Here is a 72,089-nt window from a genome sequence, read left to right as displayed (position 1 = left end):
GAAGTCTGTTGATAGGGACTTTCATGATGGGGCAAGAAAGAAGCAGAAATAAGCAGATCGCACCCACTCGAGCTAAAAGCTTTCTGAGAAGCCAAGCTACGATCATTGTGAACAAGATGAGGGACTCTAGCTCTCAAATCTTTTCACAAGATGTTCCATCTTACCACTGCTCTGGTTCTTGTGAATTAAATTCTAGGGTGGCAGGAACACTTTTGGAAATCAAAGACACAATCACAGCAGGTGAGATTAAACTGTTAAAAGAAAAGGGGGCCTCGTTGAGTGTTCTGAAAGTTGATCAACCAATTTAAACAAACATGTAGACTAACTCTTAAGATCACTTATCAACTCTACACTGCATTGCAAAGATGGCAAAGTGAGTATGGCACTTTCGGCTGGCCTGGCCCTTTCACATAGAACTGTTTCTTAAGGCTTGGAACAATTCTGCAATGAGGCCACCTAAGGTGCAGAGGAACTTGAACAACAGGCCATCCGGTTCACGATATCTGCCATTATCAGGGCCTAACCTAATCCCAGTAATGAGACCTGACTGAAATAATTGGGATGTGAATGGATCCGACAGAATCCCCTATAATAAGATCAGTAGAGGTTGTCCTTTGCTAATTATGGCCAATGTACCCTGTTTGTCATCAAACTCCAACGAAGATCAGGAGGCATTAATTAATAAATGCACGCATTGGTTTGGACATTCTAAGGGTTGTCTCTCAATAATCAGGGAAGATCTGGTTAGATACATTAGGGCCCCTATCCCTAACACTATGCTAGATTATAAACGTGTTTCTGATATCTTGGGGCATGGTTGGCGGAATCCGGGGGATTGACACTGAGACATATCCTCCAAAGAGTGTCAAAATAAAACTTAAGCTCCCCACATTCTTTCTGGCTTGGCTAGGTAACCCTGATTTCACTAAAATTGGTCTGGGTGGAGCAGATGTGGTAAGGAAGAATGTCGAGGGGGGACATAAAGTGGTAGTTCAGGGACAAAAGAGAAGTAATGAGCTTAGCGACCTCAAAGAAGTAGGCTGTCTAATATCAGGAGAGAGCAGTGTGGGTGAGTTGGAAAGGTGCAAGCCAATTAAAGAGCTAAACGCTCTTGCGCATATCCCAGGGTACAGGGGACCGCTTCATTAGGTGAGTTGAACTACGAGGTAGCGGGGAGAAATCTAAAAGCTTTGTCTTTATTATTTCCACACAGAAATGCACGACAATGATTATTTAAATCCCACCACTGTTTGATTTTATTGAAGTCGTTCACACGGCGGAACACCCGGCGACTATTTGTAAGATGGAAAGAACAAGGAACGTTTCACGAAATAGAGTGATTTATTCTCCCTCTCCCTACTGCTCCACCTGACCACGATTCATTACTTGAGGGGTACAAAAGAGATGAGCCGACGTTTTCTTAGCTCATTTGTTCCACATTCATACATGGCAGTATACATTCTAAAAGCCCTGTCTGCTGCTAATGATTACAGGTGTTCCTCCACATCAAACCCAGCGACCACTGTTAAGAGTGAAGAATCTTACATTTTATTGCAATACAGAGGGGCAAGCACCTCAAGCATTGCAGCTTTATAAGATCATAATTTAAGAGTTGATTAAAGCATTTAAGATGAGCCCATGCCTATGCATTCATAGGCTCCCACCCCCTTTCTTTCTGTTTCTTCCTCGCTTTCGTGTAGCAATTAACAAACAGCCATACACTGAATACAAAAACACACACTAACCAGTGACTGTGTTCTCTCCACTGCGTCTCCCATTTGCAAATAGCACCTCTCAAACATAACCTGAAGTTGTGCTACTTTAATATCTCAGCCATTGGGAATCACAATCAACTACTGCATAAGTAAGTTCCTGTGATAAAAAGGGGTAACTACATGTGTAGTGCCTTACATGATGAATACCTTTTTTATTGATCTAATATAAAGTCATCGAATTTGCAGTAAAAAAACACTTATGTCGTGTCCACAGGCAATCACCTATTCGGTAGGCACTTGGCCCCTTTGAATCTACCACATAGAAAACACGGGTAAGCATTCTCTCATATCTATTTACTTTTTTGAAGAATTCCCTAAATAAAATTGTATAAACAGCGCTAATTAATGCTGCTTCTTACATTATGTTGTGGTTGTTAAAAAGTACAGAGTGACCAAAGAAATGTTGACTTTGTAAACGAATCCTGAAGCCAAGAATTATCTATTGGAAACCAGAATTTATATGCTAAAGGTAGGTAGGCTAAGGAATAAAATGAATGCAGGTGACGGCCAGATATGATATGATATGATATGGCATTTATAACGCGCCCATACACAAGTGATTCGAGGTGCGATGAGGCAAGGGAGTGGGTACAGAGGGAAGACAGACAACGATATTACTAGGCCAGGTGTCATTCAGATTGCGCAAGTGCATGGGAAGGGGGAAAGGGAAAAGTGCGTGGGGGAAGGGAGAGGGGTAACTGCAGTACAAGGGATAGTGCAATAAATAAGATAATTGAACGGCCAGATGGTGGCAAGTGCAAGGTAAGAGCAGACATAAGTGCTGGTAGGGGGACTGAAGGGATACAGAACAACAGTCCCCAGGTGCGGGGGTTTCCAGGGAGATAGTGCAGGTGTGCAATTGGTGGAGCCTGGGCCCGAGATCAGAAAGCTTGGCCAGGTAACCAGTGCAGTTTCAACCAGGAATTCAGCAGGGGAGAGGGGGAGAGAAAGCAGAAGCAAAGATGAAGGTTTTGAGGTGCTTCCTGAAACGGAGATGGTTCTCCTCAAGTTTCAGGTAGGCAGGAAGGCTGTTCCAGAGGTAGGCACTCGTTACTTGGAGAAGCGACTGACCCTGAGGGAGCTGGAGGCGGATGAGCGAAGACCTCGAGAAGGAAGATAATTGGGAAGGGAGAGTTGAAGGTATTGCGGCCCAAGGCCCCAGAAGTCCTTGTGGACAATACAGAGGGTTTTGAACTTAATCCAGTGCACAGATTTCAATCCTGGAGAGATACAATCCCTGGGCTTGAGGCCAAGGACAAGTCTCGCAGTCCTGTTCTGGATAAGTTGCAGAGGGCAGAGAGTAGTGGCAGGCAGATTTAGATAGAGGCTGTTACAATAGTCCAGTCTAGAGAGAATCAGGGCTCTGCAGACGGTAAGCTTCTGGGGGAAGGAGAGGAAAGGAAGAATACCTCTGAGGATGTGTAGCTGGTAGTGTGACTTCTTAGAGACGTCAGAGATGTGAGGAGAGAACGAAGACGACCCCGAGGTTTTTAGCCTTCCAGATGGGAACAGGAAGAGGGCCAAGATGGGCTGGCCAGAGAGCTGCAGGGAAGTAGGGAGTGGGTGTGCCAATGAGTAAAATCTCAGTCTTACTGGCATTAAGGCAGAGGTCATTGGCGGCACACCACTCCTGGATAGCAGACAGTCAGAGATGAGGGAAGGAGAGGAGGAGGCTGAGGGTAGCCGGAAAATGAGCTGGGTATCATCCACATAGCACTGAAAATTGGGGCAGAGAGCGGTGATGCGGTAGGATAGGAGTGCCAGGTATTGGTTGAACAGCCACAGAGAGAGGTTAGATCCCTGAGGGACACCACAGGTAGAGTAAAAGATATTGGAGAGGAAGGACTCAAGTTGGACTTGGGAGGGTTGGTCGGAGAGGAAAGAGGTCAGCCACGCCAGAGCCTGACCAGTGATACCCAGGTTATCACGTAGACGGTTGAGCAGGATTGCATGGTTGCCAGCCAGAGAGCTGCAGGGAAGGAGGGAGAGCTGCAGCAATAGAGACTAATTCTCCGGAAATAGTTATCTCTGTGCATCACCGCAAATCTATAAAACGCCCAGCATTATAGAATAAGTCCTAAAACCAGCCATGTACAGTGTTCTTGTGGATAATCTGTGAGCTATCTACAGTGAGGACAGCTCTGACAATGTCGTTCTGAGAGAATGTGAAGTACTCAGAGAACACCTTATCCCATTCATTACCCTCCCCAAACGCCAAGATAAGTATAAAGCATTGGCCTAAGGTGGCTGGTATGATGGAGCTTGTAGAGAGGCGAACAAGAAAATTATAGTTAGTGTTAGAGCTGGCCCTGAAGTGCATAAAGGAAATCTAAAATTGTATAGAGCTGACTATAAAAGGTTAGCCACAGCAAAAAAAAGAGAATATGTTGTCAATCAGTGGAGAGAGCTCCACAAGGCTTGTGAGGATGGGGATAGTGTTTTATTTTGGAAACTGATCACTAAGAAAGAGATGAAGAGTGATCAGATTCTTGACTGTTGTACCCTCGCAGACACTTGACTGACTCATTTTGTTTGTTTATTTAGTGACCAGAATCAAGAGTGTATCACTGCATGTCAGCACAGAGAGGTTATGTTTGTTTGTTTGTTTATTTATTTACAGCGCGCGCCAGACCCGAAGGTATCAGGGCACGTGTGCAAGAATACTTTAAGCTTACAGGTTACAGTTACACATTCCTGGTAGATGCAGGATACATTGACAACAGGATAATGATTGCCCTACAAGTTTGTACTTGAAGTAATGTAATATACAAAGTTATATACACAGGTATTTGTACACAGAGGTGTATACACAGTATACATTGACCATCAAAAAGCAAGGTGGAGTAAGCGGGGGAGATGAGCATGTAAGTATGCGTTCAGCAGCAGATTAACAGATGGAAAAGACGAAAGTGGTCCTGGTGTCAGACAGTTATAGGTTGTTTTCTTTGAGCCATTTAATACAGTTAAGTCTGAAGTGTGGATAGGATTGGTCAAACCTTAAAGAGGATGGGAGGCAATTCCACAACTGGGCTGCTTTGACAGGGAAGCTGTTGCCTCCGGCAGAGCTCGGTTTAAAAGGGGGCAAAACTAGCTGGTTGGTATATGCCTCTCTGTTAGGTCTTTTGGAAGTTCTTCTTTGGAATCATTCTGTTAGGTATTTGGGGGCTAAATCATTAATACTTTTGGATGTTAGTGATACTGTTTTAAGTTTCATTTTGTCTGCTGTAGAGAGCCAATTAGATTGTCTTCTGACATCTGTGATATGCTCTCTTCTTGGGATTCCTAAGGCGGCTCTAAGGGCATTTTTCTGCAAGGTTTGGATTTTTTGCAACGTGTGTTTATTAGCCCCTATATACAATGCATTACAATAGTCCAATTTGGATAATACCAGACCTCTTGATAGGGTGAGGCAGCTGGTAGTGGACAGGTATGGTTTTGCTGCTCTAATCAACTTACAGGTATATGTGGTACTAGATGTCAGATGCAAGTTGCCCATGTCGTGTAGCCGACAAATTCTTCCTCCCGATGTACCCCTCTAGTTCCAGAAATAGGCAACCAGAGCGATCAATCAGAGGAAAGAAAGGATGCTAGATGAGACCCAGATAATCCAGATGACTACACGTGCCGCAGGAGTTGATACAGGCGAAGCCAGGGTTGATGCGATTGGCAGAGGACAGGTGCTGGACCTGCAAGTGAAGTGAGTGGTTAACACAACACAGAATGCAGAACCAACCACCCTTCTGACCAGACCAGAAGCACTTGACCAACCAAGTATAAGCCAGCTCAGGTACTTGATAATTTCCTGGTTTCTCACAAGTTTCAAACACCATCCCACTCCTCCTTTTAGTGTCAGTTATTACAATGAAACATTATGGCTTACTGTGTATAATCCTTATCACAGCCGAGGAGAAAGTCAAGTAGAAGGAAGCAGGAAAGCACAGTCCAAAATCCAATGGGAAACCAGCCACCTATCCCGACAGCACGAGGACACCTAAACAGGCTGGCAGTCTTTAGTTCGTGTACGGAGCAAACAAGGAAGTCAAAATTCCAAAAGTCAATAATCAAAACGTTCAAAACAGTTCCAAAAACGAATCCCCACAAGCGGTCCAGGTGAGTGAAGATCCAGCAGGCAGACGAAGACAGGACTCCGTCGAAGACGAAAAGCAGCCAAATTCAAATCGGCAAAGGCAAGGAGGTCCGTAAGCAATCAGAGGTCAAAGCACAAACCAGACAGCAGACAAGAACAAAGGAAGTCCAGAAATCAAAGCCAGGCAGCGGTCCGGGTCAAGGGAACAAGGCAGATGAAGGGAACAGGCGGGTTGGGGAGGAGGGAAGGGTACAGCAACCGGGATTGAGGGAACAGGTCACAGAACACAAGGTTTACGTAGCGCCACCAATTCTCAATCAGAAGCACCATTAAAAGGTGAGGGAGGTGCTTAAAAGGAACAGGTCACATGACAACGCTGCACAGATTCGGCGTTGGCCGTAGGAGGGATAGAGAGGACGCTAGCGTTGCCATGGCAACTTCCAGGAACCTGGCTGCAGCGTCCTTAAAGGGCTACGCACCCGTGTTCCAACACTGCTCGTACGCCCGTACATGACAGTATCCTCCCTCAAAGGGGGCCTCACCCCCCGAGCAGACCAGAAACGAGACAAAAGGACAGGAGCATGGATGTTCCCCGCAGGTTCCCAAGTATGGTCTTCAGGCCCATAGCCCTTCCAATCGACTAAATAGAGGCGCCTGCCCCCTCGAACCTTGGTATCTAAGATTGCACCCACCTCAAATTCATCAAACCCCTGCACCTTAATAGGTGGGGGACGTGCAGGCAATCTGGTAGATGGATGACATGGTTTCACTAACGAGACATGGAATACAGGATGTACATTCCATTTTGAAGGAAGGGCCAGTCAGATGGCAGCAGGAATAATAACCTGCAGAATGCTGTAGGGACCCACAAACCGAGGTAGCAAGGCCCGCCAACCAGGCAAGCATAGGTTCTTTGTGGATAGCCAAACCTTCATACCCGGTCTGTAGCTAGGAGCCGTGGAACGGTGCGCATCTGCAGAAGACTTGGTACGTGTCTAGGCCTGCAGTAGTTGGTTTTTTACCATAGCATGGGTATCTGATAGATTCCCAAGACAGCCAGAGGCAGCTGGATTGTGTAACAGTAATTCAGCAAGACTGGGCAACGAACAGGGATGCTGGCCATACAAGGCAAAGAATGGGGACAAACGTGTTGCAGTGTGCAGGGAGTTGTTATAAGCGAACTCCGCCAGTGGTAGAACGGAAACCCACGTATCTTGACGTTGGAAGGTAAGACATCGTAGATATTGCTCCATAGTGGCATTCACCTCTCAGTTTGCCCATCTGTTTGTGGATGGTATGCACTGGAGTATCTGCCATCTATACCCAGCGTCGTTGTTAACGCCCTCCAAAAGCGAGAAGTGAAATGCGGTTCTCGGTCAGTGACGAGAATGGAGGGCAGACCAAATCTTCTGTATACATTTTTCAAGAACAAATCCGCTAATACTGGAGCGGTGGGAATACCATTACAAGGTACAAACAAAGCCAATTTTGTGAAATAGTCTATGACCACCCAGATAGTGTCGTAACCGTCAACCATTGGAAGCTCTACCATGAAGTCCATAGAAACCATTTGCCAAGGACTGTCTGGTATAGTCATGGGTTGTAGCCGGCCCACAGGTTTGCCAGGATGATGCTTGAACTGCGCACAAATGGCACAAGAGACTACGTATTCCCTGATATCGTGGTTCATGGAAGGCCACCAGCACCACCGTCTCAAAAGGTCTATAGTTTTCCAAATACCTGGATATGCAGCTACCGATGAATCGTGGCACCATTGCTTAGCTATGCGCCTTGTGTTTGAGTCAGGTATATATATTTTACCCTGTTTATAGGGCAACAAATGGATGATCTCCAACCCAAGGCTACTGACCTCGGAAGGAGTGGTTCTCACCCAATCTTGAATCATTACCTTTAGAGAGGGGCGCAAAGTACACCCACACACCACTTGATTAGGTAACACAAGGGCGCCCTTGAGATCAGAAGGTTCAGGAACCCCATGGATACGGGAAAGAGCATCCGCCTTTGAGTTCAGAGACCCAGGGCGATAGGTGATGGTGAAGTTGAACATAGCAAAGAATTCATGCCACCTGGCGTGGCGTGCCGTGGTACACTTTACTGATTGCAGTGTCAAGAGGTTCCTGTGATCAGTGAACACTGGAACCGGTTAGGGGGACCCCAACAGATGGTGTCTCCATACCATAAAGGCATCCCTCACCGCCAATAGCTCCCGTTCCGTGATCGTATAGTTCCTTTCATAAGGGGTGAGCTTTCTTGAGTGATAAGCAACTGGATGTAGACCAGTGGTCTCTGGGCAATGCTGGGACAAGATAGCTCCTAGAGCGATATCAGAGGCGTCTGCTTCAACGATGAAAGGCAAAGATGGATCCGGTTGTTGAAGGACGGGATCATTGGTGAAGGCAGACTTTAAGGTCTCAAAAAGCCGCTGAGCGTCCTCGTTCCACTTAAACAAGCGTTTGGTGCTGGTTAGTTCAGTAAGTGGAGAGGCAATGGCCGAGAAATCTTGGATAAAAAACCGATAAAAATTGGCAAAACCTAGAAAGGACTGCAGGGCCTTCAAGGTGTTGGGACAAGTCCAATCCAGTATCGCGGTTACCTTAGACTGGCTCATTTGCACTTCCCGGCTTGTAATATCATAGCGTAAGAACTCAACCTCAGTTGCATGGAACATGCATTTGTCCAACTTGGCATACAAGTGATTTTCCCTTAAACGTTGCAGCACGTTAGAGACATGGACGACGTGAATGTCAACTGAAGGAGAGTAGATCAGAATGTCACCTAGATAAACGACTACGTATTGGTCTAGCATGCCATGGAATACTTCATTGATAAAGTATTGGAAGGTCGCTGGAGCGTTGCACAAGCCGAAAGGCATAACGCAGTACTCGAAGAGGCCATACTTGGTTTTGAAGGCGGTCTTCCACTCATCGCCCTCGCGTATTCGTACAAGGTTGCATGCCCCCCTCAAATCTAGTTTTGTGAACACCTTAGCCTCACCCAATTGGTCTAATAAGACCAAAATCAGAGGAATAGGATATTGATTTCTGATCGTGACCGCATTCAATGCACGATAGTCGATGCAAGGACGCAGGTCCCCCTCCTTCTTAGGGACAAAGAACATGGGGGAGGCAGCAGGTGAACATGAAGGACGAATAAAGCCAGTGTTCAAGGATTTCTCAATATAGTCCTTCAAAATCAAGTCCTCCTTAGGGGTCAGTGAGTAAATATGCCCAGACGGAATCTTGGGTCCGGGAACCAGTTCAATGGGGCAGTCATATGGTCTGTGTGGCGGAAGTACCTCCGCCCCACGGGCGTCGAAAACATCCTAGTACTCCCTGTACGCCATAGGAAGGATAGTGTTAACGACTGCCCCCACAGTACAGGCGGTCTCAGTGAGAGCATGGCTTGGACTAGCGGTCTCTGAACGGATCATCAGACACTTGTTTTCACAGTAATCCGAGAGAAAACATACCTCCCCAGAATGCCACTCCACAGATGGATTATGCAACTTCAACCATGGTAGACCAAGAATGAATTTGAACTGTGGTGCAGCAATGAGGTAAAAAAATATACTCTCTTGATGACCACAGTCCGTGGTCATGATGAGGTCATTGGTACGCTCTGTCACTAACCCAGAGACTAAGGAAGAGCCATCCACTGTGTTCACCACTTCAGGACATGTCTTAGGAACAACCGGAAGACCCAAATCCCGGGCATAAGAGACATCCACATAATTCCCCGTGGCTCCTGAGTCCAAGACCATCATCACGTCCCGTTTCTCAAAACGGGGGGCTGACAGAGAAACAGACAGACAATAAGGGCTATACACTGTGGGATCTATTGAAGAACCACCCGGCATCTGGATCTCCTCAGTCACCGGGTTTTGGTGTTTCCCTGTTTCTTAGTGGGTTCTTTGGGACACTCCCGGAGCAAGTGGTCTGATTCTCCGCAGTAGAAATATAACCCATTCTTCCTTCTGTGTTCCCTAACTTCTGCCGACAAAGGAGCTCTAAGTGCCCCGATCTGCATGGGTTCTGTGGACCCAGAGGCAGAAACAGGGACGGAAAGTGAAACAGGAGGAGCCGTTCTCTTTTCACCTTTCCTTGCTGCTTGTTGGGAATCAATCTGGAGAACCAAATCCAATAGTTCAGAAAAGGCCATAGGGATCACTGGGACTGTGGCAAGGGTGTCTTTCAGGGAGTCTGATAACCCTTTATAGAAGAGAGAGGCCTCCTTTACTTCGGGCCATCCAATCTCCGCAACCAGCTGATTAAACTTGGCTAGGTAAGACAGGAGGGGTGAACTGCCTTGTTGGAGACCGAGCAGTTCTAAATCAGTAACTTGCGTGGCGTAAGGTGTGTCGAACACACGACTCATAGCATCAATTAAAGCATCACAATTGTAATGAAGATGACTGCCATCTTCCAACAACGGATTGGCCCAGGCAGCCGTGGTACCCCCTAAGTGAGATAACAGAAATGCCGCCTTAGTAGTGGAATCAGGAAAAGAGGCAGGACGGAATAGAAAATGCAGTCTACATTGGTTCAAAAAGGTCCTGTAAGTCTTGGGGTCTCCATTGAACCGTTCCGGTGGGGCCAAAGGGAACTGGGCAGTAATATAAACCGGCCCAGTACCCTGTTGGGGAGGACCAGAACCTGCCCCAGAGACACTAGCCAAAGGAGGCGCCTCTGCCCCAAGGGGTTGAAAACCTGCTTGCAACTCATCAATGCGTCGCTGCGTGGCTGAATGAGCCGCAGTCATGTCATTGCGTAAGTCGGCCACTAATTGCAATATATTGGCCAACATCTCATTGGCATCCATAATAGTGGCTTCTGATTATGTCAGATGAGAGTTGCCCATGTCGTCTAGCCGACAAATTCTTCCTCCCGATGTACCCCTCTGGTTCAAGAAATAGGCAACCAGAGCGATCAATCAGAGGAAAGATGCTGGACCTGCAAGTGAAGTGAGTGGTTAACACAACACAGAATGCAGAACCAACTGCCCTTCTGACCAGACCAGAAGCACTTGACCAACCAAGTATAAGCCAGCTCAGGTACTTGATAATTTCCTGGTTTCTCACAAGTTTCCAACAACAACCCCCTCCTCCTTTTAGTGTAAGTTATTACAATGAAACATTATGGCTTACAGTGTATAATCCTTATCACAGCCGAGGAGAAAGTCAAGTAGAAGGAAGCAGGAAAGCACAGTCCAAAATCCAATGGGAAACCAGCCACCTATCCCGACGGCACGAGGACTCCTAACACACGCTGGCACTCTTTAGTTCGTGTACGGAGCAAACAAGGAAGTCAAAATTCCAAAAGTCAATAATCCAAAGCGTTCAAAACAGTTCCAAAAACGAATCCCCACAAGCGGTCCGGGTGAGTGAAGATCCAGCAGGCAGACGAAGACGAAAAGCAGCCAAAGTCAAATGGGCGAAGGCAAGGAGGTCCGTAAGCAATCCGAGGTCAAAGCACAAACCAGGCAGCAGACAAGAACAAAGGCTGTCTGGAAATCAAAGCCAGGTAGCGGTCTGGGTCGAGGGAACAAGGCAGATGAAGGGAACAGGCGGGTTGGGGAGGAGGGAAGGGTACAGCAACTGGGATTGAGGGAACAGGTCACAGAACACAAGGTTTACGTAGCGCCACCAATTCTCAATCAGAAGCACCGGTAAAAGGTGAGGGAGGTGCTTAAAAGGAACAGGTCACATGACAACGATGCACAGATTCCGGCGTCGGCCGTAGGAAGGATAGAGAGGATGCCAGCGTTGCCATGCCAACTTCCAGGCATCTGGCTGCAGCGTCCTTAAAGGGCTACGCACCCGTGTTTTAACACTGCTTGTACGCCCGTACATGACACTAGAGGCCATCACACTCACCTGCTTTGTTAGAGACAGGCAAGAGTTTACCTCTTTTGCTACTTTAATGGTGTTGCCATCTATAACAAATGATGAATAGTCATCGTTAGTCTTTTGATATTTTGTGTATTCCCCAGTATGATGAGTACCGTTTTGTCATCATTCAGGCATAGACCATGATGGGCCATCCATGCCTGGATGATGAGGTATATCTTATTCAGCAAGGCCAAATCCTGTTCATAATCCCCCGAAAGTGGGATGAGAATCTGAGTATCATCTGCTTAGTTAGTGTAGGTGACACCCAGAAGGTCCAGATCATCAAACAGGGGCTTCGTGAAAATGTTATACATGGTAGGAGAGACGCAGGAGCCCTAGGGAACGCCACATGTGATAGGTACTGGGACATCCGCTGCAGAGGTAGAGAAAACCCTCATATTTCTGCCACTTAAGAACGATTTAATCCATGCAATGGCATGTGTGGAGAAGTGGGCCGCAGATTCCAGGTGGGTACAGAGCACATCATGATTTACCAAGTCAAATGCTGCTTAGAGATCCAGTAGGAGGAGTAAGTCTGTTTTTACAAGGTCTCTCAGCTCATCGATCTGGGTTTTGAGACCGATAAGCGTGGTTTCGGTACCGTGCTGAGGCCTGAAGCCTGATTGTCTAGTACCTAATAGTTGATGCAGCTCCAAGTATTTTTGGATCTGTTAGTAAGCCAGTCTGTTTAGTATTTTTAACAGAAATGATACCGTTGTAATTGGCCTGTAGTTAGGCGGGATGGACGGGCCCAAAGTTTGCTTGTTAAGGAGGGGGAGGACCCATGATTGTTTGAGGTTGTCTGGTATCGTGCCTGATGTAAAGGAAGCATTAATGAGTTTAGAAATAAATGGGGATGGGTCTCTGGCTGCATCTTTTATCAGTTGGGCTGGGCATATGTTGCCTTGACAGTTGGAGGGTTTGAGCGAGAGTATTATCTTTTCAATCTCTAAAATAGTTACTTTGGTGAAGTTGAATTTTTGTTCTGGTTTGGTAGAAGTAGGTGGTTTACCTCTTTGATTGGTTGACGGAGGAATATTTACCACAGGGAGTGGTAGATGTCAACCTTAAAGGAAGTGGAAAGAGCGTTAAATTCTCAAAATAGTGGAAAGGCAGCAGGATCGGACCATGTCCCAGATCATTTTTACCAGGACGAAGATGGGGTGTGGGCACTTATCTTTTTTAACAGTTTTAACATTATCATTAGACTCGGAGCCGTGCCTCATTCTTGTCAAAAAGCAGTGATTGTCCCAATATATAAGAAAGGTGGTTGGTATGCGCCAGCCAATTACTGCCCGATTGTACTACTAAATAGCGCAGGGAAATATATGGGCTGGTCATTCTAAACCACCTTCAAGAGTGGGTGGACACATAGGATATAATAAGTGATTTACAGTCAGGCTTCCGGAAGCATAAAATGATGGGAGATCAGTGCTTCAGGCTATTCCTTCTGATCCAGAATACACAGTGTTCTTCAAAGTAAAGCTACATGCTGTGTTTCTGGACATAAGAGCAGACTTTGAGTATCTAGGAACATTTGATGGCGTATTTAAAGTACAAGAAAATCTCTGCAACATCTGATCTCAATCATTCAGTCACTCTACTGTAAGAACCGGCCACTGTTCGGTTTGGCCTCAGCGGGTAGTGAACTTCCCCCTTTGATGTGAAAAAGGGCGTAAGGCAGGGATGCGTTTCAGCCCCACTATTGTTTTGTGTGTATATACAGAAGGTTATAGATGCACTTTCTGAAGGATGTCAGGACTGCCCCAAAGCCTGAGAACCACAGTGAATGTATTCAAGAGCAAATGTGGTGAATTGCAGCTTAATGTGAATATAGGGAAGACCAAGGTAATGGTCTTCAGGCCGCAACATGCTCAACGCTCCCACCTGTCGGTCAGAATAAACAAACGAAACTGGAACAGGTTGAGTTCTTTCATTAGTTAGGAATTAGCTTCCAGCAGAATGGAGGGTGGTCTGCCCAGATCGAAATATCAAGCTTTAATTCAAGCCAAGCAACTATAGTAGGGCTAACAAATCCTTTTTTTAACAGACATGACAGTTGCGCCACCCCCCTTTATTTGGATTTGTACAAAAAACAGTCTCTACCGGCATCTATGGGGCAGAGGTTTGGGGATGTGGGGACATCAGGGCTTTAGACTCTGTCAAATGTACATTCGTTGAACAGCTACTACCACTCCCCTCGAGTGCTCCATCAGCTTTAGTGTGTCTAGAACTGGATGTTTCACCAGTGGGAGAACAAGTTGAACTCAACTCAAACCAGTGTTGTACTGGGTGAGATTGTTGCATACAGAGGGCCTTGGAAAACACCGGGAGACCCTGACACATCATATTACTTTGCACGGTGGGAAAAGAAACGAGTGAAGGACACCCTGTCAACACTGGGTGAGACTGAAGCATGGGAAAACCCCCAGACCCCCAGACCGCGAATGCTCTAACTCGCTCCAGATCAACTAAAGATGTATCTATAAGAACAAGAGATCATTTGGTGGAAGCAGCTAGTAACTTAAAATTGGGGCCAGACTATTTACTGCACAAAATAGGTGCAGGGTTTGGACATTATTTAGATCTAATCACCCGCCTTTTGAAAGGTCATTGTATGTACGTTTTAGGTTAGGAATACTGCCTCTGGTTCTTTGACAAAATCATGGCGAGGCAAAGGGAAAGGGTAGTGCCCGCTATGCAGGGCAGAAAATTAACCCGTTGACCCGTTATGTGTCCGTTAAATTCATACGTTTTTATCTGGGTCTAGTTTTTAAGGCGGCTGGGATTTATGCTGCAGGGGATGTGCTGAATATGTGCACGCATTCTGTAATGCCCCATGTAGTTTACGCAACTGTGCGCTATATACATGGCCTGATTCATGGAAGTGTTTTATAATGGCGCAATCCCATAGGAAAACGTTCCATGAATCGTGTGGATGCACAGAATTAAACTTTTGAACGTCATAGGCGAAACCTTTAGGGCTTAGGACACCTTAATTTATATGCTGTCTATTGATCACTGATTAAGTCGTGTTGATTTGCGCGAGGCTGCGAGCGTGCTCTCCTCGGACAATGGGCACTTAATGATATGACTTTCATACTTTTCAAACAAATGGTGAATCCTGCAATCCAATATTGGAATCCTGAATGGGTGTTAATATTTTTTTTAAATATTTATTAGAAACAAATCTATGTAGTAGGATGTGTTTGTACTTGATGGTTTTGAAGCTAAATACAAGTTTATGATGATAATGATGATGATACTAGCCCGTTTTGAACAAAAAAGCACTGCTAAATAATCCTGCTCCGCTTCTCTCAAGGTGTTATGTTGTGTATAAGTGTATGAGACTCTATGCGTGAGGCTGTGGAAGGATGAGGGTGTCCATTTGATTGTTGTACCAAATACGTATAACCAGCCAAGGGCTGCAGTCCATAACCAATCTGCTCTCACTAACAAGCTCTAAGAGTTAGCAGATTCTCCCCACACACTATCTGGATACCGGTATGCAGTAATTTTAACGAATGGAAAACGAAGAATGACATTTTAGCGAATCAAAAAAACAACAAAAAATATTGAAATATCAATATCTTTAAAAAAATATCTTTAAAAACGATATATGTGGGCTGGGGTAAGGGGTCAAATGCGGTGGAATTTACAATATATGTTTCATTGTTTTGGATTCGTTAAAAACGCATTCTTTCTTTATTTATTAGTTATAATCACATCTAACCCTGCATACCACAATGAAACACTCAATGTGCCAATACATTGCATAACGAAGCCAACTTCACCCAAATGCTGCAGTCTCACCCAGTGAACACCATCATGCCTCCACAATCCACGCTGAAGAAACCAGCAAAGATCCAAGTGGGTCAAGGTGTGGGCAGGTCCTGTACTCTCGGCTGCCCACCCACACTAGAAAGTTCTAAGCCTTATCAGGCACCTCATTGCCCAAACACCACCAAGCCTGCACATTCCACATTCGAAAAGTCATTGCAGAGCAAAACGGGGTGATTTAGGGTAGAGTGCTACAGACTGGACAGCCCAGGCAGGAAGTAAGGTGCCCGATGTAGGGGTGGGAAGAGACTTTTAGAAAACAACCATCTATTTTGGAGTTTGGTTTTGTATGTTTTTGATGTAACCCTGGCCTACCTTTATTGGTGAAGTGAAAGGCAGTTTAATTTGCCTTCAGCAGCTCTATTATTAAAAAGTGAACACTAATTTTGGTACCATTAACAGAGGAAAATACCCTTTAAGAAAAATTGAAACTCTACTGTCTAATATTCATGGGATCTCCGCAGACTGCATCAACCAGGGAAATGGGAGCTGCCCACCAGTGAAGATGTAGGCACCATAAGGAATGATATGAAGGGGACGAGGAAGAGCGGCAGGGACAGGCAGGTGCATCTGGCAATGAACGTGGCCTGGTACATTGAACGGGCCCACCTGTCCCCTCGTTGCCACCTATTGAAGCTCCAGGGGCAAATTCAACTTCAACAGCAGTTGTAATATAGAAGTTAGAGTTGTCATGTCATCTGAGGGTTCCGATCTGTCCTTTAACCCCTATAATCAAATCTTTCACATCAGAGGCGTGAAGGCATCCTCTTGATCTACCTGGATGAAGGTGAGAGGGAGGTGTGACAAGCAATTCTAACTCTGTCTTCGTGATTGCACACAACATTTTTGCATAAACAAATCTCCCCTGCCCCCATGTACTGATTCTGCCGACCCTAACAATTATGGTGATGCCACAGCACATGTTGACACATAATAACAAGGACTTGAGCCCCCCTAGTGGGCGAAGTTGCAAAGATCATACATTCAAATGCCCACAGCTGGATCATTCACAAGACTGGGCCCAAGTCGACATGATATATTGTCAGGATAATTGCACCACTAACACCGGGGCATGATCACCAGTGTGATGCCTTGTCATTGGTTAAAAGACCTATAGATTATGGTCAAACTGCTGCACTTTGAAATGAAATATCTGAGGGAATTGACCCAAAGCTGACTCGTGAGTGCAGTCTACAAAACACCTTATGAAAAAAAAAATGTATGTTTGCATCAGGGGACAAGACAGGAAAGAGGGTAAATTGACCAAATCTAGATCTTCTACTTCTGATAGTGTTGCTAAGAATGTTAAATTAAGCAATACTGCTGATATATGTCCACCCCATGGTCACCTGGCAAGAGTGCATCAGGGAACTTTCATGTGCCAGCTTTTACTAGCACTGGGTCTGACAACAGAAGAAGTGGGGTGTCATTAATTATCCACCAGATAGATAGATAGGGTGGATTTGCTTATAATACGATGATACATTGGATCAGAAGGGATGCCTTCCCTTAACTCGATAATGTACACCCCACTGACTTGGCCAAATGTTTTATTAAGTTGGTGTTGTCAGATACATTCTTGGCAGAAGGTTTTCCTGCAACTGAGTTCAGCCCCACCCATCCTTGAATTCTAGGATTCAACTTAGTGACGGCTTATTTAGTATCCATTCTTACCCTAAGGTTAAACATTAAACCTTGGCTGAGAATTGTTTGCAGTTAATTAAGCGTTAGCCCATGAAAGCAGCACTATATTGGGGTCACTGATACAAAATGTAGCAGGGATATTCCCCCAGAATGTCAACCCACCACTTTTTTGGGGTTGGATAATATCATGGAGAGCCTCCCCCTCTCTACTCCTCTGACCACTCCTCTCTCCTGGAGCGATCACTGCCTCATCTGCTCTCATCTCTCCCTCTCTTCCCCCCAAACCATCTATACCCCAAGACTGCCACCTACCTTCTTGGAATTCTGTCCCATGACGTGTGTGTCAGTTGAGACCTTTGCTGCCACTCATCAACCCCCCTCCTCCCTTGGCTGACTCACACCCTCAAACAGCCCTGTCCCTGCTTTACTCCTCTATTTCTGCTACTCTTGATGTTGTTGACCCTGTCATGAGCATCCATTTGAAGTCCAAAGCCAAGTGCAATTCTTGGTTTGACTCCGACCTAGCTACACTTAAACAACAACCCGATTTCCCTCATCAACAGCAAGGTAAACATCCTGGCAAAAGTATTAGCAACACAACTGCAGCGAGTTATAACACACTTGATTCACCCAGACCAATGCAGCTTTATGCCTGGCAGGTCCACGCGAATGAACATACGTAGACTACATCTGGCGCTTGAATGGGCCCAGACCCTAGATGTCCCACTAGCACTACTAGCAATAGATTTCGAAAAGGCATTTGATTCCGTCTATTGGGTGGCACTCTGGGAGATTATGCGTCGGATGGGGTTTGGTGCACAGTTCCTGAGCTGGGTCCAACTGCTTTATAACTCCCCGCTGGCCGAATTTAGGGTGAATGGTTGGTTGTCACGCTCTTTCACCCTGGGAAAGGGGATGAGGCAAGCTGCACACTATCGGCACTCCTCTTTGCATTAGCAATAGAGCCTTTGGCTATGCTGTAAAGACACACGCAAACATGGAGGGGTTTTCTGAGTCCATCAGGATGGGAAGACAGGGTCTCATTTTATGCGGACGACCTACTGTTATATCTAAAAAAAACGGAAGCAGCATGCCCAGTGGTGACACAACTGCTGGAACAAGACAGGGACTTCAGTGGCCTGCGGGTAAATTTGACTAAATCAATTGTGTTCCTGATTAAGGGATTAGAGGAGGAGATCCCGGTGCCTTACAAAGTGGAAAGAGACCATTTCTGCTATCTGGGTATCCGAGTCACGCGAGATCTCAACAGATATACGCCCGACAACGTACAACCAATTATAAAAAGATTTGCGAGTGATGTGCAGCAATGGATGTCACTGTCCCTACCCTTTTAGGATGGGCGGCTCTGTTCAAGATGCTGGTGCTCCCCCCCTTTCTGTAAATCCTGCAAAATGCACCACTACACATACCAACAAAGGTGTTCCAGAAAATAGATTGCACACTCAGGTAACTCTTATGGGGCAGTGGATACCCGAGAATAGCACTTCGAACACTTCAGAGCTCCATATGGGAGTATGGTATTGGTCTGCCACGGACACAGACATATTATTGGGCTAGCCAGATGTCCGTAGTCAACGATGCACTGCATGCTGATACAACGCTGCCACATGTGATGGCATCACCTGCCATAGGTTTGTACCCAAAACTGCCCATGCCACTCCCTCGGAACATGATGACACAAATATCTTGAGTCTGGGCAGAGATACATGTTTTCATAAGCTGGGAAAAGTGAGTTACACCACTGCAACCACTGTGGGAGAATGGGAACCTCCCTGAGGTGGATAAGCTGCCTAAGTGGCCAATCTGGGTGGTGAGAGGTATAGAAAAAGTGAAAGATATGATAGCGAATGGAAATATTAGATCCATTGAGGTCTTAACAGTGACATGTAACCTCCCCGCAACTGATAGTTACCATTACACACAGCTCCGACACGCATTAGAGCAACACCTACCTGCCCTGTCCAATATGCCGGATTGTACCCCCCATGGAACAAAACATAGTCATGGAACAAATTAAGGCTAAAGTCACTACGGTAATGTACGGTGCTATCACCTCCTTTGCTACTCCTGAGCTGTGAGTCTGAAAACGAAGTGGGAGAGGGAGGTGGGAGTTATTATGCCAGAAGATTGGATCAAGATCCTAATGTATCCACGTGAGACAGCCATCTCTGCCAGGCTATGACTGGTGCAACTAAAGATATTTCATAGAGTGTATTAGCCCTGTACCGTTTGGACAAGGTTACGGAACCCAATTGTCTGCGTTGGTGGAACGAGGAGGGAAGGTTCTTCCATATAATATGGGATTGCCCACATATACGTCACTTTTGGCAACAATGCTGCGATATACTGTCAAAGGTTTTGGGATCCCAAAATGATGCTTTTGAAGAGGAAGGGGAGGGAGGCATGTCCCGGTATGAAAGGCTGTGCTTCTCAATCACTACTGCAGTGATTAAGAGGAACATTGCAAATCAATGGGGCTCTGCAGAGTCGCCGCAAGTTGAACAATGGGTCACAGATGTACAGATATGTATTGCCACAGAACAAAGAGTATATAGGGCCGAGGATGTCAGGAAAAAGCAGACAAAATTTGGGAGCGATGGGAGGATGCTATGTAAGCCTTCTGACTTGATTATTGTACAGGATGTAATCTGCAAATGTCAATGTAGAGCAGCGGTATTCAAACTGTGGGGCGCGGCCCCACAGGGGTCCACAGCCGCCTCCCTGGGGGGCCGTGATAGGCCAGTATGAAATCTTTAAACAAAAAAAAAACTGTTTTATTCTTTTTTTTTAGATTTGAAGAAATGGTAGGGACGGCTCATATGGTCGAGCAGAAGCATGAAACTGTCTCAGACACCAATGAAAAAGTGGCCCGCTCTGTGAATGGATATTCATTCCTTTAGTCACAGACTGTTTGAATAGTACCCAAGGGGTTGCTTTGTGTTAAAATGTAAGTACATTGTGATATTCAAAGAATATTCAGCAACAATGGTCAACATTACTATCTGCTCAATGGTCAAAATCTAACTGCATAGTGAAGTAACTCATCAAACTGGCCCATATTGCCCATAAAGGTGGGCCATTTTAAATGACCCACACTAGCATTTTGCATTTTTGATACATGCATTGGCCTTTAGGCCAGTACGAGCCTGGCGGATCATCCATAATGGCGAGGGGGCGCCCACCCAGTGGCCCCCTCATCCATTATGGAGGAGCTAAGCAGTCAGCCCAGTGAAACAATGAGTACTCCCTCAGTTGCTTTTTCCAGCTGAGGGAGTGCTCCTGGGCTGGCTGAACTGTCAAAGGGAAACACTATTTCCCTTTGACAGTTCTGTTCAGTTCCTCAGCCACACATGCTCACTGAGCCATGCAAGGCTGGGGCATTTTGCACTCGCCAGCATTGCATAGCTCATTGGAAATGGTGGCTGGGGCACTGCATGTCTGTATGTGCGAGGGGGAGCTCCTGTGCTTCCTCGCACATACGGACAGAGCATCCTGGAGCGTGGCCTTTCAGCACCCACATGCAGGCCCCTGCAGAAGGTATGTTTATGTTCATTTTTTTTATTTAAACATGTGTATGGATGCGTGTATGCTTGTGTTATGAGTGAAGGTATGGTGATGGATGCTTTTGTGACTGATAGAATGATTGCTGTATGAATGTGTGTGTGTGTGTGTGTGTGTGTGTGAGTGTGTGTGCGCGTGTGTGTGTGTGCGTGCATGCGTGTGTGTGTGTGTGTGTGTGTTTATTTTGGTCTGTTGAGCTGCATTTGGCAAGTGGTGGATATAGGGGGGGAATGAGGGTTGTACAAAAATGCCTAAATGCCTTTGTTGCACAATCCCCCTAACCACCTGCCAAAATCAGCTCTCCTATTGAGATGCTGTGGAGCCCAGGGAACAAGGATGGCATTTATTGCTGGATTTCTATTATAGATGTCCAGTCAAAAATACCATGCTTTCCCCCTTGGCACCACAATGCCTTGCATACACACATAATCATGTTGATTGTCTTAGGCCCAGTGGGGCCCAGGGGACAGGGATGGTATTTTTTTTACTGGACATCTATCATAGATGTCCAATAAAAAAGGTCATACCTGCCCCCTGGGCCCCCCAGCACCAATTGCAAACTGTTTGGCTATTTACCCATTTCTTTTTTTAAAGTATGCTCTACAATGCAACATTTTAACAAATTATTTTTAAAAAGAATCACGGGGAAATACCCCCCAATCCTCCCTTGATTGGTTCAGGATCCCTCAGTGCACTCGGTCGCTTAGGCTTTTTTAGTGCAAATAGTTATGCCCCTCCACTTCTAATATTCACCAGCCGCCACTGGCCCTCGGACTGTGTTTGGAACGGGATGGGGTGGAGCCCAGGGACTGTAGTGGGAGCAGGGTGGGCGGCAATCATGGGATAGTGGTGGGAGCAGTGTGGGAAAAGCCCATGGTGGGTGATGGGGTGGGGAGAGCCCGGGGACTGGGAAGGAGTGGGATGAGGGAGCCCAGCGACTGTGATGGGAGCAGTTGGAGGAGCCCAGGGACTATTCTGGGAGCAGGATGTGGTGACAGCACACAATAGTGGTGACAGCCCGGGAGGATAGCTCAGCGGCAACATGCTTGCCTTGAAAGCAAGACAACACAAAGTAACACAGGTTCGAACCACGGGTCCATGCTTAGAAACCTCTGGGTATTAAGGTTGTTATAAATAACCTATCATATTATATCATACATACTGTCCATTTGGCATTTTTGGGGGATCCCGACCTGCCCAAATTTTGCTCCGGGGGCCCCGGCAAAAAAAGTTTGAAGACCACTGATGTAGAGAATGTCATGCCACATGTATTACGAATGACCACGTCGGATCTATTGTCTCGTGTTTGTTGATAAGGTTTAGACTCCTATGGGGCCTATTGTTGTATGTTTTAAATAAAACCAATAAAATATGATATAAAAAAACATAAGTGTAAGGCGGCTGAGGGGAAATGGAGGGCTTCTTGTTCATCCTCTGACAAACTGGCCTGTCACCTGCTCCAACGGCAAATCCGACTCTCTGTCCGCACAAAGAAGAGAGTCCACATTCAAGCCCGCATCTCTGCAGCATCTAACAACTCGGTCGAACTCTTTAAAATCTACAAGGAGCTGTCCAACCCTGCTGCAGTCTCTACTCCTCCTCGTGCCTCCCAGGCTCTTTGCAGTGCCCTTGCCTCTCACTTTATCTCTAAAACACAGGACGTCCTTTCCGTCCCTCTCCTCTGCCTCCTCTCCCTTCTCTGTCTCTACTTGCTGACCCTCCTTCAGCTACCCCTCCACCCTCTTTCTCATCATTTACTCTATTATCCCCTGATGAGGTCTCTAGACAAGCCTGATCTATGAAAAACTCATCAAAACAGGTTCATCCCTGTTCCTCTAAAACCATCAAGGACCACATTGATACCCTCGCTCCAGCCCTTGCCAATTTTTGCAACCTCTCCTTTTCCTCAGGATACTTCCCCTCCCATTTGAAGCACTCCCTTGAGAATCCTCTCCTCAAGAAACCCACATCTGATCCTTCGTGTCCAGCTAACTATCACCCAATTTCCATTACTCCCTTCTTGGGTAAACTCCTGGAAAATCTGCCCATCTCTCAGCTAAACCCATTGGTCAAAGTGGGCAGGAGCGGTTGGGAGCGATGTTCCTCTACTTTTTTAAATTAAGGTTTTCTGTTCCTATACTTTTATTTTAAAAAGTAACCATTCTGGAATGGTTTTGTTTTAAAATAAATGTATAGGAAAAAGTTGAAACTTGCACTTTCAGTGCACTGCACTGAATGTTCCCTTAAACAGCAGTCACATTTGTTTGGGGGTTTGTATTGTGCATGGAAGGGGTTGTGGTGATGGGGGTTGTGGGGATCAGGGGCAGACCAGTAGGGAACATAGTTCCACTACTCCTTTCTGTACACTTCGACCACTGGCTAAACCTTCATTCCGATTGCTCTCCTGAACATCACTGAAGACCTGCTCTCTAACCTTGACTTTAACATTCCCTCTGTCCTCATCCTGCTTAATTTCTCTTCTGTCTTTGACAGGGTCAACCATATCACCCTGCTCAACCGTCCCTGTGACAACCTGGGTATTACTGATCAGGTTCTGGCCTGGGTGACCTTTTTCCTCTCTGATCAACCCTCCCAGGTCCAACTTGGGTCCTTCCTATCGTCTATATCCCTCTCTACCTCTGGTGTTTCCCAGGGGTCTAACCTCTTGCCCTGGCTTTGTAACCAATACATGGCAACTCTCGTCCACTGCATTGCCATTTTCTGCTCAAATTTCCAGTGCTATGCCGATGACACTCAGCTCATTTTCAGGCTTCCCTCAGCCACCTCCTCTCCTTCTCTCATCTCTGATTGCCTAACTGCCATTCAAGAATGGTGTGCTGGCTATAATCTTTGTCTAAATGTCAACAAGACTGAGATCCTCCCCATCGATACACCTTCACCATCCTTTCCCCTCACTCTCTGGCTGGCCTCCCTTGGCCCGCCTACTACCCCTACCTGCGCGCTAAGAACCTCAGGGTCATCTTTGACTCTGCACTGTCCTTCTCCTCCCACATCTCTAATGTCTCTAAAAAGTCAAACTTCCTACTACACCTCCTCAGAGGTACTCTTCCTTTCCTCTCCTTCCCCCAGAAGCTCACTGTCTCCCAAGCTCTGGTTCTCTCTAGGTTGGACTACTGTAACAACCTCTTTCTAAATCTACCTGCTTCCACTCTCAGCCCTTGTCAACTAATCGAGAACAGGACTGCAAGACTTGTCCTTGGCCTCAAGCCCTGGAAACGTATCCCTCCAGCTGTGAAATCTCTTCATTGGCTCCCAGCGGATGCAAGGATAACATTCAAAACCCTCTGCATTATCCACAAGGCTTTCTGGAGCCTGGATCCAAAATACCTTCAACTATCCCTCCGTAAATACCTTCCTTCTCGAGCTCTTTGCTCCTCTACCTCTAACTCCCTCAGGTTCAGTCGTTTTTCAAAGAAACGAGCTGGGGGTAGATCTCTGTCTTCAGCTGGGTAATCTATTTGGAATAGCCTCCCTGCCACTCTGAAACTGAAGGAGAACCATCTCTGGTTCCAGAAGCACATCAAGACATTCCTCTGTGCTTCTGCATTTGCCCTCCTTCTCCCCTGCTGATCTGTTTTCTCTCTCAGCATTGTGCACCTGGGCACCCTCTGTTTCCCCTGGGCCGAGATGTCTGCTCACCCTGCCACCCTCCTGCACTGCCTCCAGGACAGCCCTTGCACTGGGGTCTGTATCTGTACCCATACAGTCCCCCAACCGCTTTTCTTCTGCACTTATCAGATATAGTCGGTTGGCTAAACCCAGCACTTGCCACTTGCTGGCTGCACTATCACGTTTCTTTGTCTTTATTTCTTTATTATATTTATTATTATTTATCTGTTTTCTCCTCTGCTCCGCACTTTACTCCCCTCACCCCTTCCACACACTTTTCCCCTTTTCCCTTTCCCATGTCACTGGGGCTAGTAAGATTGTTGTTTGTTCTCCCCTGTTCCCCTCCCTTGCCTTGTCACGCTCTGAACGACTTGTGTACAAGCGCAATATCCGTAAAATATCAATTCAAATCTATTCACAGTTGAATGATATTTCAGGGCTTAAAATTCTGTCAGGAGATATGTTATCTATTTATAACCATGGCTATACCATCTTAAATGTCCGTGCAAATAAAGGAGGTTGAGGGCAACCAAGCGGTGGAGTGGGAGCTTTTGATCTGGATTGACATCAACTTAAATAATAAGAGAGATTTTCAAACTTACAATCATTGGACGTTAAGGCCACGAAGATTACACTCTTTACCTGGTATTCTTAACTTAATGATTAATGTGTATATTACGCCCTTTCCCACTCATACAGGAAGATGCATGATTTTTGCCATGGAAAATGTATTCACAAGTATAACTCCAGTAGGCATGCTTTTAATAATAACTTCCCATTGATGTAGTGCTTTTATCTAAAGTGCTTTACATAGAACATTTTTATATACAATTGTTACCAAAACGAAAACTCAGAAGTAAGAACGGCTGAGTCGAACTTGCTGGGATTTGAACCTGCGACCTGAAGATCACAGATCACAGAAGTGAGCGCTCAACCAGCTAAGTTATCTAACCAGCTTTTAGCATGCATCTCAGGGGTTTTAACCTGTATTAGGAACCATTGTCCATCTCCTTATGGGTCAATAAAGATGATGCCTTATATGTACCCCCCTCGTCTTTAAATCAAGTATGAGATCATGGCTGCAAAGTGAAGTCCCAGGACTCCCTACATTCAGGAAGCTTGTTGGATGTAGCCATATGGACTACACTGTAGTGGACCATTTAAGCTTTGAAGAAGTTGTTTTTTGATCTAATTAATTGCACCATACAGAGTGATAACCCCGTAATACACACTACGTCTATACGAGTCAAGAGAGTTCCTGTAGTGGCAGATAATGAAGACTATGGGCCTCAATACGACCCAGGCGTAAGGGGTTAACAGCGCCGTAAAAGGTTGCAGCGCCGTTAACCCCTTACAGCCTAATTACGAGGTCCCTTTGCGGGTCCCTACCTTAACGGCTGGTCTTGACCAGCCGTTAAGGATTAGACCCGCAAAGGGACCTTGGAGATAATTACGATACCACAATTTGCGGTGCCGTAATTACCGCCTTCCCCATTCCCATTGAGCCCTATGGGGGCAAAAATGGGAATGGGGAAGGGCCAATGGTGAATGGGGAATTACCGCCCCGCCAACCTTGGAATGGGGCGGTAATTCCACCATCCACCATGGTGCAATCGTTAAATACCGGCGTCAACCATGGCGCTAATAGCGCCATGGTTAATGCCTGCGTCGTAATGACCCCCTATAGCTTTAGTGATCTCTTAAAATTGTAAAAGAGAGAGGTGGTCCTGAATGGACCAGGATATGTAATCCCTGCACTATTTAACATACTTTCATAATGTATCTGTAGATTACTTATGCATACTCCCATCTCTCAATCCCAGCCCTTTGAAATTAATGACAATTTGGTGACGCGAGTGACCCAATAATTAGCCAAATCGTGTCCAAGAATTCAGCAATACATCATTAGGTGGGCAGATTTGGATCAATAGGGATTGCAAAAGGGCAACACGTGATTCATTGCAAGCATTAAAGAACCCGTGTGATGAAGGTAGGGCAGATCTCCAAGAGGAAAGGAACACATGTAAGTCCCTGGTAAACATCAATAAGAAAATGGATGTTGATAGGAAAAGGAATGCCCTTCATACCTCCATTGTCATAGAAAACCAAAAAGAATTCGAACAAATATTCACCCGAGTCTCAGCGGACAAATCACCCCCTCTAGACATAAGTATCACTCAGGAAGTGTGGTTCAACGCTTTCAGTAGTCTCTACCAATGTGAGAGGCAGGCCCCATGAGAAACATCCCTCTAATAGCAAGAACTACTCAGGGTGCCAGGGATACACTAGTCTTTCCCGACTCTGGAGCAAACCTTGAGATGGATTCATTGGAGTTGTTCAAGTCTCAACCAATAATCTGGGTGCCTTCCCAACAAAGCTGTTCAAGTCACTGCATGAGCACAATCAAGTACCGTCTTCTTTAGATAGAGCCAACAATGTTCCAATTTTTTAAACAAGGGGCAAGATTTACTCTATCCCATTAAAACACTTCATCACTATTTGTCCGTCTGGAAAACACCTTTGTAAAGATCCTGCCTTAACATTTGCACCAGGGGTGCTGCGAAAATCAACTACTTTCACATCCCCAAGGCAGTTTGCTGTATCTCCTACTCCAAAAAATACTTTTTGATTAAGAGAGGGTCACTTTACATGTTGTTTACTGACCCCTAAATGACTTTTCACTACTTGCAGCAAATCTTTCTATGAAACTCCTTGAGCTTCCATTACTGTCGGCAATCAAAGACATATTTCCCAATAATTAAACAGTAGTCATATGGAGGTTAGTAGAAACCACAGTGCACATTCACATGCTCAGTTGTGCATGTTGCAGCAGGGGTTGTGAGCCCCATACTTCGGTGAGGCGTGGTCTCACGAGACTGTGTGATGCTAGAGGAGAATGCGGGCCCTGTGTTCACCGGGGTTCTTCAGCCGAGCTGTGAGTTTCCAAATTCCTAGGAAAGCAGAGCAACTGCCAGAGTGAAGAACATCACTGACTGGAATAAACATGAAGTGCCTTCAGCAATGTGCGTGCTGATTGTTGCAGTCAACTGGGCAGACCTTTACGTTGTGCGATAAGAGATGGTTTCCAAGCAATGCTGACACTCTGTTTCATCATTGTGTTAGTGGGAATTATGGAAATTCGCTGCACCACAGGGCATGCTCTAAGTTTTGATTTATGGTTTGATTGTGTCGAATTCTGCCAGGAAAAGGAGAAAGCAAATAAAAGCATGTAAGGGTACAGTTCCACCTGACACCACATCAGGAAATATGCTCTTCTCCAATCCTAGGCTTGGCTTTTCATGCTTGGACTAGATACCAAGAGTGGCCGTGGAAATGTTTTTCAAAGTGAAGCATTCCACCTCTTGGACCACTATAGACTTCTCTCTACATTAAAAGATACATGATTATGGAATCTATGTGATCACCTCACTGCCCATAATGTCGACAATTAAATTGCAGACTCCCATTATGGCGTGATACAGTGATCAAATAGATCACTGTGCCCTGAATCCCCATAACTGCCTCCCCCCAACCCACTTACCTTTTTAGGCAGCATACCGTGAAGTGTGCCGCCATCTCTCATCCGACCCCGCAGCGTCAGTTCCCGCCCACTAATTTGTGTATGAACTTGCGTTGCATGGTCCTTTTGTCCTTTTTTCTTTTTTTTCATTTTCTTTTTCTCTTTGTTGTCCCCTGCTACCATCTAATGGAAGCAGGGGACACCTCTGGAACCCCCGACTCCCCCCCGTTCCCATTAGTCAGTGTAGTGGGGGGACGGTAATTAACTTGTCACAATGTTCAGGCGACATTTTCGTATTATTCTGGATTATGCAGCCTGGCTACTGTCATCCCACCGGAGCTCCAGAGTCTGCTGGAGTGATTCTTCCTCACTCCTTGCGCTGTGTCTCACAGGGAGCCTGCAATTCCCGATTATTAGTCAATCTCTACATCATGCCCCTGTGAAACCTTCTTGATGTACTAAAGGTGTTTTATAGGAACTACGCTGATGTCACGCAACTGGTACTTGAGCTCAAAGGGAACTATGACCTTGACTCTGTTAAACTGCAAACCTGCTACAATCACATAGAATCTTGGATGAATACTAATTTGATGTGCCTCAATGGGAATAAGACATGGTTACTGATTATTGGTTCAGAGAAAAATAGATTCAAACTTATTTTAATTTTATTGGTTTTTTATAAGGCACAGTTCGGTTTCTCGGTGCAGATCCAGGATTCAAACCTATGTTGCTGTGCGTGCTCTTGCTTCCAAGACCAGCATGTTGCCCCTGTGCTATCCTCTGTTCTCTAGATACTGGCACTAGATACCATGCTTTTGACATCTACGACTGTAGCACCTAAGTCTCTAACAAGACCAAAACCCTCGGTTTTTATATAAATACTTTGGAAAGCTCTGAGATTCATGTCAACAAAACAGTGCAGAACCGTTCATACTATCTGAAATCACTAGGAAATCTATGACGTTTTCTCTCAGAATCCAACTGTGGCTCACTAGCTCGGGCTATCATCCTGCCTAGGTTGGTCTATGGAAATTCCCTCAGATTGGTGCCTCTAAGAAAAATGTATACGACCTGCAGGTCATCCAAAATGATGCGGTTCACATTGGCAAAAATACATGTAGAAGAGAACACATTACCCAAAGCCGTCATGATCTCCACTGGCTCCAGATAACAGCTCGCCTACAGTTGAAGGCTGCATCACTGATCCATAAAACATTATACGGCTCAGTACCAGGAGACATCAGATGCATGGTATCCCCCTACAAGCCTGTGAGAAATGTGCCTTCCTCAATTCTTGCACTAGTGTAAAGTCCCAAAATTAATTAGGCTAACAGCAAGGGAAGATCGTTACCCACTGTCGCTGCGAGGATCTGGAACTCACTGCCCTCTGATCCTAGATCACTGGAGGAATACAACACCTTACAAACTAGGTCAGTTTGTAAGGTGTTGTATCTTCAACTTCTAAAAACGGTACTCATTCACTAAATACCCCTATCTAAAAGCATTTTTACCTGGCTGCTACTCCTGTCTATATATGTTGTCCCTTTGTGTTCTTGTTGGCGCCACGATGCCTGTGGGATTTCGGTGCCACATACAAATAAACAAATAAAATAAATAAATACATAAACAGTCAGAGTGAATGTAGCCAGCAAGCCTAACCCCTCAAAGCAGGGATTAGAGGGTTCACTGCCTGATAACATTTGGAAACATTCTCATATGGTGAATGCCAAAAATGATCACATGAATGTTATCTATGTAAAACTAAGAAGTAAAGAATCCTGGAGCACCCCTGGGGAGGGGTTAGCCTGCCATAAAATAATGATTGTAATTGTTCTAGGGAACATATCTAATCGCTCACTGTGAATAAGACAGACCAAGCAAGATATGCTCTGATGCCTAGCCCTCAGGAGAAGTCTTCACTGACTCTCTTAATGTTTCTGTCCCACAGAACATGCTGTGCCAGACTCGTTGGATGAGTAAATTCAGTCGAACTAAATGAAATGAACAGGACCTGAAGAAGATGATGCATGAAAAGACAGATCATTGTAATCAGTCGGCCACTGACCCAGATGTGCGAAAAATAAGAGGGACACAGATTTCATAAGACCGATAAGAACCGCCAATCACTACAGTCTATTTGGGATGCTGAAGTGTGGTTCATAATTTTAATATAGGCTTTTTGTCTGGAAAAGAGCCCCTCTTTTTAGTGATGCCAAAAGAAGTCATACTGATAACAATGAGATGATGTAATTAATTACAAATCTCACTTACCACATAGTTTTACTTAAAACACCATTTCAGTGAGCAGACACACCCCACGCAGGGCAAATAAATAGCCGTATCAGCATCTAGACCCACGTGGACTATCTGTCTTCACAACTCTTTTTTAGTAAACCGTGCCATGCATAGTCATAACTAACGATAACCAATTTTATAAGTTGACTCATAGTAGCCAGAGGGCAAGTCTCTCCTACCTATCCCTTTTAGGCAGGCGGAGCCACAGCGCTATATAGGGCAAGGCCACAACACAAAGGGAAAGGGTGTGCTTCCTATGAGGCAAGCGTTGAGGGTACACAATAACAGTGTAAAAAAGTTTTCTTTGGCACAAAGTAAGCCATATATGTTTGTTGTTTTTTTCTAATATTATACATGAAGGTAATAACAGGGACATGAGACCCCAGTAATGCGGTGTAATGTCGTCAAAACAAACATCCCTGTAGTGTTTCAAAACTTTTAGATACACACTTTAATCTACAGTGGGCAGGAGTTTGCAATTCCACTGGAACCCCACGACCATCCTTCTGTTCAGTTAGAATGTGCAGTAGTAAAACTGGTCTTAAATCATATCCATCTATGCTTATCGTTTCTCATTTCCCAACAGTTACTAGTCCACTATATCATCACGCCATGGGATCTGGACCTTCTTTACTATTAACAGATATCTTATACTGCTTGTTTATTACATGTTGACTCTGACAACTCATTGAAGGTCTAATGTGTGCACCTGCAGCATTGTACATTACTATCTGTCATTTGAAACTTTCAAACCAAATTGTGCTACTACCCTTACCATCTATGGTGGCATTATGTTATTTGGCATTTATATAGCGCTCTATATAGCATTGGTATGATCTCAAAGCGCTGGTAGGTTGAACACCCTTGGGGACCGTAGTACAAGTCAGTCTAGAGAGTAATGTGCCAGAGGGTGCTTGGTTGCACTGATTATGTGCGCAGATGATGTGATTGCTTGATGGTAGCTGCATCCTAGCATTAGGTGTGGTGGTATTTGATATCACTTGAATGTGTGCAGTCTGGAGGATGGACACCAATACTGGGTTCTGGTGACATTAGGCCTATTTAGTATACTTATATGTGCAGCTAGGCCGGTTTTTGAGGGGTGTAGCTGCGTTTTATTAGAGGGTTGGGGTGTTCATGAAGTATTTTTCGTATTTGAGCAGCTAGGCCAAATTGATCGAGGGATATAGCTGCACTCTAATCGTGTGATGGTGCTCAGTAGAGAGTGAGCATAGTGATAGGAGAGGTCAGTGTCTGAGTGGAGGTTTTGTTTAGACGCGCTCGATTTTCAGATTCCAAGTGGGCGTTTGCAAGTGCTGCATTCAGAGTAAACTTATTTGTGACTAAGTAGGCGCATTCAGTAGCGTCACTGCTCGGGATCTATATGAACATTTGTCGTTTGGTTGCAGGATCTCAGCAGCCTTAGAGGGTCTTAGTCGGCATTATGGAAAGAGACAGGTTTTTAGAGCCTTGCAGAAGGCCATGTAGTGTGGGGTGTGTCGAATATGAGGGGGGAGTGAGTTCCGCAGAGTTGGTGCCAAGGTTGAGAAGGCGGATCCTTCGATCCTAACAGAGTTAGAGGTTGGAATAACTAGAAAGAGGGCAGAGCTTGATCCTAGGGTGCGAGATGGGAGGTAGGGTACTATCTTCTCTTGTAGGTACCTTGGGCCAGTCATGTACACTGCTTGGTGGGTAATGCATAGGGTCTTGAAGGTGGCACTTCGTCTGACCGAGAGCCAGTGGAGGGTACAGAGAGCAGGGGAGATGTGGTCTCTGTAACCCAGGGTGAGGAGATGTTTGGTGGCAGCATGTTGGACTCTGTTTGTTGTTTGTTGAGTTGGTATGCTGGTGCTCCCAGGTATAAGGTGTCGGCATCGACATAACAATAGACATAACAGCGGCAAGTCTGTTAGGGTAGGAGAAGTAGGGAAATGCGTCTAAGAAGTTTGAGGTGGTAGTGACAGCATTTTGAAACATTATTGATCAGACGGGAGAGGGTTAGGCCTGAGTCCATAGTGTAGCTTAGGTTTTGACTATGTTGGAGGGAGGGGGAAGGGAGGCGGCAGTGGGCCGAGGGAGGGGGGCCATGGGAGCGGTTTTGGGAGAAGGGCAGTATCGCTGCACACCATGATTTCTGTTTTCTCAAGGTTCAAGAGGAGGTGGTTACTTTACATCCATCAGTCAATATTATAGAGACAAGCTTCAAGGTCGAGAGGTGAGTCGGTCCTTGTCTTGGGGATTCTTTTGATAATTTGGGTATCGTCGGCGTAGTTGTAAGAGGTAAATTCTTAGGTCTGTGACCTCTTTGAAATTCATTATATTTATTGGGGGGAATTCTGCACTTCCTGCACCATGTCCCCCTGCCCAACTCCACTCCCTCCATGCTTCATTGTTTTCCTTCCTCCCGCCTCTCATTCCTGCCCCCAGAGCCTTTCATTGGGCCATGGAGCCACCAAAGAAAACGCAAGCCACTTACAGAAGAGTGTTCAGGGTAAGGTCTAGGTCTGTGACTCCTTTGAAATCTTTCGCATTACTTTTTTTTATTTTGGTGATTCCTGCACCATGTCCACCTCCCCAGCTCCCCTCCCCCCATGCTTTCTTGTTTCCCTTCCTTCCGCCTCCCATTCCTGCCCCTTGAGTCTCTGATTGGGCCTAGCACCCCTATTTCATGCCTCCCAGGCAAACACCTGCCCGGGAAGCCCTCGTCTAAGTGCCACAAGGCAAAGGGAAGCACTCAAAGAAGCAGCTCCACTCCTTGTTTGCCTGTGTTCACCTCGGATGCTTCCACAGTCAACTAGCAATTACTGTACTCCACTAAAACCCCACCACTCTTATTACCTTTTATAATAAAACATATCTAAGTTAGTCAGCCATATCTCGCATTTAGCCATGTTCTGCAAGGTTGCCAAATTCCACACTTATTATTATTATTATTATGTAAAAAAGCAACATTCTGCATTTGGCAATTGCAAGAACTAGCAACACCTCACATCTAGATAGTATTGTGAAGATTAATCATGTGTCACACTAGATAGGATTGTGCAGATCAGCGAAACGTGTACTAATGTACAACACAGTCACACAATCTACCACCATTAGATTGATTGTTTGGGTTGGGAAATGTACCACTCTTAGATGGATTGTTGGGGGTAGGAAGTGTACCACACTTAGGTAGATTTTTGGGGAGTAGGAAATGTACCACACTTAGATGGATTGTTGGGGAGAGGAAACGTATCACGCTTAGATGTATTGTTAGGTTTTCGAAATTTAGCACTCTTAGATGGATTGATGGGGATAGGAAACATGTCACACTTAGATGGAAGGGTGTGGGTAGGAAATGTAATGCCACTAATCACACTAAAAGCTCACTGGTCTGCATACTTACCCTCAAACTCTGAACTAAACACAACCTTACCCTTAACGCCTGATTACGAGGTCCATTTGCGGGACCCGACCTTAACGGCTAGTTTTACCAGCCGTTAAAGTAGAGTGCCGCAAAGGGACCTTAGTGCTAATTACGGTACCGTACTTAGCACCTTCCCCAGTCCCATTGAGCCCTATGGGGAAGGGCCATGGTGAAATGGGGAAATACCGCCCCGCCAACCTTGGAATGGGGTGGTATTCCCCCATTCCACCATGGCGGACTAGTTACAACACCGGCACCAACCATGGTGCTAATAGCGCCATGGTTTAGCGCCGGGGTTGTAATGAGGGCCAGTATGTCGAGACCAAAGTTGTTCAGGTCAAATGCTTTAACTTCGCCATTTTAAGAAACCGCCACATTGTTAGAGGGTCACATGTGTGCCTTTTTTTGGCTTATTTTAAATCAGTGACAGCCATATTTAAATGAATGAAATCTATGATGTACATGGGCAGATGTTGGAGTGTCACTTGCATATCACTTCCATGTGCATCTCTTATTCTTGTCAGTAATGTTAGTAGCAGGTGCATGGGTGCGTTTTACATCTGAGTGCATGCTATCGGTGGTGTTCAGCACTGTAGTGTGACACCCTCTTCAGTGTCAGCAACATCTCTGCAGCAACTGCTCCCTCTCCCTGTGGCACAACCTCATTCCATGATAGTACCGTTATAGTTGTGTTCCATTGTGCTTTCTCTCCATGGTCCTGGGCCACAGCAGTACAGTTGTATTAATAAGTACAAATGAGGCATATTTGTTATGTTGTGCTTGAATGTATCAGCCTGAATGAGTAATGCCATGGAATGATGGATGCATGGAACATGGGGTGAGGGACCTATGTGAACTTTTCATGGATGTCAGTTAGTGATGAGAGTGGACTAGTGAGGATGACTAGTGAATCGCTGTACCCATTCACTTGACATAACATGAGCCTGAATGTAGCCAAGTAAAGGAAATATCCACATAACCTTTCTAACTTCACTGCAGCATGCTCATTTCACCCAAAAGATGAACATGACACAAGTTGTCTTGTGCGATCAGACCCAATATCCCCAGCACCCCAAAAGGCAAAGGTTGTGCAGTGGCAGGAGTGCATTGAGGGATTATATGGTTATTCTCAAATGCGCTGCTGGTGACAGCCTGCTTACTGCAGCATTAATAGAGTGGACTATCAGCCCAACATAGGCCTTATGTTGATAAACATTCAACATCTGAACTGATGAATGGTATGATATGTTTTTGAAGGCAGAATCACATAGGGTTACTTAATGGTGCTCTGCCTCAAGCCTATCAATTTGAAGATTTTCTCCACTGTAGTCAATAACAGGAAATGCCACCCAAGGGTTTGTCATGAAAGGGTGTCACCAGGTTTTCTCGTCCATTTGATTACCCACAAAAAGATGGCCAACATGTTCACACTCAGTTACAGCCACTGCATGTAGCCTCCTTTCAACCAAATCTGGAATTTGCATTCTGTAGTATTCTACCATTACTAGTCCTAAAATGATGGCACATTCAGATACAGCCACTGGACTGTAATCTCAGGGATGTTCTCCTCCCTTACACTGGCAAGAATTGGGACATTCAGGTATGTCATGTGTAGTGGTCACTGGGATTCTCTCGTCCCTGGAAGTATCTACAAAAAAATGACACGCTAGAAACAGTTACTGGCTGGTATTCTGCCTGAATTCAACCAACTCTGGGATTTTCTAAATATTAATCAACCACTTTCAATATCCTACCTCTCACTAAAATCCTATTTCATTTTTAGTTTGGACTAGTAGGTGGCGTTTAGCACCATCTATACGCCAAAATTATTACATTAGGGAACAGACAGGGAGAAATGGCAAATGGCCAGGGACACACACCTGTAGGTGGTGTTTGGCTATTTTCCCACTCATTGACTTCCATGGCCATGTTAATCCCTATGTCCATTCCTACACAGTTCCTACCCCTCCCTGCCCAACACACCTCCTCTTGGAAACTCGAAGGGCTTGCTTTAAACAGGCCTTCCCATCACACTTTGCCCTCAAAGTGCCTGCCAGTGTTTTTTAGAAGCAGGCTTCTGTGAGTTAATAACTTAATTGGAGTTGTAAACACGCTTCTGGTGTAATAAAAAGCCCTTAACCAGGTCCAGTTTCAGTCACTCTATTTATAAGAGCTATGTCTGTCCTTCACTGAAGTCTTATTCTAAACAAGCATTGGCAAAGCTAACTGTAGAGGAGCAGGTGGATGCATTTACTCTAACTCCCGCCCCCTCACCGCTGTCATACTGGAACAGCCAAAAAGCTGTATATGGGACCCCTTTGTGTTGTCTATATACTGCATCGAGTGTATGAAAGAAAATATGCACTCAGACAACCATCCCGAATGTACCCTCGCACTGAGAGAGAAGAAGGACATATTCACGCACCATTGGACATCATGTAGTGCTGAGTGACATCTAACGAGGGCAGAGTGATGGTATGAAGAAGATATATGACGACATACTGAAACGATATGAAAATACTTAACAGTGACGATTTAACTGAAGTGAAAAGAGAAACATGCACAAAATGATAAAGTAATCATGTATGCCAAAGAAGATAAAGTAACTTGCTGACCATTAAGTTTAAATACACAGTAATGCGTGGTAGATGAAGAATATAGAAGCTTGCTATTGTCAGCACCTGCTTCTAATACAGTTGTAGTTCCCTTTTTTATCTCTTCAACCTCCTCACCTGTGGAGTCGAAATCCTCCTCAACTGGGCTGAGCGCTCAATGTGCCGTGTAGTCCTTTTCCTTTTTTCGAGGGTGAGCGTGTCTCCCACAAGAGGAAGCCACAGTGAGAGCGTGTAAATACGCCCTGACCGTGTCCCCCTCCCGGGAGGGACAAAAAGGGGGAAAAAAGCCAGAATAGGCAAAAAAAACCTTGAACTGGCAGGTATCCTGATGGCAGCTGGGCTCGTGTAAAGCAGACGAGAAATGGGAGAAGGCAGCAACAAGACGCACCAGGATAAGTAAACTCCAGCAAACACAGGAAAAGAAAGCAAACAAACGAAAGGCAGAAAGCCGTGCACGAAGGACTGAAAGGAGGGAGGAGGGAGAGAACTGAAGGCGGGGACCGGAGAAGGACCGGGAAGAGAAAGGAAAATGCAAGAGGAAAGGCTCGAGGAGCAAGAGGTAAACAGCGTGTAGCAAGACCGCGGCAGCGAGGAAAAGCAGCTGACCGTGGAAGGTTGCAACCCGCTGGACCAAGGGAGAGGAGTGGTTAAATAACTCTACGGTCAACCAAGCGGAAAAAGACTAGACCGCTTAGTGAACGCAGCGTCAAGCGTGACGGAAATCAGGAAGCCCGTAAGCGGCAGCGGGGCCAAAGACGCCAGCTGAGAAAGCGGCGCATGACAGTATGCTCCCCGCCAAGGCCCAGACCTCCCGGTTTACCGGGATGTAATCGGTGAAACTTCCGGAGAAGGACAGGAGCGTGGATGTGTGCTTTGGGTTCCCAGGAGCCCTCCGCATGGGAAAAACCCTTCCAATGCACCAGGTATTCCAGGCGCCCTTTGCGGTACCTGGAGTCCAGCAACCTGGATACTTCATACTCAGGTGTATCAGGTGAGTGAGAGAGAGTGGGGAAATGACGAGCCCTTAGTGACTGTTCGGCACTCTTCAAAAGTGATGCGTGAAACACTGGGTGAATCCGCCTAAGAGAATGTGGTAGCTTTGTGGACCAATAAACCTGGGGGACAGCTTAGACGGCCGAGACCATCAAGGAAGGTATTTAGTGGATAACCACACCTTGGAGCCCACCTCCCAATCAGGTACTACCTGCCGGTGCCGGTCGGCTTGCTTCTTGTATGCCTGGAGGCTATCTCTGAGGTTCAACTTAGCTTTGTCCTGGATTTCCCTTATTCGGACTAGTACCTCCTCTACCGCCGGAAGTGCAGGTTTACAGTGAAAATGGGGAATGATGGCTCGGGGATGAAATCCATATGAGCAATAGAAGGGAGAAATTTTGCTTGCGGAATGACTGGCATTATTATATGCGAACTCCGCCGTCGGCAGCATATCCACCCAGTTGTCTTGTTCCAAGTTGGTGTAGCTGCGCAAATATTGTTCCAAGGTGGCGTTTAAACGCTCCGTCTGCCCATTGGTGTGGGGATGATATCCCGATGATAATGCGCGCTGAATATTAAGAGCGGCGCATAAGGACTTCCAGAATTTGGAGATGTATTGGCTCCCTCGGTCTGATACAATCTTGTCTGGGAGACCATGGAGTCGAAACACATCATTAATGAAAACCAATGCCATACTATCGGCAGTTGGTATACCAGGGAGTGGAGAGAAATGAGCCATCTTGGTGAGGGAATCGATGGTCACCATTATGCATGAACATCCTTGAGACAAAGGTAAGTCCACAATGAAATCAGTAGATATATGACTCCACGGACGTTCCGGGATGGAATCTTGTTGCAGTAGACCTATGGGTCTCTTTGTGTTGTTTTTACTCTGACAGCAGACTCTGCAGGACCTGACGTAACGTTTAACGTCTTCAGACAAACTTGGCCAATAAAAGGCTCTTCTGATCAGGTCCAAGGTACTCGCCTGTGCCCTATGGCCTGCAGTCTTGTGATCGTGGCACCAGGACAATATGTCTTTCTGAAGAGGTTTGGATGGTTCCCAGATCCTCTGATTCTTCAAGAGCAAACCATCCTTTTGAATCATGCCTCGGGGTTCTAGATGTAAGGAGACGGCTTCTTTTATCCGTTGAAACAAGGAGGGGATAGTGGCAACAATGCGGTTCCTGGGAAACAACTTCTCCGGGCAGGATGAGGCAACATGGGAGGAAAAAGACTTCCTGGACAGGGCATCTGCCAAAGTATTTTGGCTTCCAGGAATATAAGTGATGGTAAAGTCATATTGTGAGAAAAAATGCGCCCATCGGGCTTGTCTGGAATTGATGCACTCCATTGACTGTAGAACTTGTAAATTCTTATGATCGGTCCGGATTACAAAAGGGTGACTGCACCCCTGTAGAAGGTGTCTCCAGACTTCACAGGCTTTTTTCATGGCCAGAAGTTCACGTTCAATTACGGAATAATTCCGTTGACTAGTAGTGAGAGTTTTTGACAGATGAGCTATTGGGTGTTCCGCGTTATCATGCTCTTGTAGTAGAACAGCTCCTATAGCTGCGGCAGAGGCATCTGTCTCAACGATAAAAGGTTTGTTTTGGTCCGGCTGGCATAGGATGGGAGCGCTGCAGAAGCTATTCTTCAAGAGCTGAAAGCTCTCTTCAGCCTGAGGGCTCCAGATGAAAGGCACCGATGTCTTCTTTAATAAGTTGGTAATTTGTAGAACAGTGTTGGAAAAGCCTGGCACGAAACGCCTATAAAAATTAGCCAGGCCCAGGAATCTCTTAACCTCTTTGACTGAGGAAGGAGCCTGCCAATGGAGAATAGCCTCAACCTTTTCTTGATCCATTTGTACTCCTTGTGGTGAGAGGATAAACCCCAAGTAAGGGACCGAAGATGCCCCAAATACGCACTTTTCACATTTGGCCAATAAATGATGTTTCTTAAGGCACTCCAAGACCTCTGTGAGATGCAGCAGATGCTCTGACATAGTCTGTGAAAAAACAAGTATGTCGTCAAGGTAAACTACCACTGAAATAAACAATAAATCTGAAAATATCCGGTCTATGAACCTTTGAAAAATAGCTGGAGCATTGACTAGTCCGAAGGGCATTACGTAGTATTCGTACAGGCCAAATGGCGTCCTGAAGGCCGTCTTCCATTCATCTCCGGGACTTACTCTGAGTAAGTGATAAGCATTGCGCAGATCCAGTTTGGAGAAAACAGTCGCTCCCTGTACCGATTCCAAGATGTCAGGAATGAGGGGCATGGGGTACCTGTCCTTGCGAGTTACCTTATTGAGTCCCCTGTAGTCGATGCATGGCCTGAGGTCTTTAGAATCCCTCTTAGGGATAAAGAACAAGGGAGCACCCGCCGGGGACTTAGAGGGTCTGATGAGACCGTTGCATAAGTTGTCATCCAAATACTTTCGTAAAGCGTCCTTTTCAGTCTTGGATAAAGCAATCATTCTGCCGAATGGCACCAGGGCATTGGGTATCAGCTCGATGGAGCAGTCCTCCGGTCTATGGGGTGGTAATGCCATGGGGGCGGATTCAGCAAACACCATAGGGTATTCTTCCAATACCTTGTCAATGGAATGCACCCCTATACTCGTGGGGAGAACAGTGGGAGATATCTTTACCTCCTGGTAGTGTGCTTCTTGGAAACATTGTGTTTGGCAATAACTGGAATTAAAATGCAAACAATTAGACTTCCAGTCGACATGGGGATTATGTTGTCGCAGCCAGGTGATCCCCAAGATTAGGGGAAAATGGGCTGCTCGAATGATGTCAAAAGTAATGACTTCTGAATGCTGAAAAATAGTGAGAGGAAGGGGTTCGGTCGTCTGAACGATGAGTCCTGAGCTCAAAGGTGTACCGTCAACTCCTTCTACTTTCTGGCCGTGTCTGCGATCTATCCGTGAAGCACCAACTTTGTCTACACAAAGGGTGTCAGCAGAGTTCCCTGCGGCACCGCAATCCAAGAGAGCCAGCGTCTCTACAGGGCTGCCATGGATAGTAACCTTAACCGTTATAACCATCAGGCGGGAGTCCTCAGAAGGGTTTGGGGAATCAATAGACATAGTCACGTAAGGACTGGAAGACTGCCCTCGATAACCCGTCCCAACTAGGCTCGAGGGTTTGCGTTTTCCGCCGGTTTCTTGGTTAGTTCAGTACAATTATGCACTGTGTGGCGATCAGAGGCACAATAGGCACATAGGCCCTGTTCCCTTCTCCTCTTTCTTTCTTCAGGCGTTAGAGAACGGCGAGTAATGCCGATTTGCATGGGCTCGTCGTGAGGTTTGAGCGCTGTTGAAGGTGGTGAGGAGGTCCTTGAAAAGGAGGTACGTGTCTTTCTTCTTTCTTGGCGTCTTTCTTGCATCCTGAACTCCATCTGAAGGGCGGCCGTCATCAGATCCTGCAGGGAAGTAGGACGAGGGAAGTGAGCCATTTCGTCTTTTAATTCTTCCCTAAGGCCTCGGCGGAACAGAATAAATTAGGATTGCTCAGACCAACCCGTCTCCAGGGCCAATCTCTTAAATGAGGAGATATAAGACAGCACATCAACTTGTCCTTGACAAATGTCCATCAAGTCTTCCCCAGCTGCCATTGAAATTTCGGGTCTTTCAAAGGTTCGTTTGACAAAGTCAACAAAGGCATCGAAATTCTGAAGGACGGGGTCATTTCCGGTGACTAGGGGGGTGGCCCAGCAAGAGCGTTCCCTGTCATATTGGACACCAAGAATCCAACCTTGGCATGATCAGAGGCGTAGGTGCGGGTTCTGAAGGAAAAGTACACCCTGCAGGCGTCAAGGAATTCTTTTAGAGTTTTGGGGGAACCATCGTACTTCCCCGAAGACAATGACATAGGAGGCAGGTCTGTGTTGGGGGACTCCCTCACTGCCACCATTTGCTTTAACAGGTTGTTTTCGTTTTTCATATTTTGCATTTCGAGAGAGAGGCTTTGTACTGCAGCAATTAGTTCCTGCACTTGCTCAGGAGTTGCCATGGTTGTTGTTTGTGGGCGTTGCAAACTGTCAGCACCTGCTTCTAATACAGTTGTAGTTCCCTTTTTTATCTCTTCAACCTCCTCACCTGTGGAGTCGAAATCCTCCTCAACTGGGCTGAGCGCTCGATGTGCCGTGTAGTCCTTTTCCTTTTTTCGAGGCTGAGCGTGTCTCCCACAAGAGGAAGCCACAGTGAGAGCGTGTAAATACACCCTGACTGTGTCCCCATCCCGGGAGGGACAAAAAGGGGGAAAAAAGCCAGAATAGGCAAAAAACCCCTTGAACCGGCAGATATCCTGATGGCAGCTGGGCTCGTGTAAAGCAGACGAGAAATGGGAGAAGGCAGCAACAGGACGCACCAGGATAAGCAAACTCCAGCAAACACCGGAAAAGAAAGCAAACAAACGAAAGGCAGAAAGCCGGGCACGAAGGAGTGAAAGGAGGGAGGCGGGAGAGAACTGAAGGCGGGGACCGGGAAGAGATAGGAAAGTGCAAGAGGAAAGGCTCGAGCAGCAAGAGGTAAACAGCGTGTAGCAAGACCGCGGCAGCGAGGAAAAGCAGCTGACCGTGGAAGGTTGCAACGCGCTGGACCAAGGGAGAGGAGTGGTTAAATAACGCTACGGTCAACCAAGCGGAAAAAGACTAGACCGTTTAGTGAACGCAGCGTCAAGCGTGACGGAAATCAGGAAGTCCGTAAGCGGCAGCGGGCCCAAAGACGCCAGCAGAGAAAGCAGCGCATGACAGCTATAGAGGAAAATATAATGTGGCCAAGATGGTCATGACAGGAAAATGGGCAAAGGCTTGTGTAATGATTCATTCCAGCTACGTCAGAAACAGTCCAGGGCTACAGAGTCAGAAGACGCTGAAAAACAGCTTTATGTGCAGAATAAAGAGGAGTTTAAGTTGGCCTGGGATCAAGAATGCTATTTCATAAGGGAGGCACATTAATAAGCCATGAACCTGAGACATATTTCTCTTAGATTAAAGAAGAAGAAAACATCTACGAGGGCCAAGCATTGGACAAATAACAATGGATAAGGCTCCTACAAGATGGAGTGAGCAAGTCTCTAGAGGCCAGAGGGAGCAATAATATCCACCATAAATGAATCAAGTAGCAATAAATGAGAAGTCGAAATGGACAAATTTGCAGTCTCCTTTCGTGTGATGCAGAAGTTGAAAGCAACAGCCATTCATTAAGCTGTGGATGAATATAGTGATGTGCTCAGTCTCCCTTGAATGTCTCAGATCAAAGGGAAGACTACAAAGGTCAACTAAAGATGGGATTAATAGGCTTATGGTTGGACTGATGAGAGATGATGGACACATTGAGAAAGTGGGGGGTAATCTGACGTGACTCAAGCACCTGGGTTTGGTTTAGTTTACATGCTGCTAGCCAAGCCGAAAGACCAAGGTTGGGTTGGAATGCCAACCCATCACTGGGCATATGGGGCAACCTGCTATACAAAGTTGCATAGACCATTCCTCTGCCATTTTGTCAGTTATAATCAGTATTATACATATTTAGAGGTAGTTCAAGGCATGTCCTACAGATAAAGGCAGCCAATGTAGTACTAACCCATATGTATTCTATAAGTAGATATGTTCCCCTAACCAATCCCTCCCATCAATAGGTTTTACAGTTTGACATATAGGATGATGTCATAGATGATGCATATTGGGGTTTAAGACCTCTGTGCAATCAAGTTTGTTTGTGAGTGTGCATGCAACAGTCCAATGTCTGCCAGTTTACCATGCTTAATTAAATTGAGAATAAAGTAATACTTTTCCATATTCTTTGAGGCTGACCAGTTATTTGGTCAGAGATCTTTATTGGTAATTGCATCTAGCACAAGAGATGCTTCAAGGTGCTTGAGCACATAACAGTTTTGGCTAACGCATGAGTATTATGCATTTGCCAGACACTGCTTTTAGATGTGCATGTACTCGCACCATTTCACACCCGCTGCATTCGATAGTGAGTCAATAAGACTACGACAGTGCCTGGCAGGTGCCGTTCCCAAGCTTACACATACCCCAAACCGTTGCCATTGACAATGCTTGTTCATGTTGTCCATTAATAACTAAATCTTATTTTAATGTCAATTGCTTAAGATAATTAGAGAGGACACTTGAACACATCTCTATTTTTGTAGGCTGCATTTGACACATCACCAATACTTCTTGGCACCCTTTTGGCCCTCATATATCTCTTATACACACCAGACACAGCCTTCCAAAAAGCTATGTGTCATTAAATTGAGATCAAAACACCCACGCCTTCATGCACTGGCCCTGATAAATGTGTGTGGCATAGCCAGTCCATTCAAGCACATTCGCATTTGGGTATTGCTAACTCTCTGTGCCTCATTCTTACATTGCCGGTATCCTGGTGGTAGAGCCACCAGAATACTGGCAAATGTTGTTACCGTTTTCAGCACCTGGTCTGGTGGCATTGCCGTCAGATTGCGGGAGTGACAGAGTTAGTACCCATTCATGGAGTCCCATTGGACTCCATGAGCGGATTTTCCGTCATTACCGGCACTGGCAATACCAGTGCCAGTAATTTCAGCTTCAATTCCAATGGGGCGCCATCCTTACCACCAGCATTTAGCTGGAGGTAACACAGGTGCCCCACCATCAAACCTGTAGTCTGCCGGTCTGGTAAGTTGCTGGTATACCTCAATACCGACACTTTTTTACCAGACCGGCCAACCTGGAATGAGTCCATCTGTACAGCGGTGCTTACATAGTTGAGCATGTACCTAGTGTCCAAATAATACAATGAGGATCCGGGCTAGGTCCCGGTATGTATGCACCAAATCAATTGCATGAATGCCTCATCAACTGGTTGACCCCTAAATCAACTGGGTGCATGTATGGATTACCCCATCATTGTTTTTTTTTTAATTATTTCATTAAACAGTATTTTTGACATATCAGGTGCGTATTTATTATGTATGTATTGTTTTGATGTGTTCCCCTGCCTTTCATTGAATGTGTTTTTTATATATACTCTTAATATTTTGGGTGTGTGTGAAATAGCTACAGAAATAACTTATTTTGAATGTATGTAATGTTTATTATTATTTGTTTATTATTTATAATTTGTATATATCCCACGCAGTTTTTACCATGCCTGCTCTTATTAGTGTATCCAATATGCACGGTTTTTATGTGATACATACTCTCACATCTGCATTCTGTTTTAACTATTAGAGGCCTACACGTTCCAGCATGTGCCTAGCATAAGTATATATGCTGTGCACACAATACAGCAATCCTGAGAAATGCTCAAGTGGTCATTTATTAATACACCCCCAAACTGTACAAAAAACAATCTCCACTTCTCAAAGAATCACCCCCAGTACTAGCTGGTTCAAAAAGATTGTTCTGCTCAAACTGTCCCCCCTGTCATCCACCCTGCCCCCGGCGCCCATTCACAACTGACATAGTGCTGAGGCCTGGAGAGTGTGGCGTGGGCAGCCCTTTCAGCCACATAGTAATTCAAGTATGAGCATTCTGGGGCGTGGCTAGAAAGCAACGGATGAAGCAGTGAATTTCCATCACTTCCACTCCAGGCCACATTAAATCCGGAATTAATCCGGCTCTGAACGCACTCCTCCGAAAGCATAGATCCGGAGCATTGGGTTTCAGGGGGTCACAGGCACTGGACCCGACCCACAGGGGGCAGAGAACACCCCGGGAATATCTGCAGGCAGGCAATATCAGCAAAGCACTGAGCCACTAGCGGGGCTGGAGAGATGGTTGCCGGCAAGAGAGGCGGCAAAAGTGAGCTGTATGACAAGGGGAGGCGGCTTTGGCGAGCGCGAGAGACTCAGACCCCAGGCTGGAGATTCAAGAGGCACCCGGACCATAACGGGCCAGCACCGTGGAACGGAGAAAGGCAAGACGGTAATAGCAGCTAAGTGCCGGGAGGTGGAAGGCGGATTGGAGAGTGGCACCAGAGCTGACGGAGGGAGCCGGATCCCAGCACCGGCATCCACGCCAGCAGTGAGGGAGGAGCAGTGAACGAAGACCGCAAAGCAGTAGAGGAGCAGAGGTGCTGACACGTGGCATCGACCAGACACCCGGTGGCTGGCCGGCAACTTCAATAGAGAGAAGCAGCAGCACCAGTACGGTGGGACATGGCAGTAAAGGAGGATGATGCGCACATGATGCAGATCGGAAGGTGAAAAGGGAGCACCTGGGCGCCAGACTGTGATCCAGATATTCATGTTTGGCACAGGAACAGCAGGCACTCACATAAGGTGGAATAACGTATAAGGAGAACTACAAGAAGGCATACCCCAGTCGAGGGAGCTCAATATGAGGTGGGAGTAAGGAGAGGAGGCCAGCTGGACAGCAGATGGGCACAGAGGTAGAGAGATCAAGAAACAGGGGACAACCATAAAGAAACAGCAGTGCTGAAACCTGACACAGCAAGTGTCAGAAGACTTCGACGGAAGGGAAACCAGATGCCACAAGAGGAGGCTGAACAGTAAGGCACAGGAAGGGGAACTGAGCTAGGAAAGGAGAGAGAGAGTGTGGCCTGGGATTGTAAAGTGAGTAGCCAGCACACTAGTGGACCTGGGGTACACACCAGGCGATTGCCTAAGGACAGTGAGTGTAGAACACACCAGGAGACTGCTTGAGGACAGTGAGTTAAATGGGGGAGAGCGAGAAGGATCACCGGAACAGTGTGATAATTGAAGTGTTCTGTGCAGTACGTGGGGCCCGGCTGATAACCCATTACCGCACAACCTAAGGCATCCTTGGAAGGTGACACCATGGTGAAGGGCCAGCAAAGAATTGATCATTACACCACTCACAAGCACAATACCACCAAAGTGGCGGAGGGGGAGAACGAAACGTTGGGAGCGGGCGCAGAAAGGGGGGAAGGCATAGCGCTGGCGGGATTGATGGAGGCAATTCATAACTCTAGAACATCCTTGGAAGGGAAGATACAACAAGTGGAAGTGGATGTATCCCTGCTGTGGCCTGACCTGCTCAAAGTCAGCGAAAGGGTGAAAGAGGTGGAATAACAGTCGAGGACGACCTGACCACACTCTAGAATCAGGTGCAGCCTCATCAGAGCGACACAAGGCCTTGAGGTGAAAGCAGAGGACTCATAAGGCAGGTCTCACCGGTACAACATTCGCCTGGTGGGGGTTCCGAAATGCCAGGAAGGGCGGTGTACAGAGCTATATGTGGAGAAATTGATCTTGGAGACCTTACGGCCAAAGGGGCTACTGAAACTGTTCGCAGTGGAGCGGGTGCACAGAGTACCAGGCAGGCCACCATTCCCAGTAGGCAGTCCAGGGCTATTGTAGCTAAGTTGTTGAACTTCCAAGACAGGGACAAAATGCTAAAGGTAGCACGCAAAGCTGGATACATAGAGGTGGACAACGCCAACATTTTGATTTTCCCTGATTTTACACAGGCGGTCCAGAAACAGAGGAGGTCTGTTGATTCGGCTCAGTGGAGGCTTCGCGAGCTGAATTTACGCTATATGACAATTCTTTCTGCAAAACAGAGAGCTATAGATGGAGGGACTGGCTGGACAGAGGAGGGCCGAAACAGACTAGTCAGGGGGAAGTAGACTGCCAGCAGAAGAAGGGTGACAAGCACTCACCCTAGAATTGAAAGGGGATGACAAGAACAGTCTGGAGTGGGTCACAGGGTGTGGAAGAGATAGGGGGTGATGAGGAGAGAGTACATGAGTGTATGGTGACATGAGGCTGGAGCAGAAAGAGGATCTAGCTGCCCCACAAACAAACTGGGACCCTTATACCGCACTAAAAAGGTAGGGGCGGGATGGAGGTGTGTCCCGGTTGGAGTTGGTGGAGTGGGAGAGAGGGGCAGCGCGGGGGGGGGCAATCAGTGGGTGCAAAGGGAGGGATGGCAGGGTGGGACCGGGGAGTTGGGGAGTAGTTGTGTGTTATTGGGAAGGGAAGACATTGGTTTAAAGGGTGTTATGGGGTGGGGGATGGGTGCCATGGAAGGCTATCTTGAACCTGCATTGAATCTTGGCCGATACAATTCATGCAATGGCGCAAGTGCGTACGACCTTAAGATAGGCACATTGATTGTGCGGCGACTATGGAACAGAGGGAAAAGAGATAGAGTGGGGCAATGACTGAAGCGGCATGCAATACAACTGGCTTTATCACAGGAGACGCATTTGCAGAGAGAGGACTTGAGGACTCTGGAATCTAGGTGGGGGCAAATTATTCAGGCCATCATATTCGACGTATGCGAGGGGTGTATTGATTTGGGTGGCCTCAGAGATTCCGATCCAAGTAGAACGTACGCTGGGGTACACAGAGGGGAGGATTATAGCCATAGTTGGACAATAGACTGGCAGGACATCTGTGTGGTAAGTTCACATTCTCCGAATGTGGACGATAAAACCTACTGCACTTTGGTGATGGAATTAACGGGTGGCCACCACACTGGGCTATATATATGGGAGGGGATTTCAATTGCACCCTGGACCCGGAGTTGGACCGAACAGGGAAAGGGGGACCACAAAATCGCAGGCGTGTACATCATTGCGTTTGGTACAAGAGATGCTTGATTTGGTGGAATTATGGAGGGAGACACATGGGCCCGAGATGGGATAGTCTTACCACTCAGGGGTTCATGGTTCATATTCCAGGTTGGACTACCTATTTGTGGGTAGGGAGTGCTTTCACCGGTTCACTGACCCGCACTATTTGGAGAGGATTCTGTCGGACCACTTCCCATTGGTTGCTAGAATGGAGAGTTTGGAACACCAACTCGGTTTGAGATTACAGAGGATGAGGCAGGGGTTAATAGAAGATGCGGCTAATGTGCAGGTGCTAAGAAAGGCCATTACCTCTTTTTTCAACCTAAACAAGGGGTCGGTGGAAGATTTGGGGATACAATGGGAAGCGTTTAAAGTGACCCTGAGGGGAGTTTGTATGTCCCAGGTGGTGGGCATCAGGCGATCCCTGGATGACTCAGTTAAAAAGCTGGAGAGGGAGGTCAGACAGCTGGAGGTGGATCTACTGGGACGACAGCAAGTGGGGAACGCACTGGCAGAAAAAATAAGTACCCATTTGGGCAGTGGAGTTACTGGCGCGGTTTGACCAGAGCAGGTACACAGAGAGGGTAAATGGTGTAGGGTATAAGGCGGGTAGGCTCCTGGCATGGATGATCAATCAAGAGAAAACGTGTGGGACGATCACTCAGATCCGGGATCTGACATGTGGCTTGGGATTATTGCAACAGAAGATAAATTAGGTATTCCGGGGTTATTATAGACAGCTGTACTTGACAGAAGGGACGTATTCGGACCAAGAGGCCTTGGACCTGCTGGACGTGGTACAAATGCCCAAGCTGGGAGGGAATCTAGGGATGGAATGGAATCACCCGTAGAGGTGGGGGAGATATTGAGAACAATAAACGCAATGCAGGTTAACAAGGCCCTGTGGGGTGATGGCCTCCCGGTCGAGTTTTACAGAACATTCTCAGATGTATTAGCTCCCCAACTGAAAAGGGTCTACGATCACACACTCCAGAAGGGCTGCCTACCAGAGTCAATGAAGGAAGCAGTGACTATGGTGCTGCTTAAAAAGGATAAAGACCCAACACAGAGCACCTCATACATGCCCATTTCACTGCTAAACGTGAATGTGAAGATACTGGGGAAGGTGCTGGTGTCCAGGCTGGTGGGAGTGGCTTCTAATCTAATAGATCCCGATCAATGCAGGTTAATAGAGGGCGGGACAATGGGATGAACCTATGCAGACTACATCATGCGATGGACCTAATCAAAGATTCACACAGGGAAATGGCGCTGGTGGCACTAGACGCAGTCAAAGTTTTCAATTTGTTGGAATGGCCATTGTTGTTTAAGGTTTTGGAGGCCTGTGGTTTTGGAGTCGGGATGGTAAAATGGTTACGCCTGCTGTACCCCCACTGCCAAAGTGAAGACAGGAAGTTGGTGTCGCAGGGATGGACATTGGAGCACAGAATACGGAAGTGGTATCCGGTCCCTCCGATTTTGTTTGACCTGGCACTGGAACCATTGGCAAGGTATTTTAGGAGGTATATCCCAGAAACAAGAATATGATATGATATGATATGATATGGCATTTGTAACGTGCCTATACACAAGTGTTTCAAGGCGCGACAAAGCAAGGGGGGGGACAGAGGGAAGACAAAGACAATTATCCTACTAGGCCAGGTGACATTGAGATCGCACAAGGGCAGGGGAGGAGGGAAAGAGGAAAGTGCAGGGAGAAGGGGAGAAGGGGCAGTGGAATCATAGGCTCAGCGTTAAAATAAATAAATAATAGAACTATAGGTAAACTCAGCTAGTTGCAAGTGCAGGGGTAAGTGCATACATCAAGTGTCAAGAGCTGGTAGGGGACTGAAGGGATACAGAGACAAACCTCAAGTGCAGATGTTGCCCGGGAGTCAGTGCAGGTGTGCAACTGGCAGGGGAGGGGGGCATGGGCCCGAGGTCAGATGGTAGCCAGGTGACCAGTGCAGTTACAGTCAGGAGTTTATCAGGAGAGAGGAGGAGAGAAAGCAGAAGCAAAGAGGAAGGTCTTGAGGTGCTTCCGGAACTGTAGATGGTTCTCCTCAAGTTTCAGGGAGCCAGGGAGTCTGTTCCAGAGGGAGGCCCCTGGGATGGGGGAGTAGCTCACAGCATCTCGCTCTACATGGATGATGTATTGATCTATGCAAACAACCCACAAGAAAACATGCCAGTGATCATGGAGGTTTTGGATCATTTCCGCAAGTTGTTGGGATACAAGTAAATTGGGATAAGTCATTACTTTTCCAATTAGCACGTCTTAGAAGGAGGAGAGAGGAGGATTTCCCGGACTGGGGTCTTCGATGGGAACGGGAATCATTAAACACCTGGGGATCCAGATCTTTCATGATGTAGAGGAAACGTTTGTGTATAATACAGGGAGGGCTCTCTCGTGTATTGAAGATGCAGTACAGTTCTGGAAAAAGCAACCCCTCTTGCTGATAGGGAGAGTCGCGCTATGAAAAATGGTGGTCCTTCCTCTGCTTAGTACTATTTTGCAAATATTCCTTATGTGATCAAGAAAGTATTTTTTAAAATGTTAGACAAAACACTGGGGGGGGGCTGTTTTGGAATGTGGGGCGTACCTGGGTAGTCATGCAAACATTGTGCCACAGTCGGTAGGAGGTAGGTCTCAATATGCCAGACTTTTAAATGTATTTTGTTGTGGCTCAACTGCAGGCGATAGCGCACTGCCAAGTGACTGCAGAAGGAGAAGTGGTGGGATTGATCGGTGGGATACAGAAAGAGAGGCAGCGGGTGGAACTCCTGGGGGGGCCCATAGGGGGTAAAGGGGGCACAGTCATCTTCAAAGCGGTGTGGGCAGTTTGTGGGAAGCTTTTGAGAAAGGTGCGGGCCACAGGGTTATATAGCCGTGATCTGACAATAAGGTTTTACACCAACCTACGAACAGCGTTAGAAAGCATTGGACTCAGGGCACTGAGGGATCAACATTGCACCACACTGGGAGATTTCTTCAAAGAGGCAAATTGCTAACATTCGAGGAATGGAGATGAACATATCAAGTGGAAAGTGGCCATTTCCTCACATATGCCAACGAAGTGAAGTGCCTGGCTACGCTGTCGGATAGAATACTGGAAGAGCCGGAGACAAACACGCTAATGCAGACACTATTAAAATTGGGGGGAAGGCGGAGGGAAGGTGTCCCGAGTGTATATGGCTTTCCAGACACTGCGGGATGATAAGGGGTTGGTGGCTAAAGGCAGATGGTAGAGACACCCCGGAGAACTTATCCCGGAAAAGAAGTGGGCGCAAATGTGGGAACAGGTAAAAAAGGCAACTAGGAACGCACAATTCCAACTCACCCAAATCTCACCCTGGAGAGATTCCGTGTGATAAATCAATCTGTACCCCATCTGCATGAGATGTGGGGGGGGGCACATGGGATTTTGGCACATGGTCTGGGATTGCCCAGTGGTAGCTACGTATCAGAGGGAGGTGATGGAACGTCTGAACACCTTGGTGGGAGGCAAGTACGAAAGTTTGCATGAGGTGTGCCTGTGGGGGCTTTTACCAGGGTCAAAGAGGCATAAGACCCGGAACAAGATTGCAAGTTTCCTGCTGATCTTAGCCTAACGGCGGATAGCAATAGAGTGGAAGAGGCCAGCGGGCCCGTTAGTGAGGCAGTGGCTTCAAGATGGTAGGAGATGGGGTCTGGTAGAGCTTGATTACCTGAATAAACTGTAAGAGGATTCCATTCAACACTACAGCTAACTCAACGCCTAGTCTAGAATACTGAAGGAAAACCCTTATTGATATATCTTTATGTCCAGTTCATGCGTTCTGGATGACTACCCCTATATAACACCCCTCTCTTGGAATCCCCCTGACCCCACTGAGCCAAGAAGTAGTTCTGTTTTGCAAGTTAAAAGGTTTATTTGATAATTTAAACAATCAATATATATATCACACTTTATAATAATTAATAATTGAATATCACACTTAATCTGAGCAGTAATCAATAATGTATAGTCTGGCACTAGCACACTTGTGAATAGGAACAGAAGAATAAGGTGGTAGAGAATACTTTATATAAGTTCAGATGGATGTAATGTTGAATGAAAAATGCAATACAGAAAATACTCAATATGATTTCAACAAAACAATGTAATCACTTTTCTCTGGCAATTCACCCCCCCCCCCTTTTATGCAATGCAAGGAAATGGAAGGAAAGCACACAGTTCTCAGAAATGCAATCAAATGTAATTCAGTTCACCCCAGCAAGCTTAGACTACAGAAGTTTGAAACACAGGCCCAAAATGCTTTTATATGTGCTGGCAATGAAGTGAAAAATATGCTAAAATGCTTTTAATTCCCTCTAGAGGTTCAGGGTGAGTGGTGTCAAGTTAATATTAGTCCAGGCTCACTCTAGCAATGATTCAGGGATGGTTCTTAAGAGGCAAGCGAATTTTTAGCAAGGAAAGCAAGTTAGCTGCTGTTTTCACACGTGGAGAAATTTGCAAATCGCGGTAAAATTCGCGAGTGCGTTTTTCGCGATTGAGGCAAAAGTATCGGGAGTAGGAATGCGGTTCTAGGTTCGTTGAATGGTCACGGAGATATGAGCGATATGGTAAAGGTCGTTTTTCAGATTTGAAATTTTAAAAGTTCAAAGTGACAAGTGACAGCTAGCAACTAGAAAATGAGAGGTGACAGTTAGGAGGCAGTTCTGGTTAGATTAAAATAGATTGAATTATATTATTTTAACTAAGAGATTGGTTCTGCACAGTTCTGCTAGGTACTCACAATATATTTTTGAAATAAATGGGCCTCGCCACGGATCTGGTCAGGTTTTCTTCACTCACCACGGACGGTCTCTGCGCACAGCGTCTGGGTCAGCTCTACTCTGCTGGTCTGGTCTGGGTCTCTGGTTCTGATCAGGTCTGTGGGTCCGGATACAGCGGTCTCCGGTTCAGCTGGTCTCTCTCTGGATACAACACTGCTCTCTGGCAAATGGCAAGAGTTCTTGCAAAGAATTCAAACAGCTCGCCTAGCTGTGATAATGGCAATGATTTGAGGCATGCTAAAGAGGGATTTAGCTTGTAGTTGACCTCTCTGCTACAAATTCTGAAGTAAAGTCTTGGTCTCTGAAGGTGGATAGATTGAAGTCTCTATGTTGGCTCTCTGGAGGTTGATGGAGGTAAAGTATGGATTTTCCCGGCAGAGCGTCCCGCAGCAGATGGAATTGAATGTCCCTATCTGTCCTGACTGTCTGCTTTTATGTGTTTTGAAAATGGGTGGAGAGGCTAGCTTCCTAGGCCCTACCCCTCTCCACTTGTCATTGGCCACTTCATCCTCTTCCCCTTGATTGGGGGAATGAAATGAAGTGTCATCATGATGAGGTCTGTTTATGGTACAGAGAACCCACCCCTGTCAAATTGCACACAATCTATATTTTGACCCAAAAGACATATTTGCACAGGTACACATTTGTTTAAAATTACATGCACCCATCACATATCACAGGAGGTACCCTGTCCAAATCTGCTCTTCCTGGGAGCTTGCATTCCGAAATGGCAACATTTGCACTTTTTAACTGGTTTCGTAATATCGGACATTACCCCAAATTTATAAACATGTGTGCAAGGAGTATGGACATTACTTGATGAAGTGTCAGATTTTTAACATGCATACATTTTAAGTAATACCCTCTTAACTGCTAGCTTGCCCCCAGATCATACCACCAGTTCTAAAAACCTCTTAAAATGTGGGCACAAAAATCACAAGAATTATGGTATCATTTAAATAATTATGACAAGTCCGTACTATGAGTTATTCATCTTTTTCTAAAACCATATTCTGGCTACAGGGGTGTGGTTTCCCCCCAGCACAAGGTTGAATTTCTGGTTTTTCCAGTTCTGCCAAGCCAGCTTGCTCTCACAGGCAGTGTTCCTCCCCTTTCCTTCCAGGAGGAAGCCACTTTTACGGCCCCCATAATAAAACATTTGCCTGAGTCAGGACAGGGCTTTGTTCAATTTCCTGCAGAGCCCAGGTAATTCAATCAGAGAAGTGTCATATCCCTTTTGGTGGGAGCAGCAAAAGGCAGCTAGGCCTGGGAACACAGCTGTTGTGCAAGTCTCAACTCCTGTCGGGGGTAGCTGGTGGGCAGAATTCAGTTCCTTAAGCCAGGCCCCAGCTAATGTCACTTTTAGTTACCCAGTTTTCTGCATTCAAATAAAATTTACCATTTTTACATATGCAGCTAGAATGCTGATTCTAAGTTTAAAACTATGACATTTAAACAATTGCAACCTATTTGACACTCAAAAGTAGGTCACTCATTTCTTTTAAACATTTTGATTTTTAGTGTCTTTCACTCCAAATTTACTTAAACTCCTGAAATCCACAGCTCAGCCAGTCTTGTTATAAACCTTCAAGTCACTTCAGAATATAACTTTACATTGTATGCACCTCTCAGTAAGTCTTTCTTTGGCCTGCTTTGGGTTCATCTATTCAGTTTTACACAAAAAAAGTCTGGTGTTGTTTTAAAACGCTGGCTTTCTGATAGTGGTGAGTACTGATAATGCACCCATTTTGGGGATTTTTCTTGGATTGATGCATTCCAACAGGAATGGTTCTTACATGGTAGTAAATCCTTGCTTAACATTGTTTTGATGGGGCTCCTTACAGTAAAATGGTTATGTGGAACCCCACAAAAGGGTTGAATCTTTAAAGTGGTCTGTTGAGCCACGATTTCGGCAACTTTTTGACATCAGTAACAGTGGATTTTGTTAACAAAGATCTTTCTTTACACAGGTGGTTGGCAAGTTAGGTAACCATTTTGGTGTGCGCACAAACTGCGTGGTTCTCCTGAATTCTGGCGCACTTGTGGGCTTTTTGGCTATCTTGGATTTTCTAAGCCCACAGCACCAAATGTTGCAGCATGATAGCTCAAATGTGGGTCAGGACACCCCACAGATCCCCCCACGTGACTGCCCTTTGAATTTGAGTCGATGGGGAGTCGGGTGCACAAGGGTTTTGACCCACGCACTGGTCTGTCCGCATAATCTTCTTCCAATTCTGCAAAAGGCACAGTTCAGCATCTTTTCCTCCATCCGGTACTGATCGATCGGTTCTCCTCGCCGGTCCTGATGGGAATATTGGGCGGTACACTGGGCCCCTTGCGTCTCTGCTCCCGGTCTCCGGATCGTCCTCCTTGGCCCGTCTCCAGGTTTTCTTTCTCCTAGGACGACAAAGGAAGTGCGGCAATACCTATTCATGGACATTTCTCCCCCACCATTGATATAGTGGGGTGGCATATAAGTTTATAGTCAAAACATATGAACATGCACATTTCTTTTTGCATTCAAAAACCAAAACACCCACATTGAGAAACTCAGAATTTGATAGGCGATATGTAGGATATTTTAAGTTAGAACTGAATTAATCTGAGACAGTACCCTCTGGGATTCCAGAGGATTCCTCCAGTTGTTGCAGAGTGTTCCTGGGATGGCAACACTTCAACTGGTTAATATGGACCCACTTGTCTTCCCCCTCTGCCAAACCGCCTTTGGGGATGCGGATCTTGTATGCTACAGGGGAGATTTTGTCTATAATCTCAAAGGGTCCCTTCCATGTAGGCAAACATTTTCGGTGTTTGGCCTGGTTCCTTTGGAAATTGTATAGATAGACCCGGTCCCCCACCTGATATTCCTTCCTGGAAGTCTTCAGGTCATAGTGGGTCTTCATGCTATCAGCTGATCTTTCTAGATTCCGCTGAGCATAAGCAAAAGCATGTTGAAGGTGTTTCCTTAAATTCTCCACATACTCATGAGTTGTGGAGGCATTTATCAGTGTCTGCTCTTGGGTGCTATAGAGCAGATGCTGAGGAAGCACCATCTTGTGCCCAGTCATCAACTCAAATGGTGACATTTTGGTTGCAGATGAAGGGGTAGATCTGATGGCCATTAGGACCAGAGGTAATCGGATATCCCAACTTGGCCCAGAATCTGCCACAAACTTCTTTAATATGCTCACAATGGTTCGGTTATATCTCTCTACTGCCCCAGAAGAAGCTGGCCTGTAAGCAATATGTAACTTCCTTTTGACCCCCAGTATCTCCCACATCTTTGTCATTACTTCACTGGTGAAGTGGGTACCCCTGTCTGACTCAATCCTTTGAGGTAGACCGAAACGGGAAAAGATGTGGTTAATCATCAGGGCAGCTGCAGTTTCTGCCTTGCAATTTGGGGCTGGGAGACATTCCACCCACTTGGTAAACAAGCATGTCACAGTCAACATGTACTTATTCCCCCTAGCAGAGCGAATCACGGGGCCTACGAAGTCGATTTGTAAATCTGACCATGGCAGTGTCATCCCCCTCTTTTGGAGAGGCGCACGGTGCGTGAGGGATGATGGCTGAAATTGTGCACACACAAGACACCCCTTCAAGTATTGGTCGAGGTTCTTCCCCATGTGTGGCCAGTATGCAACCTCTCTTAAGATTTCCAATGTTGTGTGAAACCCCTATGACCGGCGGTGGCCGCATCATGGGTGTGACTTAACATCAGGCTTTGGAATGAGGTAGGAACCACTCACTGATCGTGGCCAGCTTTGGATTTCCTTTCCAGCAAACCGTCTTGGATTCGGAACATTTTTGGACATTTCATCAACACTCTTAGGTCCTCTTTCCCAATGTAATCGGTATCCGTCAGGGGAAAGTTCTCAGGGTCCTCAAGGTGCTGGTAAAACTTACCAATAATTGGATCCCCCTTCTGAGCTGTAATCAAATCAGCATCAGGGGTCTCCTTACTCCATTGTGCAATTGAAAGGTCGTTGTGAGCATTTGTCTGGGACCTAGTGATAGCAGTGACCTGGATTTCCTCCAACAGGGACTCAATCTCAATTAGATCCCCTTGGATGGCCCCGGTTTTGGCCAGCTGATCAGCTAAGTCGTTTCCAGTTTTGTCTGGTCCCTCTACTTTGGAATGACCCTTGATCTTTTTCCAATAGATGGTCATCTCATTCGAGGTGACCAGATCATCAATGTTTTGGATCAACTTCCCATGTTTCAAGGGTTTGTTGTTAGCACATAACATGCCTCTGGTTTTCCAATTGACCAGGTGCTCCACGAACCCGTTCCGTACATAATCCAAATCTGTGATTATGACCAGTTCGTGGAGTTGATGCTGGACAGCAGTGAGGATGGCCTGATGCACAGCCATCAATTCTGCCACCTGACTACTTCGGGGACCAATTTTGTATCCAGCGGAGGGTTCTGGGGACTCATTCACCCATGCATTCCCTACGCCGGCCACCAGTTCTTTCTCCACGTTGTTGTCAACATGGTACGAGCATCCATCCACATAGACAGTGGGCATTCCCTCACACTTGTCTTCTTCAAAGACTTTGTGTGGGGAATTAAGATATGCCTCCGTGTTGTCCTTGATTTTTAGACTTTCGTCCTCGAGACAGTTTTCTCTGGCACAATCATGCAAGTCAGCCAGACCTTGCTCGAGGGGACTTTTCTTGTTTTGGCCATATCGGACCTCCACAGGAAAGCCTTGCATTGACAGAATCCAGGAAGTAATTCAGGAATTACTCACATTTCCGGCCTGGATTCTGTCACTTTGGAGATATTGCAGAGGCTGGCGTGGAGTCTCCACTATGATGTGTTCCCCCTGGATAAACGGGAGGTAATTCTTCAATGCCCACACCGTCGCCAGGAGTGCCTTCTCACAATCGTTGAATTTTTCCTCCACATAGGATAAAGTTTTGCTCGCATAGGAGATTACTTTATTGACCTTGTCATGCTTTTGGTATAATACTGCCGTCAAGCACGTATTAGAGAACCCCGTCTCCAGGAAGAACTCCTTGTTTCTGACAGGGTAAGCTAGGCAAGGCGCTTGTGAGAGGCTTCTTTTGAGTTGTCTTACTGCCTCGGATTGTTCTGGACCCCATTCCCACTTGACCCCCCCTTCAGGAGATGAATCAGGGGTCTGGTGATCTCTGCGTAGCCCTCAATGAACTTTCTGCTGTAATTAGTCAGTCCAAGGAGGCTCCTTAGTTCCCGCAGAGTTGCGGGGTCTTTCAGTTTCTGAAGTGCTTCCACTTTGTTTCCTGGGGACAGAGACCCTGAGGAGTAATCTCATGCCCCAAGAAATTAACACGGGTTCTACACCACTGTGCTTTCTGAAAGGAAAGTTTTGCTCCGGCGGCCCTCAACTGCGTCAGAACATAATGGATCTCCGCTATGTGTTCCTCCACAGATGAACTTTTGATGAGGACATCATCTACATAAGCCAGGTTACCCCTCGCACCCAGGTCGGGCATGGCCTTATGTAGGAAAATGTTGAATTCATTGCCGGAGTTGAGGTATCCGAAGGGAGTCCGGGTCCATGTGTATTGCTGGCCCCCAAAGGTAAAAGCCAGCTTGTATTGGTCCTCCCTACTGACAGGCACAGTCCAGTATCCATTGGTCAGGTCTATTGCTGTGAATACCTGTGACCCCTGGATCTGGGCCAGCCCTTGGTCAATGTAGGGAAGAGGCCATCGGGAAGTTTGGACCCGTTTGTTGAGCTCCCTGAGGTCGGCGCAGAGTCTCCACTGGCCGTTTGGCTTCAATATTCCCAGCACCGGATTATTGAAGGTGCTGTGGACTGGACGGATTATTCCCCGGGACTCAAGGTTCTTAATTATTTCAGTAAGGGACTCCATTGATGCGAGAGGCAAGCGATATTGCTTCACAAACACTGGAGTCATGCCAGGGTCTGTGGGGATTGTTGTTGTGTGGATGTCGGTGCGACCACAGTCATATGAGTCTTCCGCAAAGAGATCTTGGAAATCCAAGAAAACTTGTTTCAACTTTTGCTTTTGTTCCAGAGTCACACAGGCATCAGCTAGGTTGACTCTCTCTTCCACCATCTGCCTGAAGCCTGGAAAGACTTCTGGTTTGGCTATTTCAGCGGCCTCCCCCAGCTGGGTGGAGAAGTCCCTGGTCAGAGTGCTGATTTGGACTGGAGGCTTCAGGTGGGAAAGGCAGCCCTCATGGACCTGGAAAATCACCTCATCCCTCCTGAAGTCACAAGTCACATCTTCCTTACCATAAGGGCAAGAAGTGTACACCAGGAAGTTCCCCCCATGCCGGGTAAAAATCCTGTCTGGTGTTGTATTGTCATCACTGTCACTGTCAAAGCAGTCCTTGGGGATTGGCCCTAACAGTTCATTACCTAAATCTATTGAAAAATGTCGGTCATCAACCGCCATTCCAATAATGGTGCCTGCGGCTAGAGTAATACTCTTTAAGTCGCTGTTATCCACCTCTATTAGAATGGTGTCATGTTCTATGTTGACTAATGGAGTTGGGTTTACCCCCAACCCTTGCTGTTGGAGAGAATCGTTTAGATGTATGTAAGCATCAGGGTTTTTCAAATGTTGTCCTCTTTTAACTTTCACTTCCAGGGAGAATTGTCGGGTCCTTTCTGGGATGGTGACTTCCTCTTTAATCTGAATTTCAACTGCATAAGGTAGCAATTGAGCTGACCTAAATGCTTTTTCCGGATCATCAAAGCCCATGGGATTATCCGCTAATCGGGACCAAGCTTTGAAGTTTATTAGGTCCAAACTAATGGCAAAGCGATTGAGAATGTCACTGCCTAAGTAAAAGGCGGCAGTGACGTCTCGCACGACCCAACAATTGTGGACTATGCTCTTGTTGCCAATGGAGATTTTGAGCATACACCTGCTTGGCAGGAGATGTTTGGAATTGGGTGCTTCCAGGTCCATTTCCCATTTGTCTATCAGTTTGAATGTGGGAATGGCTGGATCTTTTGGGAGTTGGCGGAACATGGCTTCGCTGATGAAGCTCTTACCGTTGTTCACACACACTCGAGCGAGAACAGAGTCCTTCCCATCATTTAATTGGACAGGGATGAACAACTGCTCTCCAATTTGCTGAATATCAGCCAGGCTCTGAGCTGATTTCACATCTTTCTGGACAATAGGAGTGGGAGTTTCTGATTGTGGATTAGTATAGAATCTCAGAGTGTTTCCTTCCAGCGTGGAGTACCACTTTAGACTGGAAGGAAGGTTGATTTTCAGAAATAGAGAGGACCCTCCATCACCAGTCTGTTGTCCTACTGCCATTACTGTCACGTCTGGAATTTGGCTATTCTGGAAGTGGAATTCTACTTGGTCAGATTTTTGTTCAACCATGTGGCAGGTGCCGTTTAAACTAACATGTTTAACACTCAATTTTATTGGTCGGCTAGTCTGGGTCCAGAGGACCTTGTTTACGCAATCTATTGAGGGTGACAACCTCCTCAGGAGGTCATTCCCCAGTAAACAAGGGGTGCCCTCTGGAGTCACTACTATGACCGGGTGTTTCACCTTGTGTCGCCCGATCTTAATGTCCAAGTCTGCAGTCCCCTCAACAGGAATTTCCTTCCCGTCAAAGTTCTGGAGTTGTCCAGGAAGTGAGGTGAGAGGAATTTGGTAATTCCCTCCCCTTCCTGCATTCAGTTAGTCTAAGGCCCTTCTGGACAGAAGGGTAGCTTGAGATCCAGTGTCCACCAGTGCCAAAATTGTACCCTGCCCCTGTACTTGTACCGGGGCATAGTATCTTCCCTCCTTCTCCTCAAGGAGGCACAGATAATGCACATTTTTGGACAACTGGTGGGCTAACTTTATGGTTTTGGACATTTCAAGAGAAGAAATTTGGGCAGACTTCTGTGGAGAGCCTTGGGAATCTGAAAGAAAAAGTTGGCAACTGGAGATCAGAGTCATTGTGGGTTCCCCTGGTTCCGGTTCTGGGCTGCCCCGCCCTTTTTGGAGGCAGTCATCAAGATGGGTTTGAACCAGGGGATTTTGTTGCGGTTTGTTCTGGGATGAGATGGTGGGCGGCGGTAGCTCAGTCTCCACATCTCCCCAGTCTGGATTTGCATCCCTAGGGACCCATTTTTCTTTGGGAGGAGTTCCCCCCTCTCTGAAGGAGAAGATCCTTTTCCCAGGATCCTCTGAGGATCCCTCTCCCTCAAATTGGAAGATCTGTACCTCCTCCTCAAACTGAGTCTGTTTGGGTCTTTTGTTTCTCCTACCCCCCTCTGCTCCTTAGGAGGCAGACTTTCAGGGGCAGGAGATTTTGTTTCCGGTTCCTGGTTTTCCAGGGGCTGTTTACAAGTGAGGAAGGAAGCTTCCTCCAAGGCTTTACACCCCCCTTCCCTTTGTGCCTCCTCCCTGGGAACCGGTGTGTTATCGGGGTGCTGCCCCCTTCATTGTTCTGGAGCACCAGGTCCAGAGTTGGGTGCGTTCTGCGCCGGCATGCCGATCTGAGGGTTCTGCTGAGCGCTCAGTATGTGACCCAGATCCCGCGCCATGTTTTGAACCTGGCGCTCTAACTGGGAAACCCGCTCAGGCTGATACGGGGCCCTGTTTTCTCCCCTGGGCTGATCCCGGGAAGGGTAGCTATCCCTTCTTTGGTAGTACCCCTGGTTGTGAAGATTTGGATACCCCTCCACCTTTGGCCTCCCCTCTCCCGGATTCGGTTGTCTGGGCTCAGGGAATTGGGGAAAGAAGGGTGGAGGATTTTGGGGCTGGAAGTTGGGTGGATACCTGGGGAAGAAGTTCTGCCCAGGGTTTATTGAGTTTCTGCCCTCCTGTGAGAAGTTGGGAGGGAAGTTCTCTGGGTTAGGTGCTTGGCTGGATCCCAACCCTTGGGCTGGAGGAGTCCACACATAACCCAGGATGGGTCTGTTTCCCTTGTAACGGGGGCTTACATAATCAGGAGAGCGAGGGACCCCATTTGTGGGGCTGCCTCCCTGGCTCCCTGTCTGTGACTGGCCCGAGGACCTTCTGGTCCTAGCATTATTAGGTGCAGGTAGGTTTTTAGGACCCCCCATCTCCAACTCTAAAACGGGGGTGACCTTTACCTCTGCCACCTTGGCAGCAGCAGGGGTGTTGTTGGCTTTGGGGTTTTTGGGCGCATTATTTTTATTTTCTATTGGCTTCTGCACCTCATAGATCCGGGTCGCCTGTTCAATGACCCAGTCTAAAGATCTTTTCTCGTGAAAATCCCTCACGAGCTGGGTGATTATGTATTTGGGCAAGGCATGGAAAAACGTATTAATAAATTCTCTGCTATCCGTGCGCACCCTTCTTGTGGTCTGTGCAAAAGCACGCTTTAACTCCTGCCCAAATTCTTGTGGGGCCTGATCCTCCCCACATTGTAGATTGTAGGCTGCCTTGCGAGCCTCTTGAGGATTTCTATGAGTAGAAAAATGTTTCAAGATGGCCGCCTTATAGGTGGACCATCTTAAATGATTTTGGTCCTCCAGCCCCGCAAAGAAACTGGAGTATTCCGGGGAGAAGGTCCTCTTTACATATTGAATACAGCTTTGGCTAACCTTCAAATGGAAAGTCTCCATCATTTGCTCAAACAACTCTAAGTGCTCCCAAACAGAATACTTGGCGTTCTTATGATAAGGCGTGATGACGCTCCTGATTGCCTTAATCTGCTTTAAGGGGTCCTTAAGCAAGGCCCTTTTTGTCTTATTGGCCCTTGTGGTCCGGGTAACCCTGGTCCATTCATCTTCTGACTCAGAGGCACTGCTCCCACAGGTTCCCGTCTGTTCTTCCAGGTTTTCCCAGATTCTGCGAGCCTGGGAATGGCTGGCAGAATGTGGGGACCTGGTCTCCTGTGTCCTGTACCGCTCAGAGGAGTCTTCAGATCCCTCCTTGCTGCCAGGATTTGATGGGTACCCCTCCACTGACCTAACTGGGCAGAGGTTTTCAGGGTGCCCTTAATGGGCCTACTCTCCTGGGGTTCCCCATCAAATTGCACTGTGCTTGGGTGCCCATACCCGGATGCCCGCCCCTCCATTCCTGGGTGGTACTGGCCTATGAGCCCCATGCTTCTGGCTGGATAGTAATCTGCCATCCCTGTGGCCCTGTGCTCATGTGCGCCAGGGGACATGGGGTTGGCAGAGTCCAGGGACTGAGAGAGATAAAGGCCTCTGGTACTAGGGCTCCTGGGGTTATGCTCAGGAGTTTCTCTTTCCCAGCGAACCTCATCTCTATCCGCCCCTGCTCCCTGTTGCAATGCAAGAGCCTGCGCCTTCAGTTCCTCAGTTAAGGCCTTACTAGACTCTATCAGTCTCTCCTGGATCGCTACCTGTTGTTGGAGTCTATCATTGTGCTGGCAGAGAGCCTCATTCTCTCTCCGTGCCTCCTGATTGGTCCTGGAGCACTGGGCCAGTCTTTGCTGCAGGAGGGTTACCTCCTGAGCTGTGTCCCTATTGGCCTGCTCCTTTCTTGCCAGAGCATCCTCCACCCTCCTGGAGTGTTCTAACAAGTTCTGGTGTTATTTTTGGAGGTCACCCAGCCCCTCGAGGGCCAAGTGATTTTCTTCTGTTTTTCTTTTTAAATGGCAGACTTCCTGGCCTAAGGCGTCTCTTTCCTGGCTAAGAGCCTGCATTTGTGACGCCAGGTCGTCCCTTTGCCTTTGGAAGGCACCAGCTTTCTGGCGCTCCTGATCAAACTCTGCCTGGGTATCCAGGTCTTTCAAAATCAGCTTGTTGCTCTCTGCCTTCACTCTATCTAGATGACTTTGCAGGGTGGCTACCTGCTCCGTGCATGCCCTGTTAAAGTCTAATTGTTGCTCCAGCTTTTTCTGGCTCTGCAGTAAGGAGTCCAAACTGTCTTGGTGCTCCTTCTGCAGGGCCAGAAATCTAGTATTCTGGTCAGCCTTTTCCTGTTGCAGTATATCCATGTCCTCTTTTATTTTAATGATATACTGCCTACTATCATTTTCTGACTCCTGGCTCCTCTGCAGCCTCTGCTCAGAAGAGTCCAGATCAGATTGGGCCTTCTGTAATGCCAGCAGTTGCCTACTCGCCAGATCTTGGCCTTCAGCACATTAGTCCTGCATGGCTCCCATATGTAAATATAAATATGCCGCTACCCTGGCAATCTTGTTGTGCTCATCCTTGGCCTTAGAGGACATATATAGTTCACTCAGGGCCACATGTAAGGGACCCTGGTCTCTCCATATATCTGACCCGGTTTCCGTGATCTGGGGTATGATTGCTTGCAACCAGACCGTCTGGTCCTGATGAGTCCACTCACCTCTCACAAATAGCTTATGTAAGAAGTGCTCTCTGGCTATTTTCATATCTACCAAGGTCGTCATTCTGGAATTTGAGTTCCTTCCTGACTTACAGAAGTTTGTATATTATTTTTGCAAAACAGATCTTTTCCTTAGAGCGTTCCTTTGAGGAGTGCTTTACAGCGTAACACAGCGTGGTGATCCGACCGGATATGTGTATCTGGTCAGCTGGCACGCTGTATTAATCTGCACAAATGGTAGATCTAACCCAAACGTCCCGCTCGAGCCCCCAATTTGTAAGAGGATTCAATTCAACACTACAGCTAAGTCAACGCCTAGTCTAGAATACTGAAGGAAAACCCTTATTGATATATCTTTATGTCCAGTTCATGCGTTCTGGATGACTACCCCTATATAACACCCCTCTCTTGGAATCCCCCTGACCCCACTGAGCCAAGAAGTAGTTCTGTTTTGCAAGTTAAAAGGTTTATTTGATAATTTAAACAATCGATATATATATCACACTTTATAATAATTAATAATTGAATATCACACTTAATCTGAGCAGTAATCAATAATGGATAGTCTGGCACTAGCACACTTGTGAATAGGAACAGAAGAATAAGGTGGTAGAGAATACTTTATATAAATTCAGATGGATGTAATGTTGAATGAAAAATGCAATACAGAAAATACTCAATATGATTTCAACAAAACAATGTAATCACTTTTCTCTGGCAATTCACCCCCCCCCTTTTATGCAATGCAAGGAAATGGAAGGAAAGCACACATTTCTCAGAAATGCAATCAAATGTAATTCAGTTCACCCCAGCAAGCTTAGACTACAGAAGTTTGAAACACAGGCCCAAAATGCTTTTATATGTGCTGGCAATGAAGTGAAAAATATGCTAAAATGCTTTTAATTCCCTCTAGAGGTTCAGGGTGAGTGGTGTCAAGTTAATATTAGTCCAGGCTCACTCTAGCAATGATTCAGGGATGGTTCTTAAGAGGCAAACGAATTTTTAGCAAGGAAAGCAAGGAAGCTGCTGTTTTCACACGTGGAGAAATTTGCAAATCGCGGTAAAATTCGTGAGTGCGTTTTTCGCGATTGCGGCAAAAGTTTCGGGAGTAGGAATGCGGATCTAGGTCCGTTGAAAAGCCACGATTTCCAGCTTTCAGAGGAAAGTTACTGCAAGTCTCTAAGACAAACGGTCACGGAGATATGAGCGATATGGTAAAGGTCGTTTTTCAGATTTGAAATTTTAAAAGTTCAAAGTGACAAGTGACAGCTAGCAACGAGAAAATGACAGGTGACAGTTAGGAGGCAGTTCTGGTTAGATTAAAATAGATTGAATTATATTATTTTAACTAAGAGATTGGTTCTGCACAGTTCTGCTAGGTACTCACAATATATTTTTGAAATAAATGGGCCTCGCCACGGATCTGGTCAGGTTTTCTTCACTCGCCACGGACGGTCTCTGCGCACAGCGTCTGGGTCAGCTCTACTCTGCTGGTCTGGTCTGGGTCTCTGGTTCTGATCAGGTCTGTGGGTCCGGATACAGCGGTCTCCGGTTCAGCTGGTCTCTCTCTGGATACAACACTGCTCTCTGGCAAATGGCAAGAGTTCTTGCAAAGAATTCAAACAGCTCGCCTAGCTGTGATAATGGCAATGATTTGAGACCTGCTAAAGAGGGATTTAGCTTGTAGTTGACCTCTCTGCTACAAATTCTGAAGTAAAGTCTTGGTCTCTGAAGGTGGATAGATTGAAGTCTCTATGTTGGCTCTCTGGAGGTTGATGGAGGTAAAGTATGGATTTTCCCGGCAGAGCGTCCCGCAGCAGATGGAATTGAATGTCCCTATCTGTCCTGACTGTCTGCTTTTATGTGTTTTGAAAATGGGTGGAGAGGCTAGCTTCCTAGGCCCTACCCCTCTCCACTTGTCATTGGCCACTTCATCCTCTTCCCCTTGATTGGGGGAATGAAATGAAGTGTCATCATGATGAGGTCTGTTTATGGTACAGAGAACCCACCCCTGTCAAATTGCACACAATCTATATTTTGACCCAAAAGACATATTTGCACAGGTACACATTTGTTTAAAATTACATGCACCAATCACATATCACAGGAGGTATACCCTGTCCAAATCTGCTCTTCCTGGGAGCTTGCATTCCGAAATGGCAACATTTGCACTTTTTAACTGGTTGCGTAATATCGGACATTACCCCAAATTTATAAACATGTGCGCAAGGAGTATGGACATTACTTGATGAAGTAATGCATACAACATGCATACATTTTAAGTAATACCCTCTTAACTGCTAGCTTGCCCCCAGATCATACCACCAGTTCTAAAAACCTCTTAAAATGTGGGCACAAAAATCACAAGAATTATGGTATCATTTAAATAATTATGACAAGTCCGTACTATGAGTTATTCATCTTTTTCTAAAACCATATTCTGGCTACAGGGGTGTGGTTTCCCCCCAGCACAAGGTTGAATTTCTGGTTTTTCCTGTTCTGCCAAGCCAGCTTGCTCTCACAGGCAGTGCTCCTCCCCTTTCCTTCCAGGAGGAAGCCACTTTTACGGCCCCCATAATAAAACATTTGCCTGAGTCAGGACAGGGCTTTGTTCAATTTCCTGCAGAGCCCAGGTAATTCAATCAGAGAAGTGTCATATCCCTTTTGGTGGGAGCAGCAAAAGGCAGCTAGGCCTGGGAACACAGCTGTTGTGCAAGTCTCAACTCCTGTCGGGGGTAGCTGGTGGGCAGAATTCAGTTCCTTAAGCCAGGCCCCAGCTAATGTCACTTTTAGTTACCCAGTTTTCTGCATTCAAATAAAATTAACCATGTTTACATATGCAGCTAGAATGCTGATTCTAAGTTTAAAACTATGACATTTAAACAATTGCAACCTATGTGACACTCAAAAGTAGGTCACTCATTTCTTTTAAACATTTAGATTTTTAGTGTCTTTCATTCCAAATTTACTTAAACTGCTGAAATCCACAGCTCAGCCAGTCTTGTTATAAACCTTCAAGTCACTTCAGAATATAACTTTACATTGTATCCACCTCTCAGTAAGTCTTTCTTTGGCCTGCTTTGGGTTCATCTATTCAGTTTTACACAAAAAAAAAAAGTCTGGTGTTGTTTTAAAACGCCGGCTTTCTGATAGTGGTGAGTACTGGTAAGGCACCCATTTTGGGGATTTTTCTTGGATTGATGCATTCCAATAGGAATGGTTCTTACATGGTAGTAAATCCTTGCTTAACATTGTTTTGATGGGGCTCCTTACAGTAAAATGGTTATGTGGAACCTCACAAAATGGTTGAATCTTTAAAGTGGTCTGGTGAGCCACGATTTCGGCAACTTTTTAACATCAGTTACAGTGGATTTTGTTAACAAAGATCTTTCTTTACACAGGTGGGTGGCAAGTTAGGTAACCATTTTGGTGTGCGCACAAACTGCGTGGTTCTCCTGGATTCTGGCGCACTTGTGGGCTTTATGGCCATCTTGGATTTTCTAAGCCCACAGCACCAAATGTTGCAGCATGATAGCTCAAACGTGGGTCAGAACACCCCACAAAACACAGGGACCCGGAGGGGGAGAATGTGCTGGCAATGGATTGGGGACCATTTCTGATTGAATTGGCATCCACTCAGGACTTAAGGCCTCTGTGATCTGGCTCAGGAACAAGGCAAAAAAGGGAAAAGGGAGGAGGAGGAAAGATCTAAATTCGGAAGGTGGTGGTGTCTAGCCTACGAGGTGAACAGAGACAATGGGGACTGCAGGGAACAACCTGGAAGGGAGTGGCACTGGACGGGGGGAGGGAGGGGAACTGGGAAGGTGTAATGGGAAGGTCTGGCAGGCAGGGGAAGACAGTGTTTGGGAAGGGATGATTAACTGTTGCATTGAAAAACCTCAATAACATTTTTTTTTAAAAGTGATGTGCACCTCATCAACTATTTTTACTTAATGTGTTTAGAATACCTTATTGGGTTTATGAATTAAGCTCTGGACACCGGGTGAATGTGTGCAGAATGTATTGTTACGTATTTATTATGTGTTCATCTCCTGCCAGTGGTCTTTGAACATAATGGCCCAGTGGCAAATATTTGATCCTATGCCCAAAAAACTGCATCAAACATTTTTCTGGGGTTAGGGTGCAGGGCCTGCACAATTATATTTCAGGGTGGCAAAGGTTGGGCATGGAGAGATCACTCTACTCGTTGCAGGAGCTGAGTTCACACTAAGAAGACTATGTAGAAAAATGTATGGAGGGAAAGAAGAAGAAGAAGAAGAAGAAGAAGAAGAAGAAGAAGAAGAAGAAGAAGAAGAAGAAGAAGAAGAAGAAGAAGAAGAAGAAGAAGAAGAAGAAGAAGAAGAAGAAGAAGAGACACACACAGTTTAATGTTTTATGTGTCAGGTTTTATTTGCAATAACTATTTTGATGCAACCGGAAAGTCATCATGCAAAACATATTTATGGGCCTTCATACAAGTTTGGCAGTGTGGTAAAATGTGGCAGTAATTCCATTACCACCACTTTTTATTAGATAATTCTGATGCACCACCACATTTATGGCAGTGCAAAATTCCAAGCACTGACCTTGAAGTGACGGATTTACCTCCAGCAAACTGTGAACGATAAATCTCCATTATAAGCCAAAAAATGAAATTATTTACCATAGCAGAATTACCCCTCGTGACAAATATGAAAAAATACCCTTGAGGTCCTATGGCATCCAAACACGATGATTTACTCCTCCTAATCACCACTTAAAATGCAGCGGTAATTCCACCACATCAGGTGCTGCCAAGTGCAAAATGAGGTTAATGGTACTTTTATGTAATTACTGAAAAATGACTACCCTGTGTACCGGAAAAGGCATCAATAAAGAAGTAAACATTAAAAGCAGTGCTCGCACTGATGCTTGCGGTGTGTGGGGGTTTAAGGCCTGGAAGTCAGGGCATGTTAAGCTTAATCCATGAGCAGGGTGTTAAGCAGAGGCGACTAGGCATTGGAATGCTGGTTAAAGGTGTGAAGTTGGGTACATTGAGATGTGTGCCAAAGTTGCTATTTTCGGGTGGTGGGACCGGAACCAGGGAATGCTAAGCTAGATATTGTGGTAGGTTCTCAAACAGAGGCACTTAGGCAGAGGGGAGGTGGCATTGATATTTGAAGTCATGGAAGGCTGGCCAAGAAGTAATCTGTTCCTCCTCATCCACTTCTTCATTGTCCTGCCACTTGAGCTGAGCGGCCAACTTCCATGTTTTTTTTAATTTATTTGTTTAACATGGGGCTGTTTTTTGGACAGCCTCAGTTAAAAGGTGCACATTGCGCCTCATTACGAGTCCGGCGGTAACCGCGGCGGTAAATCCGCCTGGTTACCGCCGGACTCGTATTACCATTCCGCATCCGTGACTCCCGGAATTACCAGGGCATTTCAGCCCCGGTGTCCCGGGAGTCACGGAGGCGGAATGGTGTTAATCCCCATTCCCACTGAGTCCCATAGGACTCAATGGGAATGGGGAAGTGGAAACACCGGCACCATCTCGTGATGGTGCTGGTGTTTCCACGTCCGCCTGCAGGCGGGAGGTGTTCAACCCACCAGGTCAGACCTGGCGGGAAGATCACCTCCCGCCTGCAGGACTCGGGATCGGGCGGTCCGGAATTAACAGTGGCGGCGGGTTTACCGCCACTGTTAATTCCGGACCGCCCGACCCGTAATGAGGCCCATTGTTTCTTATGGGGATCAGATTACACTTCAGGCTGAACAGTGCTCTGAAAATGATCCTGTCGCTTGACCTGCACGCTCCTTTGAAGAACATGATGCATCTCTGCAGCTGAGGTCTTGGGACTGCAGAAACCAAAAATGCAGGATGTTCAGGCCATGGTATCTTGCAAATGGGAAGTCACAGGAACACAGCCCAAAAAAACATTGTCCCATATCAAAGTCTTCCAAAGAAAATAGAAAAGGAAACACAACCTCTCAAATGGGAAGGACCTACCTTACAGTACAGTGCCCTCATATCAAACCCCTCCAGGGAATTGGTAGAAGAGTTATGGACAATAACAGACCTAAAACTGTGCTGTGATAGGGGAAGACATATGTCCAGTACAGTATTCCACCCCTTAATGTTGCAAGAGATCTTGTTCTACAACCTGCCCTTGGTCGTGGCATTTGCAGAGACGTTCTCCTTCTTGATCTGTTTGGACTTCATTGAGAGACTTGTGACATTAAGAGTTTGGCTCTAGTCCAATACTGTTCTCAAACTTGAACCAGCGGCAATGATGGAACTTAAAAACTCTACCTCTGTTTTAAGCGGTAACACGATCATTGCCACAACAGCGGAAGATCTACCGTGCACATTCTTAACTTTTGTTTTCTTTTGTGTACAAGCAATCTGCACTTCAAAATGAACACTGATCCTCCACGCCACCAGAGGCCTTAATATTGTTTCCAAGCAGAACCTGCCCTCCCCTTGATGTTGTCGCCTTTCCCACACATTGGAAACTTTCCATCTCTCTACTCAGGACTCAGTCCCTGGTCATGTGATCACTTTCTTTCATTTTATCATATGGGACTTGGGCCCTGAATCAGCAAATGATATACTACAGGACCACTTCAGCATTTTGGTCTGAGGCCTGACCAAAGGTCTTATACCCCAGATCATAGTTAGTTACTACTAAACTCATGGTTTAGGTATGCCATTTTGCACCACAGGTGTGGTTGAGCCATTGAGGATACTCTGATTGTTCTGGAAGGATCGATATACCGGCAGACATTGCAGTGTATGCCCACCATGTCTTCTATAGAATAGTGACATATCGAATGTCACATTTCTTTGAGGATGCCATTGATTTGTTTAACTTCCTTTGAAAGGGTCCATAACATCAAGTTGCAGCAAGTGAACACTGTGTCTAATTCTGAATATGGACTATTGAATTCCTTGAAGACTTAGATTAAATTGTCTGGCTTCCCAAGATACAGGTTTACATATTTGTTTTTTTCTCCACAAAGTTGTGGTTTAAACAACCATAAGAGAGAGTGTATTAAAATATACACACAGATTCACCTATGTACTTGATGCCAAGACTTGCAGTTTCAATCAATGAGCTCTGCTTGTTCATGGGTTAATAAAACCACTTTAAATATCCGGGTAAGTGTGCCCAAACCTTCTCATTCAGATTTATGACCAGGGACACAAGTGGAGTCAACACCCCAAATGACCCTGGCTCTCTATGTATTCCGTAACAGGGGAATATCTGCGATCATTGTCCTGGATTATTCTTCATTTGTGTGTGTCGTGGGCATAGTACTTGTTCACAGACTGGACCACCAGCTCACACACAATGTGCTCTTTAATGAAGACGGTTCCCATTATATCCTCACAGGTGATAACAGCCCCCTTTGCCATTCTTCAGGATGGCTTCCAGACTTTGCCTTTCCCCGGGTGTCTTAACAGTATTTTGCCCTTTCTTCTGAAACATCATATGTTTAAAGCTCGCAAGCATGCGAATGTCCTTGTCTGCCCCAACTTACTGTTTTGTAAGCAGCACCTGTTTCTCCTTAACGTCACGGATCCTAGGTGACAGCCTAGAATTTAACAGAAACTCATCATCATCACTAAACTATCCAGAAGCAAGCATTGCATTTAAACATTGCACAAGCACGATATTTTGTAATCCTCCCTCCTTGTGACAACGCCCCACCGCCCAGGATACATTTCCCATTATAAAACGAGGACAGGAAGTCCCAGAATGCAAAGCCCAATGCCTGCACTGGACTACACGTAACAAGTTATAATTGAATGGATAATGCATCACCGACGCTAGTGTCTGTGTACTGTTGAAACACTTTACATAAACAAAGCACAACCCACTCCCATCAGCCAGCCAAGAACTCTGCGGAACATGGTACATGACACTGTGTTTATCTTCGATACCCACATGGGAGTGCATTAGCGATTTGAGCTAGGTCATGGTTTACTTGTGTTTGTGCCCTCCTTGTCTTTGACGTGCAAAAGAATAAAACAAACACACCCCTGACGGGGAATAAGGCAACGAGAGCAGGCTGCGAGAGTTCAAGAAAAGGTTTTATCTGATTAATAATATTCAAGTGATATCTGAGAGCGTTCTGCACAAGTTATC

Source organism: Ambystoma mexicanum, chromosome 3p (assembly GCF_040938575.1).
Source record: "Ambystoma mexicanum isolate Mex_15411 chromosome 3p, UKY_AmexF1_1, whole genome shotgun sequence".
Classification (NCBI taxonomy): Eukaryota; Metazoa; Chordata; class Amphibia; order Caudata; family Ambystomatidae; genus Ambystoma; species Ambystoma mexicanum.
Note: the sequence above shows the minus strand (reverse complement) of the source record.